Source organism: Ixodes scapularis, unplaced genomic scaffold (genome assembly GCF_016920785.2).
Source record: "Ixodes scapularis isolate PalLabHiFi unplaced genomic scaffold, ASM1692078v2 PGA_scaffold2__306_contigs__length_199485367, whole genome shotgun sequence".
In the NCBI taxonomy this organism is placed as follows: Eukaryota; Metazoa; Arthropoda; class Arachnida; order Ixodida; family Ixodidae; genus Ixodes; species Ixodes scapularis.
The window spans coordinates 56,535,323-56,607,129 of record NW_024609857.1 but is presented as its reverse complement, the minus strand read 5'-3'; the positions used below and the strand labels follow the sequence as shown (position 1 = coordinate 56,607,129).

Here is a 71,807-nt window from a genome sequence, read left to right as displayed (position 1 = left end):
AAATAGCTAGAAGAGTCTCATCATGGTTTTGTACGTCCATTCTGCGGCGGTCATGCAAATACATCTCCGCACGTCAAATTATTTATGCAAAGTTTAGCAGCGTAACGAGCCTTGATGATTTCGCTCAGGCGATTAAAGTGGTAAGACATTGCGATGAGGACGTAGAATCGACAACTCCAACGCGAAAAAGAGTATGCAGACTCACACAGACGCCGACAACGTGACATTCGAATGGTTTGTTGACGCGGGACGCGGTGCTTCTTGCCCGTACTCCATTGCGCGTGCGTTCCAACTGTCGTCTGCTCTTTCAAACTTGGCTGCTTTTTGTCGTCAGTTCGTTCAAACGACAGCGGCTCGTAAACCAAACATTGACCCGGTAATTGCGATAAGAACTAAGTGCAGGCCTCAAAACACTTTTGAAGGTTGGTTGGGGTAAGTCGGCTAAGTGTAAACAGATACAAGAAGTTCTTTATCATTGTTACCAGTGGCCATCACCGACTTGTAATGCCCGATTCTACTTGAGGTTTTCAGTATCGATGTCCACCATCTCAGCTACGGTCCACGCTTTTGCAGTCCGAGCGACGTCGCGACTGAAAATAGCGAGCAGAATCTCGACGTGGGAGTCAGGCTTTAGCGCCCATTCTGCGGCGTCCACGTGAAATGAATCGCCGCAAGTCACATTATTCACGCAAAGTTTTGCCTCGATAGTTTTGCTGAAGCCGCTCAAGTAGTCAGACATTGTTAGGAGGACGTAGAATTAACAATTCCAACGCGAAAAAGAGCACGGGGACTCCCACCGACGCCGGCAACAACGCAATTCAATGGTTTGTTTATGGGCGACGGCGGGCTTCTTGTCCACCATCCACGGCGCATGCGCGGCGCCGGTGACGTCCGCTAGGGGCGCTCCGGTTTGTTTGTAAACATGAGTTGGTGTATAAGTACGCCGGAGAACCAATCCCAAAGCAAGGAGCGAAAGCATAGTCACGTCCCGAAGCCACGAGCGATATACTATAGTGTAAGTTTAACAAAATCTAATTTTAATTTTGCCTTAAATTTAGGTGTGAATCACTCGCGTAAGAAAGGATGTAGAATCAATTTTTTTTTTTTGTATTTGATTTAATACTTGTCTCTGATCACCGATGATATTTTTATAACTAATTAAATTTTTTTACGGAATTTCCTCGAATGAAGATCACTTTTTTCATAAGATCAAAGTTATAGATAGTTAGACTTAATTTCATTGCGAAGAATACATAGAAAGGTTGAGAACAAAGCTTCGCAAAAGCAAAAAGAAATAAATAAAAAGAAATACGCGTTTGGTTATTAAAATAATGCATACAGAAGACTACCAGGTGCACTAATCACGCAAGGTGGGAACGTAATGGGTATTCATAAAGTTGCTTCGTAAAGTAGCACCCAATTTACCTTTGCCATCAAGCAATCATGGAATGCACCATTTATTTTATTTTAATTTTTAACTGGAGCTACATGAAATTTCTTGATTACTTTTGTTTCCTCGATATTGTAGAGACCCAATTATAGCCGCCATACGATATCCAAAACATCCTACAGAAGTGACTGTAAAGACTTTAATGAAACCGAGGTTCCTGCCCTCCTTTCTTTTCGACAGTAGAATCCGGCCACCTCTGCGGCTTGGAGCCATAGATTAAATTAAACGGGGGCTACGGTGAGCGCTCCTAAAGTTGCCGGAATGCCTACTTTCCCGCCGAGCACCCTTACAACCAATCGCTAAAATCCGCAGAGGGTGCACAGGTACCGTATGACGAAGCAGGGAAAATGTTATCACTAGGTGCGTGCGAAAAGTGGTCGCAAGAGAATAGTGCAGCCTCATCCCTTGCTTCAATATTGATAAGACAGCCAGTCGCCGTGGGCGCTGACCTGTTACTAAAGCCCCAATTGTTTTTTTTTTTCACTGCGCAGGTTTTAAATAACGTAATGCTATTCTATTTGGACATCCCATAAAATGGACCTCTCAGCTTGACGACATGGTCTATCGTTTGCTGCGCTCCAGTGATTGGCTCGTTGAATACTTCACGAAATGTTCCTTTGTACAACACCCCTCTCCCCCCCTCCCCCCCCCCCCCCCCCCCCCTTCCGGGTCCCCCCAGAAACAACATCTCGACGGATGCTCCGCCAGTGCTCACCCGTAGTCGTGGGAAAAGCCGAAGTCCCCGTACCACGGGGGCACATCCGAGCCGTCTTCGGAGGGCTTGTGCTCGACGATCGCGTTGTCCTCCTCGCTGCCCGACTCGTCTTCCTTGCCGCCACCGCCGAAGAACGAGAAACCGCTGGCTCTGGGCAGGGCTCCCAGGCACAGCAACAGCAGGAACGTCGGCGCCCTCAGGGACGGCAGCATGTTAACTGCACGGTCCCCGCTGCGGTTCCAGCTTTGGCGCTCAGTGAAGGTACAAGAAACAAGCAACTTGGAATGAACGTGCGCTCACCAAGTTTACGAAAAATTTAATTAGTTTCACTGAGGTTTCAGCAGCGAGAAGATAGATTGCCTTAAAATGGTATTTGATGTCTCGACTGTAGAGGGAATAATCGGCCAGTTTAGTCGACCATGAGCTCTAACTTCGATCTTTGGTAAAAAAGTCGGCGAAAATATCGACAACATTGCCGAATGTTCAGCCTAAAGCCCCTGGTCTTACATGGGGTGTAGGTGAAATATTTGTTGCCGAACGCTGCCCACAAATGTCAGTGGCTACTGAAACTCCCTAGGATTAATGAACATAAAGTTAGGGCGCAAACGAGTTGGTGATGGGAGAACATAATAGACTAAAACCTTGAGACTAGAAAGAACGAGGGACGACCCGACACAAAGGTCTTCGGTGTCGTGTCGTTCCTCGTTCTTCCTATAGCCTCGATGTTTTTGTGTGTTGTTTTCCTAGAATCGCCCCTTTTTTAATTTTTTGGGTATGAATACATGAGGTGAGCCCGGGGACCTCTCCAAGCCTAATTAACTTATCGGTAAAATGAATCTCGGTACGGCGTCGGCTGCCATTGTGATACCCTGCGCTGTAGAAACCACAAGTCCAGAAATCGTGATACCCTGCCCTCTAGAAACCATAAGTCCATAGTCCAGAAAAAAAAAGGAGCAGTAAAGAAATGAAACTAATTTGAATGAAGTGAGGAATGCCTCAGTTTCTGATCCAGTCTTTAAAGGGTGTACAAAAAAAGTCAAACCTTCTGAAAGGCGTCAAAGGCACAGATGATGTAAACGACTTAAGGGAGACATGGTTTTCGGAAATTTATACATATACGTTGTGTAACATTTTTTAACTAGACAACATGGCCTGAACTAAACATTAGCATGTATCAACCTGCACGACATTAGTAGCACCTCTACTTCATCTCAACCGGATTACATAGCATCTCGTGTTGAGCTAAAATGAAAATAAAATAAAAGGCAGCTGTGCTTTTAGGAAGTTCCGTTTGGTGCCGACGGCGTCGTGGAACACGTTTACAGGGTCTTACCAGCGTTTCACAGGAGGCAATCAGTGTCCCGAGAGAAAATGAGAAACAAAAAGCCTCACCTGTAGACTTTGACGCAATGGAGAGCCGTCACCGCGTCTGCGACGTCGGTCCTACCGACAGTGACGACGAGTGCTGAAACCTGGAAACAATCGACCGATCGAAAACCCTTTAAAAGAAAGGTAAAAATAAAAAGACGACGACGCCGTGTTCGCAATTGACCGAGAGTCCTGCGACGCCATTATGGTGTGGGTTGTCGTCGCGGTCACCGTCGACAGAACCAGCGCGCATCGATCGGCAGATCCGACAAACTTGGCGCGCGATCGTGCTGCATGCATGCATGCATATATCTATGCATGCAGAAATAGATTCTAACGACCTGAAAATAAGGTATCGCAACGCCGACAAAAACAAGCAGACACGTCATATTTTCGTTTTAGTTTCGTATATCGACCAGGACGATATGTAAGATCGAACTTTAACTATCCGGAGCACAAGTTCGTCTGCTTCTTTCACGGGGGTTGTGATTATGTCAGACTGCCGAGCTTTTATTGGCTGATTGAAAACAAAAAAGTGGGTAGACATGAAGACATCTAGCATTAAGGTCTACCCACTATCCTTTCAATTAAAGTCAGTCAACGCTCGCAAGAAGCTTTGACTGCGCAAGAAGCCTGCGCAAGAAGCAGTCGTCTTATTCCCCTCGTAGTCACTGACAGCCTGAGAAGCGCAGTATGTGGTTTAGAATGTTCATGCTTCTCGCTTCGTGATTGGTTGTTCCGCGTTCTTAATGGCTAATGCCGCAATCTGATTGGCTATAAGCGATAATAAGATGGTCGGGGGTCGCCATGCCCTGCCCTCCTGAAGCTGTCAGTGCACCATACAAAACTATCGTGCGTAATTTAATCAAACAGGTCCCGCACCGTTTACAATAGTCACTGTCCGTTCCTAAAATTGTGAGTGACTTTAGCGAGACCCCCGTGATTATCATTTCCCCTCGGCGAACGCGTGTAGCTAATCACACAGGTACACAGAAAGGTGACCGATCACTTATGAAAGAAGTATTGTAGCTAATCATTGAGGTTCACGAAAGAAATGTGGTAAAGTCACATATGAAGGAGCAGTGAATCATTTTTCCATAAACATTTCATTTCATTTCTTTATTTTCTCTTAGGGCCCCGTAGGCATTACATGCAGGAGTAAGTTTTAACAAAAAAAATATATGAGTATACACTCTAATAAATCCCTGCGCGTCAACTTACCCGCAAAACACTGAAAGAGTCAATCTGTGCAATCTACAAAATCAGCTCAGCGAATGATGAGGCGGAACATCCGTTCAGACCTAAAAATGAAGTCTGCCCTGTGGCATTACGCAGTGTATCAACGAACAAGCCAAAAAACAAAAAAAAAATGTAAGGAACAACAAACAAATTAGTAATCGCAATTTTAAAATCAGCAGAATCAATTATTAGACTATAGGCGCGAGAAGGCGATTCCAATCTTTTGAGGTTTGGGGAAGAGAAGAGGCATGAAAAGAGGAGCTGCTAAAATAGGGGATGCCTACCTTTAACCGGTGATTTGTTCGTGATGGGGGGGGGGGGGGGGGGGGGGGGGCGACGCGTAAGATGGTTCTATAAACAATGTCTCACAAAGTGTGGGATTAGAGTGATAAGTCCTGTGAAAAAGACAAGCGAGATCATTTGCTACAAAAGGAGGGGTTAGGTAAGGATAAAGATGGGCGGGGCGCTGGCTGTGCGATGATAGTTTGAAAGAATGAAACGAGCGAAACGATTATGAATGGACTCAACAAAAGATGCAAGGATGATACCGGGTTCCCAGATAGCGGCTGCATATTCCGGTTTAGAGCGAACTTAATTCTTGTATAAAAAACTTTAGATCAGGGGTGGCCAGTGTGACTTGGAGTTAGAGCCGCCGGACAAAGCTACAAAAATTCACAGAACCACAGGGGAAAAAGAAAAGGGGGCGCTACTTTTAACAAAAACGATATGGAGGGAACAGCCCTTCCAAAAGGAACAAGTATAATTGTCGAGTACAAGTAACACCAGGAAGCAGAACGTCTCTTCAACCAGGAAGGAAAAATTTATGCATGATTCGCTAGTCATTTACTGCCTCTGACGCCCGTTATGCGTTATATGGTACGGAAGTATTTCTGGAACTTTAAAGAAAACAGGGTTACTGGACACACATATGTGTCGAAAAGCAGTTAAGCTGCATGTACGTGGTGTAGTAGAAAGCTGCCAAGACCTGTGAGTTTTATATATATATATATATATACAGGGTGTTTTTTTTTATTCTTACACATTTGTTTGAAAAAAACGTGAAAGCTACAATAAGGCAGTTTGTGCAGGTGAGTTATACGGCCAGGCGGACATTATGTGGCTGGCTAATCTTTGCGATAAGTCGGCTAATTAATTAAATTTCGTTAATTAACTTTTTATTTACTTAAAATAATCAAATGGTTTCAATTAGAAAATTGCTGAGCATCACCGAAAACCCCTAAATCAACTATTTTTAGCAGGATATAACTCCGGGGCAGCATTTTACGGCGTTCTGTAAAAACGCTCCATTTGGACGCATTTCTATATTTCGGTTTCTTATCGGAGCGCATCTACGTGCCCGCGATCCTGCTCCCCGGTGGTCGCGACGCGAAGCCACCTCCTCGCCTCCCTCGTAGAATGGAGGGAAGTGCGGCGCACGTGTGTTCCGCGTCTCAGCCACTGGGGAGCAGGACCGCGGGCGCGGTGATGCGCTCCGATAAGAAACCGAAATCTAGAAATGTGTCCAAATGGAGCGTTTTTACAGAACGCCGTAAAATGCTTCCCCGGCGTTATATCCTTACGCAAATAGTTGATTTAGTGGTTTTCGATGATGCTCTACAAGTTTCTAATTAAAACCATATGTTTATTTCCACTAATGAAAAAGTTAATTAACAAATTTTATTTAATTAGCCGACTTATCGCAAAAATTAGCAACCTACATAATGTCCGCCTGACCGTATAACCCACCTGCACAAACCGCAGTAGTGTAGCTTTCACGTTTTTTTTTAAACAAATGTGTAAGAATAAAAAAAAACACCTATATATATATATATATATATAATTCTTTTAATCTGCACAGACAACTTTTTACACGCTTGAAGGTGTAATGGTACTCAAAACACCTTCTAACGCCCTCATTTTAACATGAAGGGTGTTAGAAGGGTGTCCTACACAATTAAAACACCCTCTTTACACCTTTAAATTATGAAAGGGTGAAAGAAGGGTGTTAAGAGGGTACAAGAAAGGGGTTCAGTGATGACAGCCGGTAGGGGGAAGGGTGTGTGGAGTTTGGTTCTTGAAAACAATGGAGAGCAGTTTCACATTAATGCCGACTGCGGCCTACACTACGATCCGATGAAGCTAATAAATAAGAGTGCTGTCATGGCGCTCGTCATATTTGTGCGTTTGCAATCACCGGCTGGACGAATCAGGCACAGCGAACCTTTCTCTGCTTGATTGGTCTAGCCGGCGACAGCAAAAACATGAAGACGTAGTGCCATGATAATGCACTTTTGGTTCTACTTGATTAGCTTCACGGGATCGTGGTGTTGTGTAAGAGATGACCGATACTGCGGGTTCACCCTACGCTTAGGAATTCGGAGCAAACAGATCAGGCTGCTTTCCTTTCAGCATTATATTATATTCATAATGTTCGTTGGTGTGCTTGCTCGCGATTGCAGGATTACCGTTCCCGTCGTTGGCTGCTGACTCGCAGGTGTCCCCAGCAGGTATCCTCTCCGTGTTCCTTGACTGCCGTTATCCCTTTCGGAGCTTTCCCTGCATTCGACATGTCCGCATCTCTCGTCCTTCGGTACTCAGCTGCCCCTCTCTTCCCCTACATCTCCATAAATAGAAGGCCCCATTGTTTAGCTCTCCCCCTTCCCCATTGTTCTCTCTCTCCGGAGTCCCGGTGAGCCGATGTTTGTATACCTTTGACTCCAAGCTGCGGTCGTTCAGCAGGAAACGCCACGAGGCGAGGGCAGCGAGACCAAGTCTCAAGGGCTCGGTGGCGCCGCACTGTTGCTCCGTGCGGGCACTTGTGGCCGACTGTTCAGGTGAATTCGAGCCGGGTCTAGTCCGCCAGTGTGAATCTCACCGTTGGCTGTGGTCGGGCGTAATACTGAACTGAGTATAACGTTCTCGAAACCTAAAATGTCAACGTTACGTGTACGCCCTGTTTCACGGGCATAAAAGCTTGCCAGGATGACCCACATCTAAATGTACTATATTGGCCCACGAGCATACACGGGTAAATTACTTCCAAAATGTAATTTAATTACAATTACTTGGCTTCAAAAGTAGTTTAACTACAATTACAATTACTATTGCGTGAAACGTAATTAATTACAATTACAAATCACTTTTAAAAGTAATGCAAGTACTTTACAATTACTTATTTCTGAGAGTGACCCGACTTGCGCCATATAACTTTAAACGAGTTGTATAGAACGCAGCTTATTTGTTCATTCCTTGCCCCAATGTTTGAGGAAGCTTAAGGATCGCTGCATAAATGTCACGTATTCTACTTCCCTTTTATGAATGTCGTGAAATTCATGATAGAAATTAACGGTCTGGGGAAATGAAGTACTACGTTCTTATATTTTTAATAAATAATAATAAATTAGTTCATACGCTGGAAGACGCCAGGTCGCCAAAGAAAATAATTGAGTTGACAGACTTTTGTTAGCCAGGCAAATAAGAATGCGACAATTAGTCTTATATGAATATTTTACCAGTGTTAATATAAAAAGAAAACCCACATGGCGCTAATACGACCGCATTCACATACACACATGGTATTGTAAATTGTTTACATTGAGTTGAAATTATAATGGCTCAGAAATACATAAAAACCGAATCGAGGCTCTTGAATCATTGGCGTCAATATTCACGGGTGCGAGGTCAGTCTCCAAAATGCTTATGCAAATAATATCCGAAATAAAACCAACAGGAAATAAACTTGAACATAATACAAATATGCGACAGTACTGGAAGAGGGGCGTAAAATACTGGCAAAAAAGAAAGCCAAATAACTTCATACACAATTATAATTTACAACCTCAGCTAAAAGCTGAAGCTTAATTTTTTTCTTTTTTTCAGTATTTTGGCATGTTTACGCTATTGTTCCCTACTTGCACCGCAGACGGCGCTACACGGCGCCGTTGAGGTAGGCTCCAAAGAGGAGCCCCTCAACAGCCCGCAGTGTAAGCAACAAAACGATAAACAGTGCGAGGCTATTTATGTTCTGTGTGTGTGTGAGTGCGTGTCTGTGCGCGAGTGTTTCACCGAGAGCTAGGCCGCTTGTGCGAGCGCTGAGGCTTTCAGAGAGGTTCTGTCGGCGCCACAAAGTTTTTCCAAAATAATTGTAATTCTGCCTGAAATTTCTTAATTACTGACGCTAGAAAGTAATTAAATCACAATTCCATTTCCTTCGAGCCGAAAGTCATTAATTAAAATTGCAAATTAACAAGAAAAGTAATTAAATAAAATAATTCAAATACTGTGATTGAATTCCTACCCAAGTATGCCCACGTGCCCTTTTACAAGGAAGTCCGAGTTTGCCCACACCAGGTGATGGCACTGCGCATGCGCAAAAATTAGATTCGCTGAAGATAAATTGTCAGCGCATCCGCTCTGTGGACAGCGACGCTTCCGCAGCGGTGTGACGTCACCGCTGCGGAATATAGATTTGTATAAATCTATAATCTGTATAAATATAGATTTAGTAATAAATGAAATGAACGAGTGATGCAGGTTCACTTAGTCATGGTGCATACTTATAGGATTGTGTATAAATTTCCATGGGTGAAATGCCACGTTACTTGTTTCTGAGCTAAAAAAAATCGCTCACTGATTTTTAGATAGGAGAAAATCCATATTCCTATTCACGAATTTTAAACAAAGCGTCTTCTAAAACGAGACACTGGAATATTAACTTGTCACAAGTATTGTATTTTCCGAAAAATGAATTGTATATTACAACCTTAATTAAACTCAAAATGATTTACCTGAAAAACAGCAGACATTTCAGTAAGATTGGCAGCAAATATTTTCAGGTAACATTTCTACAGTGTGCTGTATTATAACATAGACGATTAAACATTTTAAACTAACAACAATATAGTTCAGTAAAATAACACAAAGATGTGCCGATTTGGGGTGCTACCACATGAATCTCCTGAAAGCACGGACAGCTTCAGAAACGCAGGGAGTGACTTCCATGTTCAGGCTTTTAACTTTATGATTCGTTCTTCGGCGTAGTTATACCGGAAAATGTCGGAGCGATAATATCATGCAAATATTATTTAGAAACACCTCACTATTATTTCGAAGACCACATATAGATCAACCCCCCCCCCCCCCCCCCCCAAAAAAAAAAAGGGGGGGGGGTTCTCCCCTATTATGATTTATTATGTACTGAACAACGCGATTTGTAGTCACTTGTCAACGCTTTTAAATTATTTTTATCGCGGAAAACAAAAATCGTTTAGATTGTTGATTATAGACTGGTGCAATCCCTTACATCTCATGGTTGTTAAACCACCCAGGCGAAAGCTTAAAACAGAAAATCCTTAATACAAGCCGTCGGCTTAGTTACCAGTGTTATGCCACTTAAATAACGGAAAGGCAGCATTTAAATTAGCAAAATTAAAACCGCTTTAAAACGGTTTAAGTAGAAAGAAAAAGAGCACACAGTCCCCCTTTCTCTTATCTTTCGTTTTATCAAACTTAAAAAAAAAAATTATATTAAAAACAAATTTGATGAAACGCAAAGCAAGATAAATGCAAACGAGACCCAACTTATGATACCAGAAACGAAACTGCAACAAATCTTTCTAGAAAGGGCAGGCGCAAGTTGTAACCTATCCCCGTTCGTAATAAAGGGCCCTGAAAAGGAAAAAAAAAAAAAAGTTTTTTTAAACAATATGGTGGGGACACGCGTGTCAAAAAATACATTAAAAATTGTTTACAGCAATATTGATGGCGATGGAGAGATTTATTTGAAATTCTGCGCGCGAAGTCCATGACATCACGGGTCATTCCGGAATGACCATCTCGGTCTTGAAGGCGAAGCAGATCCACCTCTCCTGCACGCACCCGAAATGCGGAGAGGAAAAGAAATGGAAAGGAGGAGACTGCCAACTAAATCGCGTTTCGCACCGTCAATGTCGCTCTAATTTATTATTTTTTTTTGGACACGGGTGTTTTAATTAGACTTAAAAAAGCCGTTTACAACTCTCTGTAACGACGAATTAGAGCGCGGCTCTTGAGGAGGAGGAGGGAAGGGTACTTAGGGGAGGGTCATGTATACTCCTCCTCCCCCTCCTCACCTCCTTATAGTGTCTGCTACTACTCCCTCCAAGCGGCGTCGCCGTCGCCGTCGGCGCAACCGTGAGGTCATGTGACCCTCGTGACCTCACGGGGGTCACGTGACCCTCCTAAGGTCACGTGATCCCCAGGACCCCCTCGGGAGGGTCACGAGGACGTTTCGGCACGGTGCCGAAACGTCGCCGCGGCTACGCCGACGGTGACGCCGACGGTGACGGCGACGCCGCTCAAGCCAGAAACGGGCGTCTAAAAGCTGCGCTCTAAAAACTCTTTTTTTTAAGGGCCCTTTAAAGATGGCTGCTTTCGGTTACTGCCAGAACTGCGACCGGGGACGCTTCCACGTGAGGACGCGATTACAGGTGAGAATACTTCGGCAGCAGGCTTGTACAACAATATCTGTCCGGTAGTTCAGTAAGTGGCTATTGGTACCGCTTTCACAGTATTCGACTCGCTTAACGCTTAAATGCGGTGGTAACGAGTGTTATAACCGGCTGGCCGACTTCAGCTTTCTCTTTGCAACAGGTTTTCTGATATTCTCTGCTTAAACACAAAGGACTCCCGACCAGGCGATAGGTCAACGCCTCGGTAGAGTCTTGCCGATGAAGGGGAGACCCACAGCTTTGCAACAAAACGAATTTTAATACTACAAGAAAATAAAAACTGCGAAAACAACAGGATTCTAACGCACTTTACCCGGCCGGTGCACGGGCGGCGAAAATAAAAACACTCAACACACAACGAATTAGTCAAAAAACAGTCTACAGCTTAGTACAATGCGTTAACCATCTCTTACGCGGAAACTTCCCCGAACATGGAAAAAATAACAACTGCGGAGCCTAAATGTTATCAAATAATAAATCGGACACTCGTGAGAATAAAAACCAGGTACGGAAATACCGCTACCTTAATTACAAAAAAAAAAAAAAAAAGCGTGTGGAGGGGAAATCTCGTCTCACAGTGTCCGGGAGTGACGGTCTTGCGAGGCGCTGTCCGAAGGGGGAAGGAATGGTCCCGGTGGTACCACGGTGGGTTGGGCGGCTTCAAGTGGCCACACAATCACACACACACACACACTTCATCGTCGAAGTCTTCCCCAGTCCGGACCTGGCCCGCTACCGTTGAGCTCCACGGACTCGACGCTTCGACTCCCCGTCTGTTGCTTCCGAGTTTCCCGCTCACACTGCTCGCCTTTGGCCCAAAAACTCCCCCTCAACGGGCCCCCACATTCCAGCACGCAGGCGTGGAAAACAAAACAAAAATAAACCAAACTCCAGGACGCTGGCCCGCTCGTCTCTTCATCCTCCCCCAAAGGCAACATCGCTTCGTTTTCGTGGAAGCTGGGTCCCAGCCCTCACACCCCGCGAATTTCTTGAAAGGACGCGGCCAGCCCGGGAGAATGGATAACGTAGCACAGACGGATTTTGTGGCATGAATAATGTAACACAGCCGGATTTTGTGACACTCTTTCGAGCCATAACTGCTAAATCTACCTTAGAGTGACAATAGTGCTACTGATATTTTTTTTTTCTTTTGCTTTCACGCCGGCGCTTTTTTTTTTTCTCGCGACCTGTTGAAACTAAACAATCTGGAAACATGATTGTTTCATTAGTCACCTTGAGCATCAAGCTTGAGCGGAGTTTTCTTGTTTTTACGTCATAAGCTTAAGCATCCATCCGAATGTGTATATTGCTTTCGCGTCGTCGTTGTTTAACTATTTTATTAACATTATCAGCACCAGTTCTTAAGTTGTCTTCGCTTGACAACAAATTTGGCGCAAAAAAACGAGTACAAAAGATGTACAGAAACACGGCGACGTTTTTGTGTACCTTTCTTGACCTTGTCTTCTGCGCTGAATGCTGTCATGAATTGCCGACTAACCCAATTATTAGGCATTGTCTTCGCTTCCAGCCATATAATTTTTATACTTTTATTTCGAAGTGAAGGTTTGTAGAAGCACGGCGTTTCTTGATATGATGTGCGTGGCAAATGTTATCTTGCAGTAGGTATGGCGAACTCTACATACTTTGTAATTTTTCGCGGAGTCGTGATAACGCGCCAGCCTCGTGTTTTCAACTTTCAGCATGTTACATAATTCAAAAACGAATAAACAAGTCGAGCAAGTATACCTGGGCCTTGCTTTTGCTACTGTGATTGATATGAAGATATAAAATAATAATTAGAAGATCTAGACCACTTTAGAGCACTAACCAAAGTAAAGGAATGCATTTCTTACCAAGACCTAATAGTAAACATTGTTCAAGGTGTTTTGCATTGAGTATAACGGACCTTACCTTTGTTTCTTTTTGCTATGGACCGAGTCTTTCTGCTGCAAATATGGCTGTTAGGATTGCTTTATCTATCATAATATATGTTGTTTCAATCTCACAAGTTACTGTGCTTCTGTGGTTTTGACGTTCTATGTTGGCGTCCGGAAGGCAGAGAGTATATGGTTAAAAACCTGGAGGGTTCCTTTTGTGGAGCCTTTGGGGCCATTGATTCAATTGTACTGTGGCATAAAACCCCATTACTTCCTTTCTATATCAGATGCATTCCCGACCGAGCAGAAACTGACGTTGATTATACGGATGCTCATGTAAGTACTGTAAGGGTTCTGGGAAAGACGGCTGGTTTCTCGATCGGCCGGGCGACGGTCGTCTTGTCCGGCGGCGTGTATGATGCTCCCTCCCCGGTCGTTTTGTGTAGTTTTATTTTTCTAGCGGGAGACCGCGTGGGCCTTTCTGCCGTCGCGGCCCCCCCTGGAAAGCGTCTTCCTGTGTCTCCCCCATCGGTGTGACCCCTCGGGAAGAGTTGTTTTTTATTTTGAATCTGGAGGCTTGCGCATTCTTGGGTTTCAACCTGGGGGTTCCGGAGAGGCGCCGCTATGTCTGCAACGGGATGCACGGGCGAAGTTACGGAGCTGGCGGCTGTAGTCCGTTGGCAAGTTAACGAATGTGTATCGACGCCCTTGCCAACTATTGGACGGTGGATATCACGTGGCTCCAGCAAAGCTTTGAAATTATAGGTTGATCCTCTCCCGAGAGCGAGGGGGTCAGCGTCTTCAAAAGTCCGTGACGGGGGAGAGAAAAGCCCCTTTCTGGCTTGGACTTGGACTAATTTGGAGGACGGCGATTCCCTTTGCTTTGTATATACTGTGTACAATAGCTCGTCACGTCTAAATAACCAGTTTAGACGAAGTCCTCCCGCATCTGTCGCACTCTTCTGATCACCCACCGAACAAGGCTCATCAAACGATTGGCCCCGCAAGACACCGCCGGGCAGTCATCATCTATTCAACCAAGGGAAGAAAGAACCTTTACTAGTACACTCAAGCCAAAAAGTCTCCATGTCTATGGTTTTGAAGTCCACCTTTTATAACAATCATGCAGCGGCAGTTATTGTAGCAAACCTACCTTGGGGGGGAGGGAGGGGGAGGGGGGGGGGGGGTCTTCAAGGGTGTTGATGGCAGGTTGACTTAATATTTTAGGAATACATTAGAAACAGTTTATTTGTGTTGCTGTCTGTGACATTTTGATGCTGTACGAATAACAGGAGTCCCACAGTGGTATTCTTTATTGCCGTATTTGTCTGGGTTACTTTTTTGTGTAACAACCGGGTCAATCAAATGAATGGCTGTACAGGAACATTATCGCAGTCTCAGAACATTTGGAGGCAAACAGCTAGTGACATACTGCTACTGTGCAGGGCTCTTGCTAACTAACAGGCTTGTGTTCCTGTTACTATTTGGGTGCATGTTATAAGATGGGGTATCGAAACACGCAGAATATTTATTAGCAACATTTTACATACTCGCCTGGCACTTGATATCGACTCTGTCATGAAACTATCTGAAAAATACACATGAAAGTGCTTGTCCTAAAATTAAGCCGCACTGCTGCTTTTCACTTGTATGTATGCTATCACAAAAATGAAAGCCCCTTTACAAAGAGGCTAAACATTGGTTTGGTTTCTGTTTTGGTTTGTTTCAGATGCACCTGAAACACAGCGTTGATGTCTAAAGCAGTTGAACGAACATTCAACGGAGGGACAGTAGGATGGACTCAAAGTTGGCGTGGCTGGCAGCCCGCAGCTTTTGGGAACCAAAAGACCTGCACATCAGGAGCATTGCACGGACGCCTTCTCTCCTTTTTCTCCAGGATGGACCCCAAGGCAACCCGGACCTGATATGCAGTAGCGCGGAGGAATGGCAAATTGGTTGACTTACATTTCACCCCACTCCAGATAAGTGTAGACTTTGATACCATAAGGCTGGGTTGTAAGTATTCATCGCAACACATTACCTATGCTGTTGCAGTAAAAATAAAAACTTACTTCATACTTGTATATTGAAGCAGGTTAAGAATTCTTGCAATTTTAAATTAATGAAAATCACCGAAGTGACTTATGCGTGTATGAGCTGCTCGCAATGACTACCCGAATTCAGCCAAGCAAAGCCGGAAGTTCCTTTTTCATTTAGAAGAAAACAAATATTCATCTTTTCGTTTTCACGGGTAAAAACATGACATGAGATTTATGCATGCACCATTGCAGGCTGGTAAACTACCATAGTCTGGGACCAAATTGGAAGCCGTATCATTCTGAGAAGATGGTCCTGGCATTTCAACATAACTCGGCAATATTGACAGGATGGTACGTACAATGTAAAAACTCTGTTCATTTTTCATGTTACCTGGGAGTTTTGGTGGATATAGAGCTGGCTTCTCTGATGCCGTCTAAATTGTTTATAGGATAATATACAAAATATGCAAACTAAACTCTTGTATATTGTAAAGAATATAATCTTCACAAATCACCTGCAATGGCGAGCAAAAGGTTCCGCGAACATCTGGACGCTGTGAATATTCATATATTCAGAGCATTTGCAGCCTAGTATCAGAGTATAAAATTATTTATGCTGAGATAGTCATAAATAAAAGGGGCTTTTGGGATCTAAATATGCTTCTTTAGCTAAACTTTAGCTTTAGCTAAAAAGTGGTTATTCATTGGCTCCCATAGCTGTGTGCTCGACAGCTGAGCGCGTGCTGAGGGCGGGCTTTCACAGTTCATTTGCAACGTGCATTCCGCACTGTCAAGAATGCCGGTCTTAGCAGCCTATTAATGTGAGCTCGTTCTAAGTATGCGCTCTAAACATCACCCCCAAATATGGCGTCCAGTGAATACCCTCTATAGAGCCTTTCCCTCCTGTTCGTTCACCTGCCCCGTAGTCCTTACCGTCACTTCCGTGTTTCTTTTACCTTTTTTTTTTCTTTCCTCTATTTCTCTTTTACCTACTATCAATTATCTCTCCTCGCTCTCTTTTACCCTTTACAGCTTTCGCCATTTTCATGGTAGTGAGGACTAACTAGCACTAACAGTTTGGCTGGGCCCGTCTCTGGATGCCATTGACAGTACAGGTAGTATTCACCGGACGCCGTTTTTGAGGTGACTCCTCACCGCGCATGCTCGAGATCAGCTCTCCATGTATGGTTTTCAAAAAAACACAATCTTAATGGTGCGCAATGTGTGTATTGGAAGTTTTGTGGAAACTTGCCGTCAACACGTGCTGAGCAGTAGCGAACTCAGCTATGGCCGCCAGTGAATTCCGCCTATAGTCCACAACAACCCTCTTTCGTTACTGTTGGTTTAAACCAAAATGACGGGAGCACCAAAGGGTTGAAGATCGCCGAAAAATGTTCCGTCGAAACAATATGGTTCACTCCTTGTTGGACAACACGCGGCGTATTCGTAGCGACCAAAGTAGCGACATGACATGTCTCGATAATCAGCAGGTATCTTTCGGGTTCTAGGGATATTGATCTTAGTAATGACTGTCAAAGAGGAGGATTTCCAAAGTCAAATATGTTTTTGGTACTATAGTGTGGTTTTATTTGAAATTAAACACGCATGTCGAAGTGGGTATTATGATTTGCTTAAAAAGATAATGTATTAAAACCCCATTTCTGCAATGAACAAAACCACTTCTTATTTTTTATAAAATACGTTGTTATCCACAAATATTCTCAAGAGGAGCAAAGTGAAATGCTATATTTATGCTACTTGATTTTTGTACCCAGTTCTGTCGGCTGTTTAAATAGGTAAAATCGAATGCATCCACAGTTATTTTTCTTATAAACGTATAACGCATGGCCTTCTTTTTCCTTTAAACTAAATTGCTTCGGAATGTGTTTTGTCAGAAATTAAAGTGCCGAACATCGCATCTTTTACGTCATGGTGACACATTATGAGCCTGGTGTCTTAGGATTCATCATATATTTGCTTATGAAATATTATACGCCTCTAGGCCTATACATGTGCCATCGACTGGTATTATTCTAAAGTAGTTTAATTTCACACGATGGACTTTTCCAAATGTTAAACTTTCGTAAAAAAAATAATCATCTATGGTTGAACCCGTTTATTAAAATGAAAAAAAAGTCACTTTTATTTCTTCCTTAATTGTTTCTATGTTGCCAATAGCGTTAACTTTTTGTTGGCATAATCATAGCCCCCCCCCCCCCCCCCCCCCCCGTTTTTTTTATATTTTTGCAGAAGTGTTAAAACAGAGGGAGATGCACTCACATCGGCAAGAGGGTAGCTTCGAAGATTGACTTTATTGCAAGGTTTGTTAGCCTTAATATGCTAAGGGCAGGCCGGGGGGGGGGGGGGGGGGGGGGGGGGGTAAAGGGAGGTGTCGAGAGTGTTTGGGACGTGAAGGGGCGACTGAAATTGAAGATGGAGCGGGGGGAGGAGGTACAGTTGTGAAGGCGTTTTCCCATTAGGAAAAATGTCTGCCCTACTGTCCCAGCGCCGCTGGCCACGTATGTTCCTTTTTTCTTTTCTTTTTTTTTGTAAAGAAAAAGAGGGGGGGGGGTTAATTGGTACGCCTGAATCAGGCTGCATATTTTTGTTTATCTCAGTATATATAATATTCATTAATCCCTCATCTCGTCTGTACTCCTCTCCTGTTAAAAAAACATCAAACGAGATCTGCGACCGGCTGTCTTTATGTCAGCCATCATTCCAAACCACTGCTCGAGCTTTTCACATTCAAAGTTGCCTGTGTCCAGTTTTATCAACGGCTGTTGTTCAAAGATCTGATCAAGTCTCCTTACCTAAAAAGAAGATATATCGAAATTAACGTTTTACCTCGGTAAAAACACCTCGACGTGGATCTGCTAAAATCAGCCTTACCCCTCGCAGCGCTGCTGCAATGAGGTATACAAACGTGCTTTGTACGCAATTGCTTCGCACGCCTGGCTTAGAACTCTGCGTGCTGTGCCAGTAAGTTAAAGTCAAGTTTGATTTCCAAGCATGGCATGCTCAGGGAGGTTAAAAAAGTAATACCTGGCGGCGGACTAAACACGACTCCACGGATATTCATTTCGGCATATAAGAAACAATTCCACCAGTCAGAGCTGAAAAGAAAGTAAGACAAACTAGAAGTCGCCTTTAGTTGAAATGTTTTAGGAAATTGGCTATTGCCTATTAGACAAGACCACACAGCTGGGACTTCCCAGCTTATTGCTCTTGCTTCGCGTGTGATGAGTTTTGGCTTTATGAGGGTCACGATTGTGTAAAGTCGTCGCTCAGTCAGGAAAGATGCCAGCTCAGATAGTCACTTCTGTCAGCGTTACGGTAATTTCCGATTAATTACATAATCATAAAATAACTGCTAATAACTGCTGTTAAATTAGACGCAACTGCAGACTCACTTGTGACACTTTTATCGTATGGAGGATGCTAGCTTCTTGGTACTTGACTCACTGAATACTGCACACGGACGATGTTCATTGTTTTATTCAAAATTCAAATATGAAACATCCTGTTAAAGTAATTAAGGATTGTAAAAAAGAAAGTCGTAATGAGAATATGCATAATAAGGCCTATTTGGTAGACCCCCTTGATGTTTGTGAATGCCAAAACAGACATTATTACATTTTAATCACTTTGTCTGAAAAGAGTCAAGATCAACTGAAAGCAAACAGTATGTGCCTACGTGTGTTGTACATATTTCTGGCTTTGATTTTGTACTGGCTCAAAAATGAAATTGCAAAGAAAGAACTGATCTCCTTGAAACTCTTACAAAGCTAACCTCAGCAGATCCATGTTGAGGTGTTTGGGAAATGTTCATTCTTATATATCTTCTTTTTATGTCGACCATCGTATGGAGACTCGACCGAATTTGTAAACGTCAGTCATTGTTCAAACTGGACCACACCAGGTCAACCGTTTGCAGCTATCATCTGGTTTTACCGTAAGGATTGAGTCGGTGCAGCCCTCAGAACAAAAGAACATGAAAAACCGAAGAACACAAAGAAGATGAAGGATAAAAAATATTAAATATATTAAACTGAGATAAACAACAAGATGCATCCCGACTCACTCAAGTGTTTTACCTCAAATACTAATAATGACTATTATTATTATTTCATGCTTAATTTAGTGGAAACACTTTAGCGGGGAAATTTTCCCCCTAAATCTAGCAGGAAAATTCCTCACTAAATTTAGCTGAAACAGGTTTCCCGCTATATTTAGCGGGTAAATTGACGTCACGTGCCCTTAAACCAATTTAGTTTCTCCGCTAAATTTAGCGGTGAACCTGTAACGTCGCATAATGCAACACGCGCGACTACGCCGACGCCGACGGTGAAGCCGACACCATTCAACCCCAAAACGGGCGCCTAAGAGTTGCGCTTTAAAACATCAGAACAGCGGAACGGTTGGAGCAAACAATTCCTTCCTAATGGAACGCACGTCCATATAACCATCTACCCTCCCCCCAATCCACCGTCATTTTAGAAAACATGACAGACCGAGGTATCCAGTCGAGGTATCCAACCCAAGGGCTCATCAGATCACTGGAAAGTCATCCTTGATTTATTAATAGATTACATAAGATCTGGTCAGGGTAACTTGGCCAAGGTAGGCGATTCTTCGATAAAAATAAATGCCTGTTTTAGCTCACTCAATCCTCGCCCCTTTACCTCCAAAACACGTCCGATCCCGATGCCTTTGGCATTTTTAGGCTAAAAACCTTACAGTAGAGCCAACTTCCGAAACTGCCCCTTTGCGGATTCTGGTGCATGTATGCACAACAAAAAAGGGGGAACTTTGATTATGCACACAAGAATACAATATCACAGGGAACAAAACAAACAAAAAAAAAGAAAGAAAGAAAAATAGCACTCTTGTAACACGGTTAGAAATTATGGCTAAATTTACTTTTTTGGTGCAATTTAAAAAAATGTATATAAATTATTTCGTCAAAATAAAGTAAACTAAAGTGGTACTAGTCGATGGCCCATATATATGCCTACAGAAATATAATATTTATTATGCAAAATGTGTAATGAATACAAACATAAAAGACTTTAAATATGTCACCAATGTGTCGAAGAAGCGATGTGTGGCATTTTTTTTCTTCAAATAAAATATGCTAACGCAGTTTAATTTAGAGGAAAAGAGTAGGCCATGCGTCATATATTTACATAAAATATTACTGCGAGTGTTTTTGTTTTTACCTCTTTATAACAACCAACAGCACTCGGAACAAAAATGAAGCTGCCTAAACGAAGCGTCTCACCTTACTCCACCTTAAAATTAAAAAAAAAAAAAACATTAAAAAGTGGTTTTGTTCAGTACGGAAATAAGTCTGTAAGATATAACTTTTTGTATGCAAATCAAAATAGCCACTCCGACATGGGTGTTTGATTTCAAATTAAACCCCCCAGTAAAACAAGCAAAGACAGTTGAACGACTTCAGAGCTCTCTGCAAATGTGACTGTTGTTCGGAAAGGGTTATACCGTCCCTTAATAATCTACTAAATAGAACAGACTGTAAAAAAAAAAAAAATTCTTTCTCGTGAAAAAAAAAAAAAAAAAGCTCATACTATAGGGAGTATTCACTGGGCGCCATATTTGTGGGTGCTGTTTAGAGCGCATGCTCAGAACGAGCTCACCTCAATAGGCTGCTAAGACCGGCACTCTTGATGGTGCTTAATGCACGTTGCAAAATAACTCTGGAAGCTCGCCATCAGCACGCGCTCAGCATTCGCGCACACAGCTATGGCCGCCAGTGAATGCACTCTAAAAAAAAGCCCGTGCGTTTTCTTTCCCGCACAACACTCGGAGAACCAATCGCCGCAACTTACGGAGGCAGCTCAGCGAAAGACGATGCCGAAACATATGTTTAGACCAAAAAACTCAGTCTGAGTTGTGACATTAAGCAATGCAAAACGTCACGCTTGCATTGCTTAAAGGGATACTACAACGAAATTTCGGCGCTCATTTTTTGGTCTATATGTGTTCAAAAAAGCAGCATCACCTCGAACATACCAATATCTTGTTAAAAAAGTCACGAAAAGGAATTTTAAAACGAATTAAACGATTAGCAAAGAGCACCTGGTGGATGTCGCTGACGCCTCGTTTGTAATGCCCGTCTAGGAGCCTTGACAGCTAGTGACGGAGGTTGTCTTGTCTCCGGCCACGACGAGAGAAGAGGGGCAGGAGGAACTCCCCTCTTCCCGAGAATGCCTTTTGTGTGTCGCAGAAGTCGCTATTGTCCCTCTACCAGATTACAGAAGATTAACCCGTCACTCAAAATTCGTACAAAAGCAGCCGCTTCGGTGGCTGGAACGACTAGGCCATCCTCTCGACGTCAGCCTCGCCGTAGCTTTGCTCGTCTTGAGACGACCTACGTCACGATTGCGTTGGATGTCACGTGGTCTCCGCTGGGCCTTCTCCGAGCGCTTGCCAGAGTGGGCCGTTTATAACGAAAAATACAGCCACCAGGCTCAAAATACAAACGTGCGATTGTCATTTACGGATATTGTGGATCATATTCAACCTATTTTTGAACACGACAGGGATATTTCAAATTTCGTTGAAGTATCCCTTTAAGGCCACGGTCCCACTGAATGTGGCAGTATAGGACCTTTTTGGCAGGTCATTACTCATCTCCTTTTAAATACTGTTTTGTGGGATTGATGTCATTCGAAAGGCAATGAAATCCTCGTTCATTTGATATTATGTATATGTTGGTTTTTACTGTTCATGCGCGTTTGTAGCGTTGCGAATATGATGGCGCGGACCCTCACTTGCTCCGCTAGTTCATGTTTTATGAACGATCCATTAAAGATAGCACGGTTCCAATATAGCAGTTTTGTTAAGATGATGTCAAAGCAGAATGTAACGATACACTTTTTTGGTATTTACACTACTTTGTTTTTTTCATCCCTCCAGATATTGCCCTAAAATTGACATCTTTCAGCACAAATATGTTTTTAACGACAAGCGCTAGGGCAATGAAATTAGCTACAGATGTAGTGTTCACAATTGGTAATATACAGGAAAAAATGTATTGCTGTGTAAAATTTTTTTGTTTAGGTATTTTATATCAAACGTAGCACTTTTTTGTGCTTCGAGTCATGGTACTTCAAATGCCGCCGAGGAAATAATTCAACTATGATAACATTTTTTATAACATTTAGAGCTACAATGGTTGCCCAAGAGGTGGACGATGGCTTTTTTTTTAATTTTCAAAGTCATAACGCTCCTGGAGCCTTTCAAACTTACCTGTTTTTGACGATTATCTTTTTTTGGACATCAGATTTATTGGCATCTAATAACATTTATTGTTTGGAATAGACATACATTGCGATGTATTAAATTTTAACAGTGATCTTGCTTTGGTTTCTTAATAGGTGTAGGGCTTAGCTAATTTTAAAAACAATTAAAAACTGTTTGGGTGGTTTGTTGCGCTACCTGGCGGATGGCAGACAAACTGCTGATTTCTAGTGTTCAAAAAATTTCCGAGGGCGGCGTTGGCGTCTGTATCATCATCAATCTCCATGTCTTTTTACCTTCACATTTAAAAAATATATTGGAAGATTTACTATTGATAAATGAAAGGTTTAAGTACTGGGTCAGGTTAATAAACCTAAGACAAATAATTACACACGCGTAGCGTGATATAAAGTGTTCATTATTCGATATGATTGAAATCAATAAACAAAAAAAGTGAAAGCCGTTTACAACTCCCTGTAACGCCGAATTGGAGCGCAGCTCTTGAGGAGGAGGAGTGAAGGGTACTGAGGGGAGGGTAGACCCCTCCTCCTTCTCCTCCTCCTCCCCTCATTCTTTAATATGCTCCGGGGGGGGGGTCACGTGACCTCGGGGGGGGGGGGGGTGTCACGTGACTTCGGGGAGGGGGGTCACGTGATCTCGGGGAGGCGTGACCTGGGGGTCACGTGACCTTGGGTGTCACATGGGGGTCACCTCAAGGTCACGTGACCCCCAAGGTGACCCCCACGTGACCTCAGGGGGTCACGTGACCTTGGGGGTCACGTGTCCTGGAGGGGTCACGTGACCTCGGGGGTCACGTGACCTCAGAGGGGTCACGTGACCTGGGGGGTCACATGGGGGTCACCTTGGGGACACGTGACTATGAGATGACCTTGGGAGGGGTCACGTGACCTCGGGGTCACGTGACCTTGGGGAGGAGACCACGTGACCTCGGGGGTCACGTGACTTGGGGGTCACGTCACCTTCAAAGGGTCACGTGGGGTCTTTGGGTCACGTGACCTTGAGATGACCTTGGGAGGGGTCACGTGATTCCAAGATGACCCCACGTGACCCCCAAGGTCACGTGACCTTGGGGGTCACGTGGCCCCAAGGTGACGTGACCCCCCAAGGTCACGTGACCTTCAGGGGGTCACGTGGGGTCACGTGACCTTGAGATGACCTTGGGAGGGGTCACGTGACCTTGGGATGACCTTGGTTACGCCGACGGCGACGGCGACGCCGCTCAAGCCGGGAACGGGCCCCTAAGAGCTGCGCTCTAATAAAGACGAAGAGGAAAATAATACACCCGAGTACACTTCATGCCTAGAGTCACTAAATGAGCTTTAAACTATCGGCACTCCGTTCCCCAAAATTGTTTTGGGCGCCGCCATTTTGGGTCTTGTTCAGAGCAAACGCAACTGCCGATCGTCATGATCCAAAAGTACGACTTCCTCAGCATTAGATGCGGTGCTAGGATGCTGATGCACTATTGCAATGCTCTGTCGCGGGTTGTTTAAACATTTGTAGGGGACGGAAAAGCGTTTCCTGTGATTTTAGATAAAGCTTCAGGTAACTGGCAACCATGATTTTGAGCCACAATATGGCCAAGCGTCGTTACTCTGAACGGTAGCTAATTTACTGGCACAAGCGGGAACAATGAGGAAGAGGCAGGTGTCAAAAGGTAGTGGCTTGTGGAATCCACGGGGCTTACGTCATGGCCCCTTTAGGTATTACAAGCCTCTTGAACAAGAGCATGAATAGTGTCATTAAATAAGCTATGCGTCAGAGTAGCGACACTTGGCCATATTGTGTCTTAAAATCGTGGTTGCCAGTTATTTGAAGCTTTATCTGAAATCACAAGAAACGCTTTTCCGTTCTCCACTTCAAACAGTGTGCGACAAAGCAAAGCAACATTACATGAGCTTCCTAACACCGAATATAATGCTGAGGTTGTCGCACTTTTGAATCATGACGATCGGCAGTTGCGCCTGCTCTGCACAAGCACTAGAATGTCGGCGTTCACAACACTGTCGGGGAAGAGAGTGCCGATACTCTAAGCGCAGCTAATTTATTTGCTCTAATTCCCGCGAAACTCCTTTCCCTTCACTGAAACTGAAATTAAAGATGAATAATGCACCATTATTATAGCTTATTTAGTTATAACCAAGTACACAAAATGAGAGGAGGAAGCGGCCGGGTAGGGGAAACGCGGGTTTTATGTGCGACCGTTCTAACCGTCTCAAAAGAGAGAACGCTCTAGCTTGTGCTGGTTTAAAAAAAAGGCATTCAAAGAAAAGAGGCGGCACGCTGTGCTCTTTGTTATTATGCGTCTAATTGCAAATTGTTGTGTGTATGTTTATACAGCCGGAAGTTAGTCTGCCTTAGTGTGCGTGTGACTCTCAGCTGTAGATGAGCAATTTAGCCAGTGCGGTACAACCGCTAGCCTGGGGTCTTTCACGTGCACCACGCAGTAGTGATACACGACCGCCACGCCGGTACGATGCTCTTCCAGATCGAAACGGGCAGGGGCGGGGTGGCTTCTGCAGCGCGAGCTTTCGCTCCAAGTGCTCCCAGCTGGTGTGCACTACAGCGTGCACTCGGCCACCGACCCCCCCCCCCCCCCCCCTTGTGTGTGTAATTTATATAGACGCTTTGCACACGCGGCAAATTACAGCCGCCACTGCTGACCTTCTCTTGTCTTACCCAGATGCCGAGCAACTGAAACGGTAGTTGACGATCCTCTAGAAAGGCCGATGCTTTAGAAAAGGACACAGTTGAATCTAATATGTCGAAAACCTGGCCTGCTATAGTAATGATGAAGCGAAATGAACGAAATAAGAGAAAACAAAAACTGAAGGTCGGTTATGGCGGCGTCCGTGCACAGCTGCTGCAAAGCGCCTATACAGGTATAAGTATTTGAAGATCGACGATGGACGGCAATCGTCTCGAGGTAATGTAACGTAATAACATTATATAAATAATAAACTTGTTGAAGGACTGAACGGCTCAATTTTTCAATTCTTGGATTGTAATATGGCGGTAGCCTATTGTACTTACTGTTGATGAAGAGCAATATGAGGTGACGAGGTAATGATTAAATGATGAGGCTCTATAAGGACGACGACATTAGTGGGTGTCGAACCACAACGTACAGTGCCAGACTTGTTTCAAATATCGTGCACCCAAAGACTTTCTTTACCCGCAACAGAATATGGTAGAATTAATGAGGATGCTGCTTCACAACTGTGCGTGGAACAGGAAAACTGCACTGTACAGAAGTTCGCCTTATTCGTTAATAGGAGGGACGGATTTCTAGCAGCATTTCTTGATTGACTACTTGGAACAAATGGCCTCGATGACGTAAAGTGTCCCCGTTCCAAAAGATTCTTGAAGCATACTTAAACCGCAAAGGAGTATGAGGCGAAAAATAAGAAAAAGTAGCCTGGTGTGAAAGGTCCAAATCACCACCATAGCTTCTACTATCAAATACAAGGGCAGTTACACAATACACAAAGAGAGTTTTGTGATTTAGTTTTATGTACACTCAAGAGCATTGACATCCAACGTATTCAGAGAGATGACACCTTCTGGTCAACCAACATAGAGCCTTTTCTACTCAAGTTTTACATGGAAGGCCCGACTTCCGCTTAAATTCCTTACGTAGACGAGTTGTCCGACCGAATAAACTGGAATTACTCCCGATCTAGGAATCTCTCGACCTTCGTTTGTAAGCCATAGTATCATGAGATCGAGGGGTGTGGCTCTTCGTCCGCCGAATATTGCTTCGGCGGGTGTTTTTACCGTGTAAGATGAGACCGTCGCGGGCTGCTGGAACAACAACTTGGCGATTCTTCACTGAACTGCATCTTCCGTAAGCTTCAAAAAGGCTTTTTTAGTTTTGTTTCGCACACCATCTGTTCTGCATGCCCGTTAGTTGCGGGATGGTATGGTGCACTAATGCGATGTCTGATGCCGGTTTTTTTCTTCAAAAACTTGTTTATATTGTTTGAAGCAAGATTTGGCGAGTTATCAGAGAAAAGTATTTTCGGCAGGGCAAAAGTAGGTAAAAGAAACCGGAGAACCTTAATGACGTGTTTGGACGTCATGGCAGGCATCGTGTAAACTTCCAGCCGCTTAGAGTACGCATCGCCCATGACTCCGCAGATGCGGATACGTTTCGCCACCCACCGATTGAATAGTGGATCGTTTACAGTTACTGTTCATGATGGCCTTGGACTCAAGGAAGACTTCGAGTCTTTCCAGAAAGTTAGCCTAGGTGCCAGGATTTTTGTCGAAAACGGCAAGTGTTCAAAACGTCGACAACGTCGGTAGCTACGTGTTGTGCTTGACACTGGACACTTACCATTCGCTGAGAAGAAACTTGCTTGTTCGTCTGCCACGAGTCGTCCGATAGCAGGTCATCACCGCAACACCATGTCCCGACAAAAACGCATGTTCATAGTAAGCAACCACGTGAACTTATAAATTCCCGAACGCTCATAACTAGCCGTCGTACAAAGGCCGTTCATTCATAGCGTCATCATTGCAAATAAACGTCTTCCTTTTTCTTCTGATGGTTTTCACCATATTCCTCCTAAGCTGTACCTACAACATTATGTGTGTCGGTACTTCCGAAAATATTGCAACGGCGTTTGTTTTCTGGGAACTATAATGTAACAACCTTTACAACATCTTCTGGACCCCGTGAAACACAATATTTCGTGACGTTATTTTAGTCGTAATCAAAAGGGTGAGGTCAGTACCGTAAATCGCGAAGCAGTTTACTTGACGTCCGCTTGCACTGGCGTCTTGGAAGATTGAGTCTACTGAGCGTGCATTCCTGCAGAAGAATTTTTCATTGATAGAATATTAACACGTCAATCAACATTTGATTCCTTCTTGGTAAGATTTATTGCAAAAGCCCGTTACAACCGCCGAACCGCATCTCCCTATTAGCGGCGAGATGTTTTGGTGGCGCCCTCCTATGGTTCCCTCTTGTGACGTCATTACCTTGCGAACAACAAGTTCGATGGTGTTTGTAAATAGCGTGGTGGAAGCCTGAAATCATTGCGCTCTCAAAGGAACACTGCCAACACGGTCGAAATTAAAGTTCCTTTATTCTTCTTATTTCCGTCGATGGTATACCCTTTCCGACGTCATAGTCAGCTTTTGGGCCAATCGTGAAAGGCCGACGCTTTCGGTCGCGCACGTCGCCAATATCAGAGGACAATTTATACCCAGCTTGACATTCTCGCATACATCCGTTTGCTGGGCCACGCTAGAGCCACTATATGAGCTGCGCTTAGAGTATCGGCACTCCGTTCCCCGACATTGTTGTGGGCGCCGCCATATTGGGGCTTGTGCAGAGCAGACGCAACTGCAGATCGTCATGATTCAAAAGGGCGACTTCCTCAGCATTCGATTCGGTGTTAGAAAGCTCATGTAATATTGCTTTTCTCTGTCGCGGTCTATTTAAACATTTGTGGAGGACGGAAAAGCGTTTCCTGTGATTTCAGATAAAGCTTCAGATAACTGGAAACCATGATTTTAAGCCACAATATGGCCAAGTGTCGTTACTCTGAAGCGTAGCTTATTTAGTGGCACTAGGCCACGCTACTTGAGCTAGCTGAGCACAGCTGGCAGCGGCGCGAGCAAGGCCACGAGGGGAACGTGATGGTGCTCGAGCCATCCCACTGTGAACCAATGTTTCGGCCACCCCACGGGTGCGTGTCGCCATCTATTGGTTGAACTAAAGCCTTGTTCAAGATGGCTGCCGTGGGACCGCAGCCTCAATGTCACAACTCAGACTGCGTCGTTTGGTCTAAACATATGTTTCGGCATCGTCATTCGCTGAGCTGCCTCCGTAAGTCGCGGTAATTGGCTCTCCGAGTGTTGTGCGGCAAAGGAGACTCACGGGCTTTTTTTAGAGTGTACTCCATATACTTAGCGACAATGATTTTCTGCAACGTTGTCAAGGCTAGCGTAGATTGCATAGTGCTAGATTCCCGCCCTACCGCGAGAACATGTAGCTTTGACTCGTGTCACGTTCGTACGCGCTCGTGCTATCTTTGATAACGTTGAAACATTGCTGGAGCTAGGCTATCCTTGACAGCGTAGCACGACATTGTTGACGCCAAGTAGTGGAGACTAGGGTGCCTTCATGTGCGCTTTGCTTAGGGTGGAGACATCTGGCCATTTTGTTCCCACTTTTACATTTATTTTTTGTTCAGAAGCGCGTGAAAGAGCGTGTCCCTGCACGCGTCTGTGGCGCTGACTGTGCTATGGCGACATTTTGTTTTCGTCGATTTCTTTGTATTTTCCCCGTGAGCGCGTGCTGTCGGCATCGGGTACTACAAAGAGTGGCATCACTCTAAACACAAGGTCATTGAGGCACCCTAGTGGAGACTCAAGGCCAGTTCTCACATGCAGCGAAGCGCTGATGTAGCGCTCCTCACGTGCCGTCAGCTACTTATCGTCTGCCATGAGCAACAGTTTTGACGGTGCGATACAAAGCTGGTGAACGCTAACGTCAGCACGCGCTTAGCGCGAGGTAAGCGCTATGCTTGTAGCGCTCCGCTGCATGTGTGAACAGGCCTTTAAGCTTTACAGTTTGGCAGTGGTGGGCTGGCTACAGCAACTACAGACACATTTTCCAGTAGCCTAGTGAATTCAGTTTATTGATGTCTGTGGATACAAACTACAAAGACCATTGGACGATTCAGGCATGAGCCGTAATTAGGGAATAGAGTGCGTCGTTTTCGGTGGCCGGTCAGCGCGACTGGTGGCCGCAAAATGCGGAGGGATATTTAAGGAGGGGAGGAGGAGTATTTAAGGAACTGAGAATGTTGTAAGTTGTTGCCCCGTTCACTAATTCCTCTTCATGAAGTCGCCCCCGCCATTTCTCCTTTAAAGCATTTTTTTTTTTTAATAAGAGTAAATAGATTTTTTGATTCAACGTATTGTTTTTACGCGTGAATAAGAACATTTTTTGTGTGCCGACGCTTTTTATAGTAAGATGTGCATTGCACAGGGACAAAACCAGAACAGCCTTGCACTTCTTTTTCTTTTATTTCTGTGTTCAGGTTGCTTCAGTAATATAGGGTCAAACAGGAGGGTATAGACGCTTTGCAGCAGCTGTTAATGGACGCCGCCATAACTGACCCTCAGTTTTTGTTTCCTCTTATTTCGCTTATTTCACTTCATCTTTACCATAGCAGGCCAGGTTATCGCCATTCAAGATTCAACTGTGTCTTTTTCTAAAGCATCGGCCTTTGTAGAGGATCGTCAACTACCGTTTCAGTTACTCGGCATCTCGGTAAGACAAGAGAAGGTCAGCAACGGCGGCTGTAATTTGGCGCGTGTGTAAAGCGTCTATTGAATTCATGCAATACATCGGGGTGTTCTTATGGCATTGTAGTTGTTCATCAGTAGACGTTTCACGGGTTCTGATTCCTGAATATAATTTAGAGACCAAAATGGCGTTGTAGAATAAAATACCTCGTTCTTACGCATTTTTTGGGGCGCTAAATTTTGGGCGGTTGCTTTTTGTTCTTTCGACATCTTGCGCAAAGTGGCACCGCAACGAAATTGGGTTAGAATGTTTATTAATTCATACATTGTTACTGACACCAGTGTAAGCCCACCCGCACTCAACGCCGCTAACCCCAAAGCGTCTTTCCCGCCGTGTAATTTCAAGTATAAAGCCGAATTATTTTCTTTCACTGTCTACCTTGCAAACTTTTGACAAGGCATTAATGGGTATGGCAGTGTTAACGGCTCAAAGATTAGACACGAGCACTGAAGGGACGTTCTCCTTCTCTTATCTAGGTGTCATCTTTCGTATTTCCTCGGTCTCGGGTTGCTGCAAAATGCTCGCTGCTATGGTTGCATAGCACTGCAACAGCACCGACTTGGGCTCGTGGCAATCAACACGTCAGCACACATTCAGATAGTGACTGGTGTCCGATGACTGCGGTTCCGGGAATAACCAAACTCTAACACTGCCTAAAGCTCAGCACGTGACCAGCCTTTGCGATAAGGGAGGCGTTCATGAGGTCAACGATGTCGTCCAGTGATATCGTTTGTCGCGAATCCAATATTTGTATTAAACAATGGCCGATAAGTGAAACATTCGTCTTGCATATCAATATTTATTACAACAATAAGAAAAACTCAAAAGAGCTTGCACGCATATGTCCTACTTCACCGCCTGTCTGATGTGTCATCTTGACAAGAATTTAATAATAATGTGCCGATGGGTAACAAATTTTGCTTTGAGACTGGGTTCATGTTCTCGAACTAAAAACGGATAAACTTTAAACAAATAATCTTACTCGAAAACAATATAAGTGACGTATATTCCCAAACATATAATTTACTCATTCTAACCCAAATAAATATGTATTTTAGTTCACTATAAGAGCTTCACTGTTGTGCCACCACACAAAACGAGGCAAAGTGGCGCGCTCCCGCTCCCGCTGCACCAAATGATTAGCCAGCTCCGTGACCCCGTCTAACAATGTCATATAAACACGTAACACTAGATGTCATCCGTAGTGTCGCGTACGTTTATGGATGTTTATCCAATGAACTTCTGATTTCTGGGTAGGACAGGAACCCGTCCTGATTCAGATCACCTTCGAGAGCAGAGTCAGCGAGTCCTGAAAGAAGACGAAAAAAATATGTTTTAAACGGGATATCTAAAACCAAACGAGTTGTCATCGTCATCACAACCTCAACAACAACAAAAAAAAAATGCGCATGAAATTTTGGCACGGTACAGACAAAACTATGCGGGTATAAACTACAAAGGGAGAGGAGGAGACGAGAGAGGATGGGGGGAACGTCGGAACGGCCGAACTCTGGTTGGAAGGATTAGGGGGTAGACGCAAAGCTAGCTGCCTTTGTCTTCACCGCACTCGTCGAACGCGTTCTCACGCAAACGCCAAACGCCGTACGCTGCCGTTCAATAAACAGTTGTTACATAAGCATTCAGCCCCCCCCCCCCCCCCCCCCCCCCCAAGTTCCTTTATATACCTATACATATAGACAGTCGGCAAACACGAGCCACCGCGATATCCGTGGTTCGAATGCCGCGTGCAAAGTTTTCTCCTTCAATTCAATGCCGTGCGGCATTCGAAACATGGACCTCACGGTGACTCGCAGACTGTCTTTTTTTATGATGTATTGGAGACGTGCGCGATCAAAAGCGTCGCTGTGGTCGGCCTTCCACGATTGGCCAAATGCTGACTATGACGTCAGCAAAGGTTTCTCATCGACAGAAATAAGAGTAATGTAAGAACTTCAATTTTGGCGGTGTTGGCAATGTTGATATCAGAGCGCAATGATCTCAAGCTTTCACCATGCTAATTATAAACACCGTGGAACTTGTTGTTCGTAAGGTAACGTCACGAGGGGAAACCACAGGAGGGCGCCACCAAAGCATCTCGCCGCTAATAGACGATTGTAAGCACGACATCCGACCTCCGCCATGTCTCTGCAAGGACATGCAATTGCAAGCCTGTCAAGGCCACGTTCACGCGCACGCTTCGCGTGCTGGTGCCCATGAAAAAAACAGTCGGGGCGCTCAGCTTGCAATTGTCTATGGGAGGTATTCACTGGACGCCATATTTGAGGGCGATGTTTAGAGCGCATGCTCAGAACGAGCTCACATTAATAGCCTGCTAAGACCGGCAACCTTGGTGGTGCTAAATGCACTCTCCAAAAGGACTGTGGAAGCTCGCCGTCAGCACGCGCTCAGCAGCAGTGCACACGGATACGGTCGCCAGTGAATACTCCCTATAAGCAGTGTGACTCCGGCTTTATAAGTAAAGCCTGGTTCAGACAGTTGCGTTTGATTGCGTTTGACTGCGTTGTGGCAGCGAGAAACCAGGACATTCCTGCTGCTTATATCGCGTACCAAGATGATTCCTTGAATTAGATTGCACGCTTCATACGAAGCACAGATGTGCCGGTGACTTTTTTTCTATTCTTTTTTCTATTTTTTTTTTTCTGGAGTTTTTTTGCTATGACATGAGAAATATTGCGAAACTTCAGAGTACCCTCACTGTTTGATAGAGAGGTCGAATCGAGTAGCACGAGGAGTGACCAATAAGTTTTGCCTCCTAGGCTGTAACTTTTTTTATTCGGCAATGGTATTAAAAGATCTTACATCCCAATGAAAGTTCAGAATCTCCTTTTTCCCAGGAGCTCATCGCCTTTCAACAAAGGCTCCAACGGCGGCGACGCACTTTCGTTACCTATGCTCTACTCTCTGCATGCCGTCGTAGATGATTGAGGGTGACTGTTGTCGAGACCAACACAGCGCTAGGGGACCTGCAGTTCCAAGATGTTTTGCCTCATTCACCTCACAACCCGGACCAAGCGCCATCAGGCTTTTAGTTGTTTTTCAAGACAACGGAACATCTAAAGGGTATGGTTTGCGGCTGACGACGAGGTTACCGATTAGTTCGCCGTTGGTGTCGTCAACAGCCGCCCTTTATCATCTACGACGGCATGCGGAGACTATATAGTGCGTCGGTGGCGGAAGGGCATCGCTGTCGGTGGGGTCTATGTTGAAAAGTTATGAGATCCTGGGAAAAAGGAGATTCTGAACTTTCATTTGAACGTAACGCCTTTTAATTTCATCGCCGAATAAAAGAAGTTACAATCTAGGAGGCAAAATGTATTGATCGTCGTTATTAGAGGCGATCGTTAAAAGTTCTGAACATTCCCACAAGCTGAAGGAATCGATCCGGCAATGCGGAAGTGTCTGCGTTACTATATTTTCAGAGTAAATAAAGTGAAATTAGTTTTTGGCGCAATGTTGTGGCCTGAATTCCTCACATTTTGGCGAAATGTAGCAGGATGTAGCGGAGTAAGCACTTTGGCGCAGTTTGGCTCAAATAGTGCACCGGGATTGTCTGAATTTGTCAGTCCATACCATGACAGCACAACGCGTACACAGTCGATCGCGTACTCACTTATTAGTTCGTCCACGTCTGTGTGATGACCCTCCCCGTCATGATTATGGGCCTCGTTCGTATGGTGCATGGCCGCCATAAGTTCGTGACCGTCCAGCAGGTTGTTGTTGTCGAAGTCGTGCATGCTGGATAGATTCAGACGTGATTCCAGTCAGGCCATATGTAATGACAACTTTACAATTAGTGCGCCTCTTGAAAAGTCAGAGACATCTAGCGGCTGCCACAGAAGCTCGAACGTGCCTGCTTTAATGGCGGCGATGTAAGAACAATATCCCTGCCAACTTTGTGAGTCAAGGGCGACGTTCAGAGTTTAAACCTTCCTGACTTAGAGAAGCCGTGTGATCACTCTAATAAAAGGGGAAAAAAAATGTAGGGATCTGCAGACAAAAGAAAGAAAGTTTTTACTTTTTCTTTTTCTCTTTAAGATCTCTGGATTTTTTTAGTGTGATCGTCAGCGGCATCGGAACAGGGGAAAAGAGGCGGGGCGATTGCCCCCAGACACATTTTAAAAATTTTCATACAAATATTACGGGGGTGGGAAGAATAAGAACTTTGCCCCTCCATCTTTCGAACAGTCCCGAAGCCACTGACGATCGTTCACCGGCTTGGCTATGCGCATTGCTCATTTCAAGAAGCCCTGTGGTGCCAGCCCTGTGAAATGCTAACGCATTTAAAAATGAAGGTTACTGGTGGCTGCGCCCATGCACAGCTGCAGAAAAGCGTACCTAAGTCAAGACATAAAGTTTTGTTCGTTTGTTTGTTTTAGAGCGTTTTAAAAATATGCTGATGTTCAAGGCTTCACGCACGGTTGCTTGGAAGTGAAAAGCTTATAAACTTATGCGCTCAACGGTTTTTTTTTACGCCTTACACGTAATTATTTTTAGCTGTACCGAAAGAGAATGAAATATTGAAAGGGATTGTATATAGTAGACTCTAGACTAAACTCAAGGTTCCAAACTCGTTTTTTCAGAGACCTTCCCTCACCGTAAATAGTAGAACGCCAGTTCCTGCTGACTCATAGCTCCGGCGCCCTCTAGCTCTATCATCTTGGCCAGGTCTTGCTTGATGTGCCTAAAGAAAAATAAGTGAACATTCCAAAGTTTATGCTCTGGAAACTGTCTGGCTCTGGACAAACCTGACCGGAGGTAGCTACAGTCACTGCCAACTTCAGAAACACAGGGCGTTGCCTCTTGTGTTCACACATTCTGATTGGTCCATCGACGTTCTCATCGGCTAACACCGCAATCTCATTGGCTGCCGACCGGTTCTAAGATGCATGGGCCTCGCCGAACACACGGTGCTTCATTAGCTGTCAGATACTATCTGGAGTCCCTAAAAAGCTATATGCCCAGAGTATCGACACTCTTTCGCCACTTTGTCCGACGCCAACACAACGGTCCTTCACCCGTTAGAGTCACGTGACATTTGTTTACGTGGCAGCAACTCGTGGGAGGACCGCCATTTTTGTGCCAAAAGCTACATGGTCGCCCTAGTGCCACTAAATAAGCTACGCTTCAGAGTAACGACACTTGGCCATATTGTGGCTTAAAATCATGGTTTCCAGTTATCTGAAGCTTTATCTGAAATCACAGGAAACGCTTTTCCGTCCTCCACAAATGTTTAAATAGACCGCGACAGAGAAAAGCAATATTACATGAGCTTTCTAACACCGAATCGAATGCTGAGGAAGTCGCCCTTTTGAATCATGACGATCTGCAGTTGCGTCTGCTCTGCACAAGCCCCAATATGGCGGCGCCCACAACAATGTCGGGGAACGGAGTGCCGATACTCTAAGCGCAGCTCATATAGTGGCTCTAGGTCGCCCAAAGCAGTGGCTCACCACAGTCACAAATATTCGCGAGATTGCGATACGTGGTTATGCACTCCGAATTAACTAAAACGCATCTACGTTCTTTTTTTTAACCTTATATTGTTGTTATTTACAGGTTGTTAAATTTTAATTCGAACAAATATATTAAAAAAAAAAAAAACTCCGTGAAAGGTCTGTGCAGGCGAGTTACACGGCGCCAGAGGGACATAACATCGCGGCTAATCCTCACGATCATCAAATATTTAACTAGAATATATCAAGTGACCTTTTCATTAGTGAAAATAAACGTACTACTTCGCTTAGACACTTGCTGAGCGTCACTGAAAACTACTAAAGCAAATTTAGAAAGACTCAACGCACGTAGGAAGTGCGGGCGTGCGCCAAAGTTTTTACACGTGCCACAGGCAGACGTCTATCGTTGCGAAAAGGCGGGTGATCATCTTATCACCCGACTTTTCGCAACGCTAACGTTTTCGCGCCGCGTGGGTTTCTCGTCTAGGAAAGCGAGCAAAGCGCGTGAACAGGCACAGCTAGCTACTGCCGAGTTTTTGTTAATGCGGAAAAGTGACTCACGGGCATGCTGCATGGGCTTGCGCGTGCGGGGCACCAGCCGGTGTGCAGTGCCATCGAAAGCAAAACAAGAGAGCGCTTTGACGCGTGGATTGCGCGTAACATCGTCCAACACCACACTCTAAGAAAAAAAGGAAGAGAAAGGTAGCAACAGGGACTGTTCCTCCTTGTTGCGGAGAAGTTGCCCAGAGAAGGGAGGAACGGCAGTTCGGATGAATAGAGGAGGACGAGTTTTTCCTTGTTGAGTTGGCGCAGGGGTAAAACATCGCGTACTGACCAAGTGGTCAAATGTTCGATCCTCAGAGGTGCGGGCTTTTTTTTTTTTTGGTCAAGTTTTTTTTTTAATTTTTATTTACCAAAACACGCATAAACAAACCCAGACCGATGAAAGGAAAATTAAAGTCCTGAATATTCACCGAGACGTTTTCCTCCTCCGGGCAGACCGGAGAAAGCTTTCGCCCTCCCGACTCGTCTTCTTTCGGTTTCGTTTTTCGAGCACATCGCGCACGTTGTTTAATAAATTAATGTTGAGTTAATTGAGCTTCAGCGGCAGCGAAGGCCACCTGTAATTCCGTCTTCTAGTCCAAACGTGCAGAACATTTCGGTTGCATTGACGTTTTTACCACTAATTTTATCAAACGAGCTAACGAAGCCGCTAAAAGCAGCGAAGTTCCGGAGCAGTGCCAGCAGCTCTACATACACTGGGTAAGACGGCCGCACTGATCTCAATGACAATTGCTGGATCGCGCTTGCCGCTCCCGCAAGTGAAGCCACCGGACCCAACCCCGCTGGGATACGATTTCCCGTTTTGCTAGCCTTTTGCTGCGGTTTTCCAGCGTGTTGTAGACACGTTTTCTACTCGTTCGTCGTCATTCGCCGAGGAAGTTTTTGAGACTCTGTGTATTGTTGAGACTTGCCGTCGTGAACACGTGGAAAATTTTACGAAAGCGCAGTGTCGCAGGAAAAAGGCACAACTCGTCGAAAGCAAGGGTCTGGCGGCGTGTTCAAAGCTTCCTTGGCACGCCAAAGTGCCGTGTATCTGTGCCTTCGCGCGCTTGGATACCGACAGAGCTGGCAGTAATGCAATTACTGTAATGAAATTACAGTAATTTAATTACTTGTTCCAGTAATTAGTAATGTAATTCATTACTTTTTGTAGCAGGTAATTTAGTAATGTAATGAATTACTCCAGCGACGGTAATTGTAATTAAATTACCTAATTACTTTTTCGCACCAGGCATATTTTTTGTGTCCACAATACACAAAAGCGCTTTTCTTTTTATTTTACTTTTTCTTTTTCCTCTGCACCTTTCCAAAAAACGCTCTTTGGCCGCCGCTATGTTGCTGATGCTAATGCGGCTGGTGCGACTCTCGCGCCCGCTATCAGCTAGACGTTTTCTGCCACTCTCTTGAACTGTGAAAACCCGCTCAGCGCGATTCTGTACCTATGTTTTGCGGTTTTGCATTCGGCATTTTCTGGCCCCTCTTGAAAGTTTCCGCTTACTTTTTCTGATGCATACTGCGTACCCTCTCTGTGTTATCTACCACTGTGAGAAATAGGGCTGGTAAGTTCCTGCCATTCCAGCTTTTCTGCTCGACATTCTCGGGAAACGAAGGAGTGGAAGTAGGTCGAACTAAGGCCCCTGGTGGAACGGCCTTCGACGCGATTTTGCGAACAATGACAATTGTTCTCCCCCCTCCCAGAGATAATCCGCGTAGGGTCCTCAGTCATTTCCAAAAATAGTTGTCCGGGTTGGGGTGGGAAACGGATCAGTCGCGTGCGTTCCTCTGTCCATCGGTAAACATGCAACAGAGAGTTCTAGCTGTGTGCCATGAACTGTGTAAATAATGTAAATAAAGTTATCTGTAAAAGGAAGTTATCAATAGCTCTTTTATATTTAAATGTATACAAAAGTAATGCGAAAGTAATGTCATTACATTTAAAAGTAATTTGTAATGGTAATTAATTACTTTCTGGCTGTGGTAATTTGTAATGTAATTTAATTACATTTCAGCAATTTTCAAAAAAGTAATTAGTAATGTAATTTAATTACAAATTATGAGTATTTGGCCAGCTCTGGATACCGATCAAGAATCGACGCCGTGTGGATGTGTTTTGCGAGTGCAATGTGCGTGAAGCCGTATCAAAAGGTACAACTCGTCGAAAACAAGTGTCGCCGGTGTCGCGGCGTGATCAAAGCTTCCTTGGCACGCCGAGTGATGCATCTTTGTGCCTTCGCACGCTTGGATACCGGTCAAGTATTGACGCCGCGCCAAAGTTCTGAACGTGTGTCGCGCGTAGATGCTTTTAGATCATTTATATATATCGGCCACGGAGTTCTGGATCGTCCAGCTGTTCCGGTGAGTTGCTATCAATAAAAGGGGGAGATCCGTACGTATTCTTATGTACTATATTAACCATGGCTATGTCCCAAATCTACTCTAATAGATTCCGTGGGAGCACGAATAGGGCAACGTTGTGGAGCCAGGGGGGTTTTCGAAAGCAAAAGTACAAGACGGCGAGAATGAAAATCTTTGAAGCGCGGCCGATATGGTCGTGTGCAATCTGTTGACCAATTACAATTAGGCGAGCCGCGCTCAAACGTCAAGTGCAATTAAGTAGGTTGATAATAAGCCAGCACTGATCAGTGATGAGGAGCTGTTGTGCACTTTATTGTGTAAATCGTCTAAGGACGAAAAAAAGACGTACCTTCCCCCCATCTTCCGTCGCTAGTGGACGCTGGATTAAGCTCGTTCCTAAACCGCGAGGGGAAAAGACGCTGATCCAGAGGCACGAACAGCTTCACGCACATTGCACTCGCTAAACACATAAACACGGCGTCGGTTCTTGGACGGTATCCAACCGTGCGAAGGCACAGAGACACGGCACTTCGGCGTGCCAAGGAAGCTTTGAACACGCCGCCAGCCCTTCCTTTCGACGCGTTGTGCCTTTTTCCTGCGACACTGCACTTTCGTCAAATTTTCCACGTGTTCACAACAGCAAGTCTCAACAATACACGGAGTCTTCAAAAAACTTCTTCGGCGAAATACGACGAACGAGTAGAAAACGTGTCTACAGCACGCTGGAAAACCGCAGCAAAGGCTAGCAAAAACGGCAAATCGTATCCCAAGCGAGTGAAGTCCGGTGGCTTCACTCGCGCTGCAGCGAACAAGCGGGGAAGCGCGATCCAGCAATTGTCATAGAGATCAGTGGACGGCCGTCTCCGATTTGCGCGATTTGCGGGACACACGCGGAACTACAGCAGCGAAACCACGAGGAACTGTGTCGACGTTTTCGACGTTATGGAAATCGCGGGAACTGCGTTCAAGACAGGCAGGTTTTCCTGCCGGCTGCCTGGGTGCCTTCCGTGCTGAGTTCGGTTCTGTTGTCCCGTGCCGAGTGCCAACCGGCATTCAACGTGATTCCGTATTTCTGCGTGTTAGCAACATCGTCAACGTGGTTCTGTATTTCTGCGTGTCAGCGACATCGTGATGGCAGTGTTGTGGGTTGTGAACAGAAGACTGGAATTATCGCCGATGTGACCGTGCGTTCGCGTATCAGTGGTGTAACAACAAGATGAGATGACGTAAACTGTCGGGCATCGATGCCGCAGGTCGGGCCGTGAATGGAGGGGGCGGGGTGTCGCAGGATGGCATTCCGCTTTACATTAAAGAGTTTAAAACCACTTGAGAGATTAGGTGCAGTCGATCGACGTGTGGATAGTCATGTTGGAACGCTGGTCTGAACGGTAAGCTCCTATCGTACAGTGGCCAATGTGACTGTCGGTCCCCGAGAGCGATTGCGCTCTGGAGAAAAGACTGAACAGTACGAAAGTACCTATGACGGAAAGTACGTATATTTACAATGGAAGTTTAGCATAAAAAAAAAGGTAAAATCGAAAAAAAAACGCTATCCTTTATTTTACTGTTTAAATATATTACGGTTCCTGTAGAAACTGCCCTCCAAGTGGTGCTGGGATGAGCGCTAGACGTTTTCGAGCTCGCAACGGCGTAGCTCGGTACATTTAACAGTTGCCGCAAGTCGCGGCTTTGACTGCATTCAAGTTGATCGAAAAGCGATTTCTCTGCCCGTGAAGCATCACTTCCAGCTGAGTGAATATCCGCTCTACAAAGATTAATTCAAGATTGCAATTGCAGCCGTGCGCGAACAGCACAAATAGAAAAACAAACACTACAATATAAATACTGGCTACGAAGGGCCGTGCGGGAAAACAAACTCATGGCTTCGAACAACATTGGAGCGGCTCGATTTATTGGCTTTCAAATAATTACGGCATGATCGAGCGTTTTCTTTTTAATAAGAGTTTCATCCCCTGAGCCATTAAAAGTAGTCTCAGATGTATGACATTGCTGGACAAAAATGAACATGTTCGGAATATTTTTTATTGCTTAGGGAGTCACCGAAAAATTCCGTACGTTCAAAACGACCAGTATAAAAGACGGAAACCCAGGGCTCGGGAGTAGTGATCGGGGTAGTGTGCTGTTGTATTGATGTTTGTATGTGCGATGCCTGTATATGCGCTCAATATATGTTCACCTGATGCTTGTAGTGTGCGTAACGTGTCTTCATGTGTTAGGGATTCCCGAAGAAAAGGAAACGCAATTGTGGCGTAAGAAAATAGAAACATTTTTGCAAAACATGAGTTGGACGGTACCTAGCGCCACCTAGCCTAGCTACTCGCGATTACTCTGCTTGACCCTGCCATCTGGTGGCAAGCGATTTAACATCCTTTTACGCTACGCGGCTACGCCATAATTTCGTGTTACCGTGCTGAGATAAGCCAAGAGGTTGCTTCGGATTTGCTTTTTTTTTGAGAGCGGCTTTTGGTTTTGCGGGCGAATGGTTTTCACTCCTCCGTGATGTGCGGTTGACGCAACGGTTGACGAAGGAATTGTGGCTCGAGGAATAGCAAAGGTAAGACATAAAGTGCGCGAACTGGGTGCCGGTTGTCTCCGTTGAACATCGCAGTGCTGACAATGAGAAGACTGAGTGACTGCATGGATTCGAAACGTAAGTTTCTTTACCTGCAGGGGTAAAGAAACTTCGGAAATAAATATAGTTCGCCGAAAGCTCGTGTTACGTTTTTATTTGGTGCTCCTCTCGCTTCGTACAATAGACTTAGTGTTCTCGTTAAGCCTTCTCGAGCTCGATTTCCTCGATTCGTGGCCGCCATATTGAGATGCAGTCGACGGAGGAACTTTTGCTCCCCTGCTTAAGGGACGAAAGTTGCTCCCTTTCTGAAGGAACATATGTGTCAAGAGCGTTCCTCCCTTTAGGGAGGACTATACTGACCCTTTTTTCTAAGAGTGCACTTATAGACTATTGCGAGCAAGGCGCCCCGACTGGTAGTGACTCATGAGCGCTAGCACGTGCCGCTTGCGCGTGGAAATAGCTTTGTCAATCTTGTAATTGCACGGGCTTGTCCGCACCAGGAGAGACATGGCGGTGGCCAGTGGCCTTGCTTGCAATCGTCTATAACCGTAGTACAAAAAAAAAAAAGAAAGTCCCGCTGTTTGCGGTGTTTTACTGATTGACTCCTCTATGTGGCAAATTAAGATCTATGTGGGTGATTTTTAGATTAGCTTGCCGTTATTTTATGAAGTCGTAGACGTTTGAAACGCTAGAATCATATAGTTTCTTCCTCCGACAACCAGATCTTTGAAGGACTACTTCATGCAGTGGATTAATCATGCTCAAAAGTTCCACTACCGGCGACGTCACGGGCTGGCCTTGTCTTCCAGGTGGTATTGCGTCATCGCTCCGTACCAATGGCCATTCCTACTTGTTGCCGACAAAAACCGTTCCGTGGTGCCATATATATATATATATATATATATATATATATATATATGTGTGTGTGTGTGTGTGTGTGTGTGTGTGTGTGTGTGTGTGTGTGTGTGTGTGTGTGTGTGTGTGTGTGTGTGTGTGTGTGTGTGTGCGTGTGCGTGTGCGTGTGCGTGTGCGTGTGCGTGTGCGTGTGTGTGTGTGTGTGTGTGTGTGTGTGTGTGTGTGTGTGTGTGTGTGTGTGTGTGTGTGTGTGTGTGTGCCGCAGAAGGTACGCGCTCAGCAGCAAGGTCCTTCATAATGACTGTTGACATATGTGACGTCTTTGAAAGCCCCGTATAAAGCGATTTCCACTCACGAGTGCTCGTGCGAAAAAGCGTGTGGAGCTACGCTCTCATGCGTGCATCTCTGATACCGCTGCAGTGCCGTATAAATAAACCTCCACCCGTTTCTCCACCAGCCACCCCATTCCACACTACGAACTGCACCACTCGATTGGATCCATGCAGTGCCTCCAATTGTCACGAGTCACCCCCGTCAAACGAAAAGAAACAACATAAGCACCCACACGCGCTATCTACCATAATAAAATATGAAATACCCTTTTAATGAGAAATTTATAAATTAAATAGGTTTCTTTTTCTTTTTGTCAGCGGATTTCACGATAGACTATTTTCATAAATCCGTCACCGCGCGCGTTTCATTCTGGAAACCTGGGGCCCAGGAGCGGAGCGCGTATGCATTTTTCTTCCCACTGCTTCCCACAATGCATAACGTGGGATTACTCCGCGATGAAGCGCTTCGAGTTTCAAGATAAGTCTATTCTAGGTGGCTCGAGACAACGTTCCTTATTTTATACGCGCACCACGCAAACCATATAATGATATAAACCACGCAAAAATAGTGTCGGTGTTGTGCGCCACATTGATTTAACTAAAACATCCATATTAGACCATTTTCCAAAGTCCGCGCCATCACCGGTCCGCCGTTACTTGGGCACGTACACTGAGCATGTATTGGACACGATGGCTCAGTCAGTCTTAGATCCCATCACGCGCTTCCTGCCCAAGAAATGGCGGCCATCAATGTTACTGGACAGATGGATGGATGGATAGTAATGGCCCTTTGTAACGGGCGGCAGCTTGCGCCACCTAGCCTAATATTTCGCAATCTTTTTTTTTTTTTTTTTTTTGTAGAAAAATTTGTTTTATCACAACTTTTTGCCCCACAACAACAACCGTGGCGATACTTCGAATTGACCTGTGCGTTGAACATAATATATCGTGTGATTATTTCAGGTGGTATTATGGGATATACGCCGTACGAGCAGATATGTTTTCTTTTTTTATAATACGGCTACCTTTCAATTTGCTAGGATGTTCGAAGGCTGGGACCTAAATTTCTTCGCCTTCCAGCCCACGCCTGGGCTTCGGAAACAGGATCATGAAGAAAATATATGGCGTGTTCTTTGCACCCGTAGTGCCCGCTATAGTACGTCATTTCAAAAATCCCGCGCTGTCATAGGTTGAGCTTAGTCTTGAAATATCGAAATATATGAGACTGAAAACAATGTATTTAGCCGTTGCGTAGCATTTTTAGGCAAGCTTCGCTGCAGCATTATGACCACTGCATGACATGATTCCGTAGCGCTCGCGATTGCTGCTCCTGGTATGCTCACTTGCAAGTATTTTTATGCCGAAAAGTAAACGCTGCTTCACACAGCGCCGTTCTCTTACGTTACGAAGCATTACGTGCGTTTACTTCGAGATACGACCGCAAGTCACCGGCACACGTGCTTAGTACGCAGCATGAGTGAGCTGGTGGCTTGCGGTCGTATCGTGACTAATGCGTACGTAAACTTCGTAATGTAAAAAAAGACAAAAAAAAACGGTAAAACAAATTAACGTTACGCAACCTTAACTTAGAAAAAAAAAAAGATACAAGCGCAGTAGACAGACACCACCACAATTTCGGCGAAGCGCCTACACCCGTAGTGGGGAACATCGTGTACAAGTTGCAAACCTAAGCGCGGATAAATAATGAAAAGGAACTCACTCCAAGTCTCGAACCACATCTTGCGCACTCCACTTCTTTTTCATTTCGTTCGCAACTACCGTGTTCTCGGATTTCGTGTCACCAGAAATAGGCACCGCCGCTTGCTGCTGGTGGTCATGAGCCGTGGTCAGACTCACGCCAAATACAAGCGCACAAATCGACGCTGCAAAGACCCGGTGGGAGTAGGAACCCGACATGACGCACGAGCCGCAACCGGCCTCGAGTCCACGACGAAAATTGAGCGCTTCGAAAAAAGAGCGACGTGTCACTAAACGTAGCTTTTACACGATATCGGAGCGAAGAAAGGCAGAAAGGCAGGAGCCACCGACGCGTCGGCACAGACAACGTTGTTACCCTCGGTGCACATGCGCCTATCCCGGTGATGATGATGATGATAGCGGCGAGACCGGAGCTCACTTTATCATTTGTTTGTGCGCGACCTTTCCCAGCTTTGCTCTGCCCTCCGTCGCGAATCTGTGCGTCTGTTAACTGGTGTGACGTGAGCTAGAGAGCCCAGATTGAAGAGAGGGAGTAACTTGAGCCATTGGGATTCTTTGCAATTTAATGGAAGACGCCTCCTGCACCGATTGGACGCAAGTGGGCATGCGTCATGTTGTCGCGTAGCGAGGAGGAAAGCGAAAGGAGAGGCAGAGACGTTTGCAGACGATCTACGCTTCCGTCGCCTCTTCGCAGCTCATATTGCAAAGGAGGTTCATAAACCACGTGATCTCAATCGAGCAGCTGCAAACACTATGGCATCTAGGCACACTTACGTCACCACGACGTCGCAGGTGCGAGGAACGTGGTGGGCGTGCACTGGGCGGCTTTCGGAGAACAGCTGCGTGTACTCGAAGCAGTCGAGGGTACGGCACGGCTGTATAACTCCTCGTCTTTTTATCAAATTTGCCATACTCTGTCCTTACAATCTCGGGGCTCTTGCCGTATGTCGGCGACAATGAAATGGCGTGTAGGGTCTGGGGAGCGCATTTCGTAAAACGATGGAAATCAATGGGTTGTCATATATAACAGGTCATATTCCTCTAAAATATGCTGCATGGCCGATATATATATTTTTTTTCGTCTTTTATAACGAGCAGGAAAGCAGTGGTAAACAGTAACAAGATCCCCTATTACTAAATACTTTGAAGTAGCGCCTATATTAAAATAATTTTAATTAAATGTACTTTCGTTGCAATGCCGAACATCTTTCATTTTAAGGACCGGCGTGATGTGAAGAAAATGAAAGCTCGAGCTGAAACTAACCTCATTAGAATAGCTTAGTTACACAACTGCTCATACAGGCTGCTTGCACGAGCAGTAACCGCGGCTGGCCCCCCGTCGTTCGACGCGCCGGACGGCTGCGATGGGAACTGCAGCGTATCTTATTAAATACGTACGCTTTGAAGAGCAGCGTCTAGATGGCGTTCTACCGTACTCCATATGACATAAAGAGTTTTGAAACGAAAATCTAGATGGCGCTTCAAACGACGGGAGACGAGCTGAAGTGAGTCCGGGGAAGTCCTGAAAATAAACAATTATTACAGAAAGACGATTTCCGACACACGAACGAAAAAGATGAAGGCGATGCAGCATCTCCGTACTTATTTATTTGTGTTACATTCACCAGGCTGTGTTTGAAACCCCGGATACATTTTGCTTTTGTTGAGGAGTGATGGCAGGCCGCTGGTTGTTATGGATGTTAATTAAAGATTTCCCGATCACAGATATCATAAAGTGATTTCATTTGAATCCGATCGAACTTGTCAGGATGTACGGGGTGAGGAGAGTCTATAGATAAAAAATGTATACGTGATAGCTCATTTTTGCTACTTAGGAAACTTCTCTTTCAGAGTTACTGCTGTTAAAAACAAATTTGAAGTGCCAAAAACAAACATTTGTTTTCTCTCGCAACTTTGGCCGTTGTTTACTAACTGTTCATTTCACCCTAACTGCTAGTATGTCTTTACGTCGCGGGAACCATTACTGGTCACTCTTACTAGGAAACCCCCTATCACCTGCTTTCGTGGTTATTGCTTTACGAAATCGCAAACGTGTTAACCAGAACAATTTTGGCTCACATTCATAGTGTTGTAGAAAATGAAACATTAAGAGCCATAACGTAAACTGTAAGTGTGTAGCTATGAACATAAGCTATTTGTGTTCATAGATTACATTCATAGCTACACAACGACAGTACTTATATTCATGAATGATATTTATAAAAACAACAACATATCTTGCTCCAAATATGTTAAACACCTGACAATCTAATATTTTCTACATAGATTTCCTCAAAAAGGTTTGTTTTTGCGTTTCTACTGATTACCCGTAATGGTGTGAATCACACACATGATGCAAATATTGGCTGACAATTCTTTCTTGTATTCTCGGAACAGTCAGTAAAATACGCCGCATTTTTCTCAAAACTTGCTAGAAACACACCGTTGTGAAATATCAGAGGTCGATTTTCTGGAAAAGGTCATATCTGTTTGTCATCTATTCATGATTGATTGCCCAAAACGTTGTAAATCAATGGATATAAATTTATTTTACCTTTTGTGTCGTTTCCTCTAGACTACGCGAGATTAGTACGCCGCTTTTGGGCCTCAGTCTCAACCTCCAAGTCTGCGAGGCTGAGCTCACAGCAACGCTATTCGTTGGTTCGAGGATGGAAGATGCCGCAAAAATGTATAGTCTCTCACAATATGAGAGACCCAGAGGAAGTTTATTTTCAGAAAGGGAATAGAACAAAGGTTTGTTTGTTTCCTCAGCTCAAGCACCCCAAGCTCCGATTTAAAGGATAGTGGGTAGACGCCGGCGTTTGGAGTCCGAATACCAGACTCCGCGCTGGGTGCACACGTCGGTCTTGTTCGCTCTGATTGGAGGGAGACAGTGATTAGAGACAAAGCCAGCTAGCCTTTGCTTCTACCCACTAATTATTCAAATCAGAGCTCGTCGCGCCGACGTCACCGGACGTTCTGAACTCCTTATCTCTCTCTGTCTCTCTCTCTTTCTCTCTCAGTCGCTCTTCGTCCACTTGAAGACTTTGAGAAGAAGGGAATTCTTTATTATAAGAACAGCTGAAGCCTGCAAAAGCCGCATCCACACGCACGCTTCACATTTTTGCACATCTGGGGCACCACGCCGAGGCGCCATGCTTGATATCTGCTGACGACCAAGTGACACGAGCGAGGCCACTGGAAACTGGGCGTGTGTAGTGACCCACATTTAGAAAAGTGAAGCTACAACCCGATTTAAATGTCCACGCATGTGCCAATCGGTAGTAAACAGTGTGCTCGTACCCACTCACTATCATACGAAGACAAGAGAGACATTGAAAGAAAGTGGCAACAAGTTATTATCCAAAGCCGTTCGATGCAACAAGTTCTCCTGTACGTGCTCCGAACAGGAACAGACATAAGAAACCCGTGGAAGGTGCCACCCTTGTAAAAGAGACACACATATACTGTAAACGACTTAACTATCGCAAGCTCAAATTTTCGCGAATCGGACCAAAGCTGGAAATTTGAAATTATTCGGGGTTCTAATTTTCTCGAATCGAGTGTAGCTTCCATAGCGTTCACATATTGCCAGAATTGTTTGCGGGACGTATTTTTCGTGAATTGTAGGCAATTCGCGAAATTCGCGAAAATTAGGTCCCCCGAAAATTTTAGTCGTTTACGGTATTTAAACAAAAAAACATATCGTGCACAGATTTTTTTTTTACAACTGCGTGGTTTGGAATACACAGTTGCCAATAAGTAAGACGTTAGTCCCGGAGCCAAATATTTTATTACATACCAACAATAAAATACAAGAGTCTCTGTAAAGCTTGTGCATATATATGTTCGACTAGTCCCCCATTTGCCTGCGGTAGTACCTTGACAAGCATTCAAAGGTGACGCCATGATTTGAATACTTTTGCTTTTCGCTTACCTTATGTACAGACGCAACCGACTCTACGAGCTGAGGGGACCCATCAGACAGCATCAAAAGCGTACCACCCTGCTGTTCTTCACGTTTATGTACGTGGTCTATCATCACTGAACCAATCGTGAACAAAAGAGGCATGGTGACTTGCACTTTTGACGGCGCTCGATTGGTTCCCCTACCTCGTAGCGCCGGCTGCATAAAGTTAAACACACATTCGCACCCCCCAAACGGCGTAAATAGCGTATCTTTTCCCGGCACGTTCTTTAACCATTTGAATCAAGATAAGTACTCATTTTATTCCGTGTTAAGAACTCGACTGCTGCTTCTTCATACTTGAGTCTGAGGCAGAGCGGAGCGCGGACAATCACGCTGTACCAATGTCTGACGATGTTCCGCAATTCCTCACCGACAGCTTAAAACATGCAGGGCGTGTCTTATTATGGTCCCGCTTGTTGTATTGTGATTCGTTCTTCTGCGTTCTTATCGACAGATGTTGCACTCTCATTCGCCAAGGACCGATAATCGAATGCCCGGGACTCGACGCACCTTGTGTTTCGTAAGCTGTAAGCGACTTTTGTATAAAAACCTCAAGCTAGATGACATACGCAGCGTCGCGTATACGTAACGTGTACGTTTAGCGCCGTTTATTCATGGCAGCTCGAATTTCTGGGTAGGAAAGGAACCCGTCGTGATTCATGTCATCTTCGAGAGCAGAGTCGGCTTGCTCTGCGATAGAAAACAAAAAAAAAATATAAATTAGATTAATTAAACCAAACGAGCAGTCATTTCTTATTCTGTCCTAAGCAGCCCATTCTCAAACGAATCAAACTTACACCCAATAAACCTCAGCATAATACTGACGTGACTATCGGAGCCGAAAATGTACCACAAATGCTACATAACTTCTTTTTTTTTTTAATAAATTTTTTTTGTTTTTTTTTACAGAAAGCGAAATGATTCGGTCATAAGACTTCTCTGTAACTCGCTACATGAAGTAACCAGGTTACTTGTTACTTTCTAATTTTCTTTTTCATCAAGCAGTGGTGCTGTTTCTAGAAATTCTAAGCCAAGAAAACGTTATAGTTTTCATTTTGCAACAAGCTTGTTCACTTCACTTCCTACTCAAGAAGCGTTAAATAAAAGCAAACATCGTTTAGAATCGATCGGTTCACAGTTGGGCCACCCTTTTTTAACTTTCCTAGATTATATATTAGCCTATAACTTTACCGCAGTACAAGAAACGTGGACACTTAAATATGAGGATACCTAGAATTTTTCTTTAATACACTTTTGACCAGTTCTGAACCGCCTATGTTTTCAAGCTACGGCCAGGATAACTTATTTAGCCTGACAATCACCGAAAGTCCAAAAAAGGTTTGATACTGTCAACTCGTATGGGGAGAGTCACATAACGTGTCCACTTTATTCAAAGACCCTAGGGTCTTTGAATAAAGTGGACACGTTATGTGACTCTCCCCATGACTTCAACAATCATCAGCTGATGATTGTTGAAGATAGTGAAACGGGAAAGTGGCATACCGCTCGATTCTGTTCAGACGTCCCGTGTTCATCAATGGATAGCATTAACATATCAAACAATGGCATAACCGTTTACCGAGTATCTATCCACCTTTCTAGCGCTTGTGACTCAGGCAAAAACTGCGTGAGCTACAGCGTATGCTCAGAATGCGTTCCACAACACAGTAAACAAAAAAAATACATATATATACATATAATCATGCTGAAATCGCTGTTGTCGCTACGTTAATTCTCGACGAAAACATTTAGCGGAGGAGTTCCGATTCAGCTAGGGATGGGAATTGCAACCTCGCAACGATCCGCATACTGTTATCTTTGGACAGCCAATCTTTCCTCCCGGGTGTCGGCGGTTTTGCGTAAACGGCGTCGTCGCTGCGCCTCGGTTTTACGCTGTCGCGTATGTTGTGCCACCACTACGGCCGCTCGATCCCCTCTTCTCCCGCTCCCCACGGCACGTCATTGGGCGCGGCGCCGCAGGAGACTGACGCTCTAGCGCTCTCTTCGTGCACGAAGTTTGAATGCAAAAGCATCCATAGAGCGAAGCCAGCGTTAACTGATGTCTGTAGCAGCGAAAAACGGCACCTAAATACCCATTGCCTGAGCGAAACGGCACATAAATTTCCATGGGCTGTAAAGTGGACGCGCCTCAGAAAAAATAAAACACAAAGAAAAGAACAGCAACGAAGATGCATCGTCGCGGAAGCCGTGGAGCCGGCGGGGGTGCCGGGCCTGCTCAGTAAGGGAGTGTAATGTCACCGCAGGAGCGCCGTGTTAAAAAGGAAAATATGGCGCGCTGCTTGTACGAATGCGCAGCGTGTAGGAATGCTATATCATCCATACACGTGAGCTGTCTTACGTTTTCAATTGTGCTTAATCCACCAGGAAGAAGCGATTTCATTTGAAAGCCAAGAGAGCAATTTGCGTTCCGGAAAAGGTTTGTTCGCGCATTTTGCCTGAAATTAGGGGGTTTTCGTCGACCGCGTTTCCCCCTCCGCTAAGCCCTCCGAAACGAAGAGGCTGCTATAGTCGGTTACAAGTCAAGAAGGTAGGAGAAGCTCCTCCCACAAGCGTAATGCGCCCGTTTCAAATCTCTCCGCAGCCGAAAGAAGAGTTCACTGGAAACGCTCCTTGTTCCGCTTCAATGGATTCCCACTTGTCTCCGATCCCACTTTTTAAGAAAGCGACCTTTGTATTCATCGGAGAGGGAACCGAGCCCCTGAAAGCAGCCTTTGTATCCATCGGGGGGGGAAGCTAATCCCCGAAAGTCGTATTTGTTTCCGTCGGTGGGGGAGAACTTTAATCTCCCTCTCGTGGCTTCCACAATGCTAAGTCAAAGTCGAAAGATAAAGCAAATATGTACAGAAAGGCAAGACCCTCCTCGCGCGTTGGCCGCGACGTCACGGAAACGGTGGGACGCTATTGGATGCGGAGGTGGCGGAGGGATATCTGATTCCCTTTGAGGGGCATTTGCCGCTACCTTCTTAACCTGTAACTGACTATAGTGCGCCTGCGCGCTGATGGCCTTGGGCTGCAGAGTTCGGGTATCGTAGCGGGTTGCGGAGAGCGTTGCGGGACTGCGAAATTGATCTATGAAAACTCTCTGGTGATTTAACGCGCTATCTTTCTAATGGTAGCGTTCCGATAGCACATTGGCAAAGAAGTTGTCGAAATGAGAAAACCGTCGGACCGCTGCCCTTTTTATAACGCTTGGTTGAGCGAATTAAAATTATTCGATTGGAAAGCCAAAACATCATTTAGTGTTCCGGAAAAATGTTTGTTCGTGCATCTCGCCTAAAAACGAATTGATGTGCTATTTATTGAACGGTGCATGGTGTGCCGGTAGCACATTGACGGGCTCGGATCCGTTTCGCGCTGCAATACGAAACATATCTGACAAGTTGGACAGTTTCCTGCGTCGAAAAGCGAATTCAAGTATGTTGTGTTTCATTTAAACCTAAGCAGGATGCATAGTTAATAAATATAACGATCGGTCAAAGTAACTTGCTGCATATACGGTCAAAGCTAGTCTAAACCTTTCAGGAGTATAAAACATTTGAAACAAAACTTCATAATGTCACTGTCTTGTTTACTTTACACTCTACTGTTCCACAGAATATTTCTGCTACTGCACGAGATGCCGGGCTCGTCGTAACCGAGTGGTCGGAAGTGGCTCGATCACGCGGCTCCTCCACAGTTTCGGTGTGTCGCCCTCCTGTATAGGAAGTATTCACTGGACGCCATATTTGAGGGTGATGTTTAGAGCGCATGCTCACAACGACCTCACATTAATGGGCTGCTAAAACCAGCAATCTTGATGGTGCTGAATGCAAGTTGCAAAAAAACTGTGGAAGCTGGCCGTCAGCACGCGCTCAGCAGTCGCGCACACAGCTATGGCCGCCAGTGAATACTCCCTATAGGCTACGCTCCGTTTAGTTGCTGCGCTCGGAGTCTGAAACTCGGAGCATCGGAGTATGATTAAAAAAAAAGTGCGGACTCAACGCGCTCATTGGAGACGTGCCAGAGGAATTTTTTTCCCTTTTATAAAAGGGAAAGTGGACGTAACGATCGAACGAGCGGAGTGAAAGAACACTGCAGGAACCGCGCAGGCGGTATCAGAAAACCAGTCGGTCCAGTCCATTCCAAGCCACGACCGTCCAAACGAAAGACGACTGCATGCACCAGGGCACTAAATGCTAACGCAATTAAAATGGCGGCGCACGGAAGCGATGAGTAAAGTGCTCCATGAATCGATCAAATACTCACCAATGAGCTCGTCCAAGGTATGAGCGTGCACCATTCCGCTCTCGCCCTGGCGAGCTTCGTGTTTGTGGTGCATGGCCGCCATAATTTCATGACCGTCCAACAGGTTGTTGTTGTCAAAGTCGTGCATGCTGGAAAAATCGAGACGTGAGTGCACTCAACGAAAGCAGGGTGGAATTTATAATCAATATACCTTTTCAGACATCGCAGCCAAGCACAGAAAATCGAACATGCCTGCTCTAGTGACGGTGACGGAGCAATAAGATCCCATAAATAACGCTCCTGTCAACTCCGCTAATCGAAGGTTACGCACATGGCTCACGTTGTTCCGCTGTAAGACGCCGTAAAAACATACTTAAAAAAAAAAAGAAACAGAGACGTGGGGATATAGGCGCTTTACACACGCGCCAGAGTACAGCCGCCATTGCTGACCTTCTCTTGTTTTACCGAGATACCGAGCCACTGAAATTTGTGTGGACGAGCCTCCACAAAGGCTAATGCTGGGGAGCAAGACAGAATAAAATATAAGATGTCAATAACCTGGCCTGCTATGGTAATAATGAAGTGAAGTAAACGTAATAAGGGGGAACAAAAACTGAAGGTCAGCTATGGCGGCGCCCATGCACAGCTGCTGCAAAGCGTCTATTGAAGAAAGAAATTTTCCACGTTTTCTTGTTTTACTTTAGTATGATCATTCATTAACTCATCTTTGCGCCATTGCTCATTTGAATAAGTTGTGTGATGCGTAGAGTTATCACAATAAACGCTAGAGGCTCAGCTGGCGCTAGTGTCTATGGGGCTTTAACCAGACTACTTCTCCAGTCTTTCTGTGTATTCCTATGGGAAAACGTGCGTGATATTTTCCTCTTCGCCAGGAAATAATAGAAATCAGCGTAGTTGCTTTTATCGTAACGGGTACTATGTAGCTTTATTCACATTATAAAAGTGTAATTTATTTAGTGATTTCTTTTTATTACTCAGCCACGTTTAAGTTTGCAAAAATTTAGGACCACGTCTGTGTCACACGGCATGATATGTCAATACAAGCTATCAATTCAAGCAAAAAATTTGAATTGATTGCTTGCTTGTTTGAGTTGCTTAAATTTGCTTGATTTGAAATTCAAGCCAAAATTTCCATGCTTCGCTCTTTTTGTCTGTTTGGATTGTTTGGTTTTGCATATCATTAGCATCCTTTTGGTGTTTTGTCAAGCTGATTCACTATGTTTGCTATATAGCATTGACTAAATGCGCAAATACATGGCCTATAATAGCAATCTGCAACGTAAACACGTATTATCCCTTTGTATTTGGCTATTTTACCCCAGTGTTCGACGCCATGAATTCTGAACAAAAAAACTCTAACTGACACATATGCTTCTACATCCGATTGAAAGATGTTCCAAACTTTTTATTTTGTCAGAACGCTAAGCAATATTTGCTCTTATAATCGAGTGAGAAGAGAAAACGCATTTGCGTTTTCCCATAGGAATGCATTACCGGAAGTCACATTTGAAATTAAAATTCTTGATTTTCTTTCCACTTGCTGCTTGTCCGAGGGCTTTCTCCACAATTAAAAGAGATCGTCTGCTTTTTTCCGCCGTCGCTACTATGTTTTCTTCTTGTCGTAGCTCAAGACGAAGCCAACCCGTGTAGCATCCAGTTGATTATCCCGACCGTTCCAAAATCAAGCCGCGGATCGTTTACTCGCGATGTCACGTGGTATTACCCGCTGACGTAGAAGACAGGTTACTCGGGTAAGATTTGGAACATAGCCTTGGTCGCTGCAGCGCGAGTGCGGCCACCGGATGCCCGTATCGGACATATTGAGCCTTCCGGAAGTCGATCTTGGAAGCGTTGCAGAGGCTGGGCGGCAGCGTGCCGGAAGTCACGCTTGTTTTCTGCTCGTTTGCCGTCATTCGCCAAAAAAGTTTTTTAAAACCTTGTGTGAACGGTAGTTATCTTTGGAACACAAGAAAAGTTTTACGAAAGCGCGGCACCACAGGAAAAAAGAAAAACTCGTCGAACCCAAGTCTCGCCGGTCCATAGAGTTATTATAATGTACGCTAGAGGTTCAACTGGCGCTAGTGTCTATGCGACTTCCGTGACGCAAATTGAAGCAGACAGCAACCAGTCTACTTTTGCGGTGCTCCTGTGCATTCCTATGGGAAAACGCGCGTGCTTTTTGTCTCTTCGCCGGAAAATAACATGGAACACTTTGGTTATTTCGGTCGTACCGAATAGTATCTGTCTTAATTAACATTGTAAAAATGTAATTGCTTTAGTTAGCGCATTTTTCTTCATCAGTGAGCGATGTTCAACTTCGCTACATTTCAGTCCCAAACGTGTGTTCCGCAGCAGGTGTGTAAAACCAAGCGGCGATTCAAAGCAAAATTACGATCGAAACGAATAAAGAGTGTGTTCAAGGCTCGCCAGCATTCCGGTAACGCTTGTGTATTGATAATATGCCAGTCCTGTCACCATATGAAAATGATCCCGTCGTGCATGAGCGGATAAAAACCTTCAACGTAGAGAATAAAGTCCGTGGGATATGAAAGGTGTCTCTTCGTATTGTTTTCTCTGCCGGGCAGCTTTTATCGCGCACTTGTTCTCAAAGATGTCTAGCGCGCGGGTGATATTTTGAACGTAGAACACGCAGCTTCGCTAAGGACAGAAAGAATAAAGCGGTACTCACTTATTTAAAATTGAATAGATTACGTGGCCTTCAATTTATTTTGATCGTACATGCACTGCGAGTTACTGATCCGGTATTGCTGCGTAGTTCTTGCCGCCGCTCTTGATTTTCCAGATGTCCTTCGTTCGTTTGGCATGTATATCCCCCATGCTGGAAATCGCCGACGCCGCGTTCGCACTAACAGTGTCCGACAGTGCACATAAATACACGTACGAAGCCGTTTTAGCACTGTTTTTAGTGCGATGAGTTCGACAGAAAAACGCCGTAACTGACCAATTCTTTCGTCGGCCTGACTGAGAAATGTTCCAAACTACCTAGTACGTACGAATTATTTGGTATATTGTTTCTTATGATCGAACGCAGGGAGAAAATGCACTCACTTTTTCCCATAGAAATGCATTACCGGAAGTCAATTTTCGACTGGTTGCTGTCTGCTTCAATTTGCGTCAGCACACTAGCACCACTTGAACCTCTAGCGCACATTATAATAACTCTATGCGCCGGTCTCGCGGCGTCATCAAAGCACGTGCCTTGGCACGCCGAAGTGCTGCGTTTCTGCCTTCGCACGCTTGGGTACCGTCAAGAATCGACGCCGTGTGGATGTGCTAACCATTCGGGGAACGCTTTGAAGGTATATCGCGTGCAGGTGTTGTAGTCCTTACCGAAAAAAAGTAACGAAGTACGTTACTCGTTACTTGCGAATAAAAGGAACTTGTTACCAACCTACGCTACCGCAAAATAAAAAGAATGCGTTACAGTTACCATAACCGTTAGAAAGTCACGCACGTTACTTTGGCGCTACTTTCGTAATTATTAATTGACACAAGGTGGGGCAAAATGAGAAAAAAATATTCATTTCAATGGTAATGTGGCAGCCTCCTTCTGCTCGGAGAGGGGTTTTTCTAGGCAATTCCGGCGGATAGCTAAAAAAACAATTACCATTAAAAGAACAAAAACAAACTAGCAGTAGCTGTGATCCTTACAGTGTCTATATTGGAACTTCACTCACCGTAAATAGTAGAACGCGATTTCCTCATCACTAATATCGCCGTCTTTCTGTAGCACTATCAACTTTGCCAAATCCTGCTTGATGTGCCTGGGGAAAGAATAAACATTAACAAGGTTAGGCTCTGTCATGTATGTGACCCTGGACACTCGCGACGCCGGGAAGATGTCCGATAGGGCTCTTGCGTATGACGACACTTCCGGACGCGTTACCAAACCAGGGTGTCGAACCGGAACCGAACCGAACCAAAAACCGGAACAGAACCGTTATTTTTAGCCGAACCGGAACTGAACCGAACCGAAATCTTCGCCGCCATCTTGGAACTGAACCGGAACCGAACCGAAAAAAAATATAACGGTAACCGGTTCAAAACGGTTCAAGGTAATATTTCTTTTTTTTTTCTTTTTTGTTAATATCACAAAATGAACATTTGGGAATAAAAAATTGGCGGCTCTATTTATATGTATTGATCAAATCGTCATATACAGAGTTGCAATGAATGATGAATTGTAGGTTTTCGTGGCACCTTTGTATTGGCACTATGATTAACCATGTGTCACGTGGCCACGTGACGTCATGGTGTCACTACACGTTGTCGAGTAATGTCACGTGGCCTCGTGACGTCACGTGACTCACTGCGTCAACTTGATTTAATTTAAGGAAGTCCTTAGATGTATTAACCTTGTTGACAGCGTGACGTAACATAACATAACGATTTCGCACCGAGAGTCACGTGACACCATGACGTAAGCGATTTTCATAACCCCTATTCGAGTGCTCGGGCTCATGACAATCAGCATCGCCAAACATTCGGGTAACGGCTCATGTCAATTAAATATGATAATTAATAGCCCAACTCTAACAATATCAGCACAAGCTTTTGCTTTCCAAACCCTATCCGCCTAGGGCATGACTGTGATGAACACTGGCGGCATATAATTAGTGTCAGATCACGTGGCCGCTTGTTAAATTGCGAGTTGGGGAGATATCGACAGCTGTCTCTGTCCTTTATTTTTTCTGCATCTGTTATTAAGGAAAACTAATGAATGTTTCCGCAAGCTATCAACCTCAGGGGTTATTTCTTAACACTATTTACTGAAAGTACAAAAAAAAAAGTTGCAAGACCAATTTTACATTATTGAGGCACCGAAACATTTTTTCGTTGTTGCTGAACTGCATCTGAAAGATGTCTCTGAGAATAGAAGTTCTTAAATGACTAAATGCGACTTAATATTATGACGTCACGTAGAACACGTGTTTACAGAAGGAATACATAAAAAAAAAGAGATATTTTAGTGACCTCAGAGGAACAGCCGAACGTTGGCAGTCGCTGTAAGTCTCACACGAGCCTCGTTTTCAAGTTATTGCCTAAGTTTCGACCCCCTCTGAATTTTGCTGAAATTAGCTATAAAAATATTTGTATAAATTACTAAATACTACTCAGGATCACTCTGTAACGTTAATAACTGATTGAACTTGGCTTTGCTCTTTTTTTCTAGGCAATGGCAGTCGCCAAAAAATTAGAGAAATATGAGCATCGTTCATCCCCCCAACTCGAAGCCAGAAGCGGCCACGTGGCCTGGTGCCTGTCTTATGCCGCCAACGTTAATCATACCCCCGCGCTGGGGTTTTAAAGGAAGAAAACGCGTGCTGGAGCTCCAGGTATTGTTAGAGTTCGACTGTTCTCATCACCGCAGTGATGAGAATAGTCGAACTTCGGTAGTTGCACACACAGTGATGAGAATAGTCGAACTTGGGTAGTGGCACAAAAGCCACTACCCAAGTGTCCGCCGAGGCATTGATTGTTATACGATCCGATGTACGGTGCTCACGCAGTTCTCCTGTCCAATCTATGAGCCGCGCTCGACTGTCGACAGGCGGGTGGTTTTGATCCAACAATTACGATATCAATCTTTGGGAAGGCAAGATTAAAAGAAATAGTCTCGTTTAATACTCGCCATTTCACCGCGACAAAGAAGCTTCTGAGTCAGTGGCGGCCTATGCGAGTACACTTGAGCCAGAGGACCAGTACGCCTCGGAAAAGTCATGAACATTCGAACCCGATATCGTTTCATGACCCCTTTAAACTTCACGGGGTGTAAAATAAAAGCAATGAAGGGTTGCGGTTAACAAGTGTCAAATAAAATTGTCGAATTAACAGACACAAAACGAAGGAGGCAATCCCTCAGGAATACTTTCAGCCTTTCCACTCTGGTGAAGAAGGAAGACCAGAAAAGCTGTACTATGGTGGGAATGAAGTAATGGCCGGCCGCAAGTCGGCAAGTCAGAGTGGAAAGGCTGGAAAGGTTGCCGCCATCTATGAGCGACGGCGGCAACCAGGCAACCGGCAAGCCGGTTGTCTGGTTGCCGTCGTCATTTATAGATGGCGGTAGCTCTCCAGAGTTCAGTGTCATCATTTGTTTTCTGACGGACACGACACTGCACTGGGGAAACTATATCCCTTAACAGCACCGCTGTATAAAGGAGTGTGTCTGTGTGTGGGGGGGGGGGGGGGAAGGGGAGGGGGGAGTTTTAAAAACATTTTGTGTTGTAAAGGTTCCTCTTCCCTGCATCTTTGGCGCAGACCAAAAAGCGTGACCCCGGAAACTACTTTGATTGGAAAAGCGCTCTTGCCAAAAAGCACGTTTTTGTCGTGCCAGACGCTGGCACCGTTCCTCACGACGATGCACTAAGAATAATAATACTAGCCTTTCAAATATTTTGCTTTCACTGGGCTTGCACCTCCTGCAGCGTGCCTTTGGCACCGTCGAATTCGACTTTCTCAGCAAGAAGGAATCAGAATGACCACCAGCCTATAGTGTGATAACGTCACGTGCATACCATGCTAAACAATTCAGCTTTTAGGTGAAATGTGATGTTTGCAACACTAGCAATAGATGTCCTAATTGTAAAATTGTGCAGTATTTATAGCAGACTCGCGATGAGATATCGCAGCCTTGAGAAATGTTAGAGCGCGTGACTACTCTAGCATGGTGTCGTAAAGTGAAGGCCCAAAACGAGTGCAGGTAAAACCGAATATAACATTAGCCTCCCGAGGCAGTATTTCGCGAAGTTTCGAGCTCACACAAGCTGATGAAATGTAATTTATACTACGATTTTAAGAATCTTTGTCTGTCTTTCGCGCTATTTATGTAAAATCATGAATTTCCTTTCGTGCATCTTTACGCATCTCTTTTTGCAGTGAGGCGTTCTGCAAGGGATTATTTGGAAAAATAACATTATCTCTTTCTTTTTGAACATTTCGTGTATTTGACTTCCAATCCATCATGTGAGCACAGAGTCTTTTTGAGCGTACCCTGCAACCTGGGGTGCTATTCTGGTCACAAACGGTCACGTTCGTGTTTCTCGAAAACACCTCCCCCCTACGAACCGTGCGCTCCTATTGGCCACAGCCCGCGTGATAATTCCACGCGGTTCCCATGGGAACGTTCGCGAAACACGAAAGCAACCGTTTGCCGTAACTGTCGCTCTTCGAGTTCGGACCGTGACGACAAAGTGACGTATGACCACGTCCGACTTACGTAGCACATAGCGGAAGTCGCGTCACTAGATTAACTGCGGTATTACTCGACACACCCTACTCTCTGTTTCACTATGAGTGCGAGCTAGTGCGGTGTAGGAGCTACAAGAACGTGCTCCGGGCTTTCGACGTTCCTGTCGAGCAGGCGCGCTTGCGCAGTGCAAGCCAACGTTCGTGCAAGATCGTTCGGGGTGATGGGCTCGTGCTTTTAACCCCTCTTTCTATTGCACGAAGGGGAACAAGCTTTGGGCAGGATTCTAGAGCGTAGAAAATGGCGGCGATGCTTGTTGCTCAACGATGGCTCGACCAACGCGTACAATGACGGGTTTTCCGCGAGCACCCGGTTGCCTTCGCGATGCACGACGACTGTTTCTGACGACAATACCGCTTGTCGAAAAGCACCGTGTGATCGCAGTGTGACAACGAGAGACGGCGACGATGAGAGATGATGACCGTCCAGCAGCAGCTACTAATTGAATCGCACTGAGATTTTTCGCAACGGGGAACTACAAGGGCGCGGTTGCCCCCGATGATCACATAGCTAATGCCTAGTGGATGGTGATCAGAGCCGTGACGGCCGTCGTGAGTATCGCTGTCAACCGGCTGGGAAGAGACGGTTGGGTCGACAAAACCCCGGACCGAGGCAGCTGAGGCATGTGCGAAAGAAGGCTTTCGTCGCCACCATGACAAGCACACCGACGTCGTCGGGTGCGTTGACTAAACTTAGACTCTAACTAAACCTTCGTCACCGTCATCATCGGTCTGAAGGAGACCGTCACCATTCTGAAGGACTCCAACACTTTGCCGCAAACACCATTTTGCCATTAACAACATGCTGGTAAGTTGACGTTTAAACTTCAGGGTTTCTACCGCTTCGAAGTTAGTGCACGCTTAGTACCTATGTCTTCAGTTGACAATTTGTTGAGGTCTGTAGCTACTGTCAATCACGCAATAAAATCTGGATGGGTTGCTGATGGCATTTTGTTGTATCAATTAGATATTTTACCTTTTCACGCCAAGCTGCTGGAATTGCAAGTCAGCCATCGGAAAGTCATAAGAACACTTTTCGATGCCCTGCAATAAACTACGAACAGGTCTGTCCTAAAATGAATCGTTACTTGTCTAGACAGCAGCAGTTTAGTCTGACAGAGTATGGTAACATTGTTACCCACTGTAGATGAGAAATTTAGCCAGTGTCTTGTGGATGGTTGTCATCTTTGTGACCAAGAAAAACAATAAAAATAGAATTGTCCTACATTCAACACACGTGTGTTAAATGTAAAGGTTATTATAGCAATTAAATAGATTGTCGTTTCAAAAGTGACAGTAACTCATTGAAATTAAAGAGTAGTGTGAGCTGGATTTTTGAAATTTGCCTGTGGTGCAGAGCACATATGCACTGTTGGCTTATCACCATCAAGCATAAACGACAAGCGGAGGCAGAGTAGATGTGCGAAGGAAAAGCCAGCATATGTACTAAAGAAAAAACTGCTACGTAACGTGAAGAATGTCAGCAACTATCTTGCCATTGTGGTACGAGCTCAGTGGCTATGCACATGCTTATAGCAGCCTGTGAATGTAGGATGCTCCCCTTATGTGGCAAAGGCAGAGGGGGGGGGGGGGTGGGAGGGGGGGGGGGGGCGACGAGGTAGGGGGGGTTTATGAGGTTTCGCTCCTTCCCTCCCCAAATCCGGCGGGCCCTAGAATATACACACAAATTCCGACACCATCCCCACCGCACCCCAAGTCATGAACATCCCAGCCACCTCAACCCCCCTCCATCCTCACCCCCTTAGAAGTTCCTGGCTACGCCACTACTATCAACAGCACTCAATAAATAGTCAACATTATCAAGATAAACGAAGTTTATTTTATTTTATGCACCATATAGGAAGTGTTTTTGTCTTTATATGCATGCAGCCAAAGCACACACTGTAGAAAACACTTGTGTGAATCCTGCGTTCACAATGCAGTCCCCGTCAAACTTTCAAGGCGTGAACGAATTCCACAAATTAAATTTTCAACGAAACGAATTCGTTTTGCAAAACGCTGGCAAACTTACGTTGCGTTTTACATCATTCACCTTTGTCGTCTGATGAATCAGTAGTCAGCACTACACAAACCTCAATGAGCTTGTCGTTTGTTTTCTTGCCGTTGGGGCGAACGCTGGCGGTCGTGGCGGCGGCCAAATTGTTTCTCAGACCGTTGGCTGCTGCCTCTGTGCTCGCGGAAACGTGGTTCCCTTTGTGTCAAGGTGAGGTTTTGAATCTTAATGCACGGCAACGCTGAATAAAGGTCTATTACCGTCTTCATAATCTCAGCAACGCTACCGTACGAGCCACAACAACACCACCACTTTCAAGCTTCATAACACCGGCACAAATAGAAGCCAAGTCTTGCATCTCTCCAAGCGTTACATCGGAGACGTTAAACGCCAGCTCACTGTGCTCTTCGACCCGGTCCTGCCGCCGAATGGGCTCATCCAACAGCACTAAAGTATTCGTGTGCGCGTTGATCAAGTGACCGATCGCATGTCAAACCCCAGCCGCGGTCGATCCGACGAGCATCGCGGCCATGTTCTTTCGAGTTTAACTCGCCAAGGGTACGGTTGTCGAGTTAAAACAATGCAAATAGTCCCGTGCATTCTTGTTCTTACGTCATTTTGTCGTCACAACCCGAACTCAAAAAATGACTGTTAGCGGCAAACAGAGGCTTTCTAGTTTCACGAACGTTTCCATGGCAAATGGCGTTGAATCGTCACGCGCAATGAAGCCAATGGGAAAGCGAGGTACCTATGTAGGGACGTGTAAAAACGTAAAAGCCGTTTTTTTTTTTTTGCACGAGCTATTCTGCAAATAAAAATAAGTAAAAAAGACTGCCCGTGATTATGCCGTCACGTGCATTTCTTCAGCGCCGAAAGAGAAGAGCATGGCTTATGGAGACTATACCGGCATAATCACTGCAGTGAGCAAAGGAGCAAAGCATTATTAAAACTGCCCGAAGAAACTTTCCTGCATCATCCACACAATGCTCACAACCGTTGCACTCTGCGTCGATCTCATGACTTGTCATATACTACCACAGAGTCGTCGTCAGCTCTGTATCCATTTGAAGTCTCCTTCACTGGCAAACAGGAAATTTCCTTTGCAACTTATGTTCACGGCGGCTTCACAAAGGATGATCGGTGTCGCAGCGCACCTTCACGTAATATTTTTTTTTTCTCGTAATGCCATCCGTATCGTGCAGAAGCAGGGAAAGCAACGACGCAAACGAGACACAAACACCACAAGGTCGTTACCGCGGTTTTCGCCATGTTTGTTTTCAAAGACCGTAGCGAAAGACTTCGAGAAAAAAAGCTGAGATATCTTAGCTAAATTTACTTTAAGTCATAATTATTGTAATAATCTTTCGTATTTTATAAAAGGATAATATTATTTTTCTCTGTTTCCTTCCATTTTCCGGAAGGTAGCCTTTTCTCCGTTATTCGCTCGTTCTAAGTCCTGGAGGAAAGGAAGAAGATAACAAAAAGAACACGGGGAAATGCAGGGATTTCTTCGCCCCAACTGGGTGGACACGTCACCGCGACGTAGTGCATCGTCAGATTCTAGCTGACCGCGTGCGTGAACCCGAACGTTGGGGCGGAGCCTCAAACAAGAATCATTCTAGTTTGAGGCTCCGCCCCTTCTTTCTCGATACGTCACAACTCGAAAGGTACCCGTTTGCGACCAGAATAGCACCCCTGATGTTTCACACTGCCAATCAGCAAACAGAAAAACACTTTTACGCAGACTATACAGGTCGCGTAGTTTCGAGTATCGTCCATCCGCGTCGGACTCAAGCGGTTATGTGAACTTTGTAAAGTAAAATTTATTGATAAGTATAAAATCTATTTAATTACTAACTGAATAATTCACAACATAAATAGAGGGCCGACCACCCTAAAGCAATGCCCCCCAAATTATTTGAAAGGTGTTCTGTCAATCTTTTCCGGCGTTTTTATCCCGGACAGGCACGTTGTAAGTGATATGGGGCGGCCTTACATACATTTCTGATTTTGAAGCTAATTTAAATAACTATGTGTTCCTCACACATATAACTTCTCAAACATACAGAAGTCTGTTGTTGCCTCTTTTATGTGGTGAACATTACTTTCATGTGTCTGTGGGCTGGACAAATACAAAGCAAACAGGGGCGCGCGGCGGAACTATGACGATTACGCATGCAAACCGTCAGAAAGTGTACAATTAAGTAGCTGCCATGTCGAGTAGAACCTGAAATACTACTTCGGTTTACTTAACAAAAAAGAACCTTGAAAGACGCTTAAGCTTCGCCTTCGCGATAGCGTCAACGAGCCTCGTTTGCATCGCATTCTCATTTGCCTCTCAAGCGTGCCTCGCGTGGCCTAGTGAAAAGCGTCTGACTCGCAACTAAAGGGTTGTGGGTTCGAATCCCGCCTAAAATTCTTAATTTTTTTTTTTTTTTTTTAAGGCAAAGGAATCACTTTCGATATTGAAATCATTTGAAACATACGGCGACCTTTAATTCGCATTACATGTCATGTTTTAATCACTCTCATTCCACGCGTGATGTCACGTATCACGTAAGCATTGTGGGTTGTTTGAAATTCTTGCGCAAGGGTATGTAGCTCTGACGTCATGAACCTATCGACCAATCAGGATTTTTCAGTCACGCCATCGACATCGGCTTTTGTGCGACATGAGCTTAACGCTATCGAGTTAAAATCATCAATTAGCAAGGCGGATGCTCATTTGCAAATTAAACTGTCCGGCATCTTGTCAAGAACAAACCTCAACAGCCAGGCTATGCCAGTTAATTTTGTATAAGAAAATGTTCACTTGGCGAAGCGCTATTCTGGGCCAGATTCGATCTGAGTGCGAAGGCGCGTATATATTAGAGCAGATAATTGCGATTACTTCTTGCTGCATGATTAGTCGCATGCGTGCGGTGCTCAGTGTAAACAATGTTTGGTTAGAACAACAGACATTTGGATTGCCACTCGGTGTTTCTATAAAAAATAGTCTGAAAGGAATTATCCTAAAACTTTTGTTACATTTTGAAATTGTCATTGCTTTTAGCTCAGTTGGGTCGTTATCATATACATATATATTGTGAAGTGTATTTCGTAAACCTTATTTCATGATATATATGGCCACGAGGCGCTCACTTGATAATTTTATGAGATGTAATAATTCCTCAGTTCAAGGACACGATTTCACTTCTAATACTGCGACACAGAGTTGTACCGATCACGGGTATTTCAGACGACCTACCACACTTCGTGACAAAATTTTTTACCGTGTAAATAGATCCGCTTGAACTTTAGAATTTTACTTAAACACGAAGAAAGGACAAGGAAATACAGTACGGTTCTAAATTAAAGGCTGATCTATTTACAGGTATGTACCAACAAGCTCAACTCTTTAATCTTGTACTTAGGTAAAATATATTTTACTGGTAAACAAAGGGATGTTGAGTCGTATGAACACGACGTTATGTGTGTTAATGTAGATCTTCTTCTACTCTTGCGTCGAAATTAAATAACTGAATTTAATATTTTTGGTACCTAAAAACAAATGTAAATTGCACGGACGGTCGAAGAAACGATAAAGTTAATCGTTTCACGGCGTAAATAGTGTATATTGCCAGAACAACGCGGAAAATATATTCTTAATTTAGCCGTTCAAACCGGTTCGAACCGGTTCAAACCGGTTTGAACCGTTATTTTTTGTTCCCCGGAACTGAACCGGAACCGAACCGAAAGCCGTGAACCCGAACCGGAACCGAACCGATAAAAATTTCGGTTCGACACCCTGTACCAAACAGCGTGTTCGAAAACTAGGGACAAAGCGGGCTTTTTTGTCTCTGCTCAAAGCTCGGACGCGTTAGAACGTGAACACCGACGGCCGAACGTCGGCGTCTGGCGTTCGAGCGCGTTCCAAGAGTAGAGACAAAGGAAGCTAGCTTTGCGCCTTACCACCAAACATTCCAACGTGAGCCCGGTGTTCTAGCGTCCACGCTCGCTCTCATCTCCCCTTCTCAGTTTCTACCCGTATTCGAATGAACGCAAGCGATTCTTCGTTAGCGTCGTCCATCGTCGTTGTTCGTGCTGGCCAAACGAAGAAGCAAGCACTTGCCTCTGCTGACGACAGAATCCAAGAAGTACGATTGGGGAAGTATGTGGAACGCTTAAACCTGGGCGAGTTGGTACTGGTTGAACATGCCCTTGTCCTCGTCTTTTTGTGCGCGATTTTTTCATCGTGCTTAAACCCAAGTTTACTCCGCGTTTTCCCTCTTCGTTGCCGCCGGGCGACGCCTCTCGGAGTCATTTTCTCCGCCAGACCTCATGAGCGCTGGCTCGTTGTAAGTCCGAAGAAGGCCGGTATGTATAATAATCGGGTACCTGACGATACTCGTTTACGGGCCCGTGCTACTCTTGCTGGCGCAATCAATCACGACGCGAATGAACTCGAGCAATCTGAAAAACACTGCCTCCGCACATAGAATGGCATAGCAGACATATAGACGAAAGGAGATTGATGTCACCGGCGTAGATTCCGGGAGTAAATATTGGCGACTCTAGCGAGATCGACGGCACCTAGCGGCTAGAACAGAAAATGTGACGACAGGTTCGCTCGCCAGCCTTCTCGAGCGAATAAGATATTCACAGCGTCTCTTGGACCAATCCGTGAAAGTAGGTTCAGAAATACGTGATGAAACTCGTCAATTGCGGCAATTTCAAGCAGCAAGCAGCGCTGCATCGTGATCTCGCGCAATCTTCACAGTGAACTCTAAGAATAAGCGAGATGGGCGTGCACTTTGTCAATCTCACCATTTTGAAATTCTATTATATATTCGATTCTTTATCCGGCGCTTTAAGGCGAGGTGGCACGGTTGCAAAGGGCGCACCACGGTGGCACAGATTTGCGGAAGTGGGATTTGTCATCATCTATGTCGTGTTTCCGTTTCTGGTTTGCTACTGTCAGCGTTCCTGATAAAAGGCGCAGCGAGCTGCGGCGCCGCGAAGAAACTTTTCTTCAGTCGCATAATGAAGATCGCTCCCGAAGGTTGCAAACTAGTCCTCTTCCGGACAACCGCGTGCACACACAATCTACTCCGGATTTGCTAAAACGCCCCTATGTTATTTTTTTTTACTGACGCATTAGTCCGTTGTTACGTAAAATGTCTTGCTTCAAAAGTATCTGCTTGTTGGAATACAAATTAGACCCTCGTAACACTTTTCGGAATCACAGAGGGATGGCGGCTTTCTGAATGCCTAATTTTTGCTAAATCTGTCCTCTATGTTTCTTTATTGTTATTGAAAATCCACAGCCCAGTATGAGCAGGTATTCTTCGTTTCGGAAAGTGCGCGAAGTGCTCGCCGTAAATGGCTTCCACTGACGTGACATCAGTTGCCATTGTGGTGGTCTTGCCGCCGAGCGAGTACTTTTTTCTAACGTTGCCTTTTATATATAGCTTGCATTTTGTACCATTAAATTTGTTTTCCTCCACAAGAACTAGAATTAATGAAGTACAATGATGTCACCTGCAAGCCATGTATGCGCACGAATGCTAAAAATGACGCTCCTTTTTTTTCGTTAATTGAAGTATTCAAAACAACGACCAGAAGCGGTATTGTGTCAAAACCAAGATCTCGGGAGTGGCAAAAACAACCCTTCCCTTCCTCTCATTGCCTTCTGCTTCTCCTAAATGTGGCGATTTTCAATGCCTGAAAGCGTGTACTTGGAATCAGCGGTGACTCTGTAGATTTTTGGGTGCCAAGTGACCTTCGCACTTCGAGGAAAATCTACGGTTGCTGTCACTTATTTTTTAACATTTATCTCGATGGCTTTGGCTCTTGATTGATATCGGATTGGCGCTGGCTTGGAGAGCTTAATCGTGAGTTGTGTTGAATTACAAACATAATATTCATGTACTTAAAAAAGAAGCAAAGACTAGCACTGTATTCGATAAAGAAAAAATATTTTATAAAGATAGCGACGTAAATAAAAAAAAAATGCAAATATTTGCTTCAAATCTTTTTTGTTTTATGCACGCCTCAGTGTATGAAAGAGCCGCTAGTGGCGTTGCGTTAGCTCTCTAATGCTGAAATCTATAGCGGGTTACGAACGATCTACTAAAACTTGAAATGGCGGTTCCGCTACGCTATATAGCGGAGTTCGTAGCGGATTGCGAATGGCATAGCGTAAGTGACTGAACGATCTATTAAAGGAATCTATTATCTCTCAATTTCTCAGAAAGCAGAGACTGCACTCTAAAACGTCGGTGAATTTACCTTCCTGCAGAACACGGAGACAGTCAGTCACGGCGCCAAACAGAAGGATGACAGCGAATGATGAAGCTCAGAATAGGATTAAATCTGAAAAGTGTGAGCTAAGTTATTCGTCAGGATTCTTCTTTTTTCGCCGTGATTGGTTGTCTCTTTTTGTTCAGAAAAGAGAACTTGCATATTTTTGTTTGTAGAGTTTGAGACCCATATTTCGCATTCGAGCTCTGGTATGAACCAAAGCTGCAAAAACGAACAAGGACAAAGGAATGAAAAATATTACGGCGGGCTTCCCATATTGCAAGCTATGGTGCATTATACTGAAAATCAGACGTGGACGTTATATATAGCCTTTGTAGGCTTGCAAGCTTCACGGCGACATTACGACCTTTATCATGACGTAGTTCCGCAGCGCAGGTGGGTATTGTACCAGTCAGGCACGTAGCCAGCATTTTGTTTCGGGGAAGCCCGCCCATGACAGATTGTGTTATGGAGTCGCCGACGCGCCGACGCTAGCGAGCTCCAACCAAAGTCCAAAGCGACCGAGAACAACCATTCGCGCGCAGCCCGAGATATAAGGGAGTTTTAGCAGGTCGTTTCCACACGAACGGTTCGCCCTCGAACGCATCCGCGACGCCACTGCGCATGCGCGCGCGAGTCGTTCGGAAAGTCGGGAGGCTCTTCTCGTTCGTTTCTCCCATTCCGGCCGCTGGAGTCGTCACCGCAACGCAGCCAGCACCGTTCACGGCTCGGGTAAAAAAAAGATGGCGGTCGGTTCGGCGACCGCCTTCGCTGACCCAGCCGAGCGTTAGGCTTAGGACAGCGGGAGGCGATTTGCCGTCCTGTTTAAGTCTGCTTCATTTGAGAGGTTGAACCAATTCATTTCGAGGACTGCTCACAATGGTAAACGATCGTGAATGCTGTAAACGGCCCATGCTAGTAAAGTTTTGCGATCTGCCGGGCAGACTAGCTGCCGTGGCGACCGCGAGCAGACGAAATTATTTGGTTCGACGGCACACAACGTGAACGATCGTTCAAGTTCAAGATGACCGAGACACACCACATACCTTTACGGTCGTTCAGACACTTTTTACTCTATCTAGCTTCGCAGTTCTTGAAATTCCGACCGGCAAATGTTACGCCGGTCGTCTTGTTTACATCAGTCGTACGCCGGAAACACGAGCCGCCACGGATTTACACGTTGCAGAATGTTTCACACGCTTGCTAGAAGATGGCGCCACCGTTAAGCATGATCAGCATCATCGTTTACACGGTCGCGCCACTTTCACGATTCGCTAAAGTATGTCGAATTTGACGTACGGTTTCACGGAACGAACCAGCTGTACCGTTCGTGATTTCGGAACCGTGTGCTTGAAAAACGACTCGCTAAAACTCCCTATTAACATCCGTTCGTCCGCTTCGCGCCATACGGCTCTGCTTTGCGCGTAACCTGAGCGCCCCGTACCGGAGGCGCCTTTCTTTTATTTCGTTTTATATGTAATAAACGAGACGGCAGTCTTCAGCCTGACTCCGGCGCGAAAGGTTGTCTATGTGTGCCCTTGGCAAAAGAACGTAAAACGAATCATTGTGTCATAAGTGGAATCGCTCCGCCAGTCTACTAATAATCAGTAAAGCGCAGGATCGACTACAAACGAAGGAACAATGGACAAGCCCTCAACTTCTGCCGACAACGGTGCTCCGAAAAAACGGTAACGGCAACTTTTCGCATCTCGCCACCCGAAGCATTCAGTTCTACAACAAATAACGAATGGCCGGCGTGGAAGAAGAGATTCCAGCGCTTTCACAGTGCATCAGGAGTGGCATCTCAATCATCATCACACCAAGTCGACACTCTCATCTACATCATGGGACCCCAAGCTGAAGACGTCTTACAGAGCTTCAAGCTGTTCGACACCGAGGCCCAAAATTTTGAGAAGGTGATGGAGAACTTCGAGGCGTTACTTCATTCCTCGTCGAAACGTGGTGTATGAGATAGATTTGTTCAACACAAGATCGCAACTGGAGACGGAAACTGTCGAGGAGTACGTCACTGCTCTCCGTGGATTAGCCACTACGTGCAACTATGGACCACTGAAGGAAGAATTGATCCACGATAGGCTGATTGTTGGTCTTCGGGACCAGCGGGACTTCAGAAAAACTTCAACTGGATCCCGATCTGGACCTCCAGAAGGCCATCGCTGCTGCGCGACAATCGGAAGTGATTAAGAAGCAACAAGTGGAACTCCGACCGACAAAAGAAAATGATGCCAACGTGGACCGTATAGCAGCCAAAAATGGGACAGCAGCAGGACCTGCTCAGCGAGGAATTGATCGTTCAAATGTTCGAACTCCTACTAAGAAGACCACGACACCCACACCAAAAGGCAAACCGTGCCGTTGGTGTGGTCGGGAAGCTCACCCGAGGAGCGTGTGTCCGGCGAAGAACGCAGGTTGCAACAGGTGTAAGAAAAATGGACATTTTGCAACAGTCTGAAAACCTTCAACTACCGTGAACTACCTACACAAACAAGGATTCGTAGGAGCTGCAGCTTCTCCTCAAACAGCTAAATGGAACATCGAGATATTCGTCAACGAAACTCCTGTTGTTTTCCGAATAGACACTGGAGCAGATGAAACGGTGTTACCAGCTGCCATCTTTCAAGAGGTCTTCGCAAAGTCCCACAAGCTCTCCGAGCCCCAACGCCGACTTCATGGTCCAGACAGACGACCCTTTAAAGTTATGGGATCAGCTTGGATGAAGCTCAATTGCCGTGGGCAACAAGCACTCGAAGAAGTTTGCATCGTGAAGGGACTTCGCAGGCATCTCTTGCGTAAGCCAGCTATCGAAAAATTTCGGCTTTGCCCTCAAATCTGCATGACTGCGAACAAAGCTTGCGAACCGAAGAAAGAGTTCTCTCACCTGTTTCAAGGGCTGGGATCTCTCGAAGGTGTTCACGTTCTCAAGCTGAAACCTAACGCGACGCCGTTTGCTATCGCATCACCGAGAAGAGTACCGCTTTCGCTGTATCGAGAAACGCAAAAAAGAGCTAGAAAACATGCAGTCACAAGGTGTCATCTCTCCAGTAGAAGAACATACTGAATGGTGCGCACCGATGGTCATCGTCCCCAAACCGTCTGGCAGAATTCGCATTTGTGTTGATCTCACACAACTGAACAAACACATTCAGCGCGAATATTACCTATCCCATCAGTGGAGCACACGCTGGGAAGGCTAGCGGGAGCCAAGATCTTCTCAAAGCTGTACGCGAATTCTGGGTTCTGGGAGATCCCTCTAGAAGAGAAGTCACGACTCCTGACCACATTCATCACTCCGTTTGGAAGATTTTGTTTTAATCGCCTACCATTCGGAATCACGTCAGCACCGGAACACTTCCAGAGACGTATCACACAACTTCTTCAAGGAATGGAAGGAGTACTTTGCCACATGAATGATATCTTGATGTGGGCGTCATCGTCTGAGCAGCACGAGCAACGTCTGTGAGAAGTCCTCAGGCGACTCTCATCAGCAGGACTCACGCTCAACGAAGATAAATGCGTCTTCCGAGTGACAAGTATCAAGTTCCTAGGTCATCAAGCAGACAGCGATGGTCTCCGTCCAGACGAGACAATCGTCAACGCAGTGGAACAGATGCCCATACCGACTTCAAAGCAAGAAGTCAAGCGCATCATGGGTATGGCGACATACCTAGGACATGGTACCAGGTATACTCACTTTTAACTAGCACTTTTACTCTCATATTAGCATAAAAAACGCAGCAGACGCACCAGCACAATCTCACCAAAGTGCCGCCTCGATGTGGAACCACTTGTGCAAGTGGGAAGTGAACTCGCGAATAAATAAAGAAAAAAACTCACTCCACGTCCCGGACCACATCGTGGGCACTCCATTTCTTTTTTAATTGGTCCGTATCGGAGTACTGATGGTGCTCGTGAGCCGTGGTCAGACTCGCCATGCCAAACAGCAGCACGCAGATGGGCACCGCCAAGGCCAGGTGGTGGCAGTGGAAATCCGCCATGGCGTACGGGCCGCAGCCGACCTCAAGTCCAAAATGAAAGTGAGCGTTTTTAAAACGAACGACGTGGCACAAACCGCAGCTTTAGATGCGAACCTTGGAAGTCACCGACACGCCAGCACAAACAATGCTACGAGTTCGTTAGCCCTTATAACATCCGCTTAACGTCGAGGGCCTGAGCGGCGTGCTAGACTTGCACTGGGCGGCTCACGGAGATTGGTTCAAACAGCCAGGAACATCTGTGTGCTTGAAGCGTTCGAGGGTACGGCGCGGCAGTAAAAGGGGCTCTTTTTTTTTATCTGATTCGCCATTAT

General features: G+C 45.1%; 3 protein-coding genes across 3 annotated transcripts in view; all 3 read right to left on the bottom strand.

Annotated features, from left to right (window-relative positions):
* The window catches only part of LOC115308926, a gene marked incomplete in the record, with an annotated part of 29,101 nt that extends 16,800 nt beyond the window's left edge, over positions 1 to 12,301 (bottom strand). The window contains 3 exon segments of the mRNA XM_042291874.1: positions 2,166 to 2,408; positions 3,558 to 3,637; positions 11,837 to 12,301. Of these exon segments, the coding sequence (XP_042147808.1) occupies positions 2,166 to 2,377 (212 nt within the window).
* Positions 12,302 to 30,562: 18,261 nt separating this feature from the next.
* On the bottom strand, positions 30,563 to 44,070 carry LOC8037427 (multiple coagulation factor deficiency protein 2 homolog). Its single transcript, XM_029971884.2, has 4 exons — positions 43,684 to 44,070; positions 34,406 to 34,492; positions 33,422 to 33,546; positions 30,563 to 31,099 (listed from the first exon to the last, which is right to left on the bottom strand). Exons 1-4 carry the CDS (start codon positions 43,878 to 43,880, stop codon positions 31,008 to 31,010), a joined length of 501 nt encoding a protein of 166 aa, XP_029827744.2. The 5' UTR covers positions 43,881 to 44,070; the 3' UTR covers positions 30,563 to 31,007.
* Positions 44,071 to 48,228: 4,158 nt separating this feature from the next.
* On the bottom strand, positions 48,229 to 71,544 carry LOC115312938 (multiple coagulation factor deficiency protein 2 homolog). The gene is made up of 4 exons (XM_029971885.4): positions 71,336 to 71,544; positions 55,617 to 55,703; positions 51,919 to 52,046; positions 48,229 to 48,342 (listed from the first exon to the last, which is right to left on the bottom strand). The coding sequence occupies exons 1-4, from the start codon at positions 71,494 to 71,496 to the stop codon at positions 48,251 to 48,253; spliced, it is 468 nt and encodes a 155-aa protein (XP_029827745.2). The 5' UTR covers positions 71,497 to 71,544; the 3' UTR covers positions 48,229 to 48,250.
* Positions 71,545 to 71,807: the final 263 nt, after the last annotated feature.

What these genes read in the sequence shown, in the direction of transcription:
- LOC8037427 (XM_029971884.2), bottom strand. Translation starts at nt 43,880, where the DNA reads ATGTCGGGTTCCTACTCCCACCGGGTCTTTGCAGCGTCGATTTGTGCG. An exon ending in CTGGCGTTCTACTATTTACG is followed by an intron (nt 33,547 to 34,405) that starts GTGAGGGAAGGT and finishes GAATCTATCCAG; the next exon opens with CATGCACGACTTCGACAACA. An exon ending in AGACGTGGACGAACTAATAA is followed by an intron (nt 31,100 to 33,421) that starts GTGAGTACGCGA and finishes GTCTTCTTTCAG; the next exon opens with GACTCGCTGACTCTGCTCTC.
- LOC115312938 (XM_029971885.4), bottom strand. Translation starts at nt 71,496, where the DNA reads ATGGCGGATTTCCACTGCCACCACCTGGCCTTGGCGGTGCCCATCTGC. An exon ending in ATCGCGTTCTACTATTTACG is followed by an intron (nt 52,047 to 55,616) that starts GTGAGTGAAGTT and finishes CGATTTTTCCAG; the next exon opens with CATGCACGACTTTGACAACA. An exon ending in TACCTTGGACGAGCTCATTG is followed by an intron (nt 48,343 to 51,918) that starts GTGAGTATTTGA and finishes TTTCTATCGCAG; the next exon opens with AGCAAGCCGACTCTGCTCTC.